The 72,089-nt window shown below is 45.1% G+C and overlaps 8 non-coding genes across 8 annotated transcripts; all 8 read left to right on the forward strand.

The window, feature by feature from the left end:
- Positions 1–24,385: 24,385 nt before the first annotated feature.
- TRNAA-UGC (transfer RNA alanine (anticodon UGC)) lies at positions 24,386–24,458 on the forward strand. Its single transcript has one exon. It is a non-coding gene; the product is annotated as a tRNA-Ala (tRNA).
- Positions 24,459–25,048: 590 nt separating this feature from the next.
- Positions 25,049–25,121, forward strand: TRNAA-UGC (transfer RNA alanine (anticodon UGC)). The gene has a single exon. It is a non-coding gene; the product is annotated as a tRNA-Ala (tRNA).
- A 1,914-nt stretch (positions 25,122–27,035) lies between these two features.
- On the forward strand, positions 27,036–27,108 carry TRNAA-UGC (transfer RNA alanine (anticodon UGC)). Its single transcript has one exon. It is a non-coding gene; the product is annotated as a tRNA-Ala (tRNA).
- Positions 27,109–27,698: 590 nt separating this feature from the next.
- TRNAA-UGC (transfer RNA alanine (anticodon UGC)) lies at positions 27,699–27,771 on the forward strand. The gene has a single exon. It is a non-coding gene; the product is annotated as a tRNA-Ala (tRNA).
- Positions 27,772–29,684: 1,913 nt separating this feature from the next.
- Positions 29,685–29,757, forward strand: TRNAA-UGC (transfer RNA alanine (anticodon UGC)). Its single transcript has one exon. It is a non-coding gene; the product is annotated as a tRNA-Ala (tRNA).
- Positions 29,758–31,009: 1,252 nt separating this feature from the next.
- On the forward strand, positions 31,010–31,082 carry TRNAA-UGC (transfer RNA alanine (anticodon UGC)). The gene has a single exon. It is a non-coding gene; the product is annotated as a tRNA-Ala (tRNA).
- A 2,574-nt stretch (positions 31,083–33,656) lies between these two features.
- Positions 33,657–33,729, forward strand: TRNAA-UGC (transfer RNA alanine (anticodon UGC)). The gene has a single exon. It is a non-coding gene; the product is annotated as a tRNA-Ala (tRNA).
- Positions 33,730–36,967: 3,238 nt separating this feature from the next.
- Positions 36,968–37,040, forward strand: TRNAA-UGC (transfer RNA alanine (anticodon UGC)). Its single transcript has one exon. It is a non-coding gene; the product is annotated as a tRNA-Ala (tRNA).
- The last annotated feature ends 35,049 nt before the right edge of the window (positions 37,041–72,089 follow it).

Consider the following 72,089-nt stretch of genomic DNA (forward strand, 5'->3'; position numbering starts at 1 on the left):
GCGGAAGCGTGCTGGGCCCATAACCCAGAGGTCGATGGATCGAAACCATCCTCTGCTAAGTGCTCTTATCCAGCTTTTTAAATCTCAATTTCTCATACTACCCATTGTCTCTACTTCAACAGAGGGGGGCAGGTGTAGACCTCTGGGCCAACAACCAAAAAAGCCAAAGGATCTGCACCATTTCTTCTACATTGCCACTTTCTTAGCCTGATTTGGGGATTTTTTTTTTCCTCCTCACAATTCTTGACTCCTAGCATGTTAGAAAATGGTAAAACCTATGGGTAACCTATACTTTTACAACACCTGGCACCCCGCAAGCTCCACACTCTTCCTTTCCTTACGGCAGAGAGACATCCATACTTAAAAAAAAAAAAAAAAAAGCTTTAATACAACCGGTTTACCAACATGGGTAAATCACACCTGTAGTGTCTCAAGCACCACAGCCCGGCGGCACAAATGGGGAATTAGCTCAAATGGTAGAGCGCTCGCTTTGCATGCGAGAAGTAGCGGGATCGATGCCCGCATTCTCCAATAGTTTTGATTGCAGATCTTCTCAAAACACGGGACATTTTTCCTCTCGTTGCTTGCTCATGAAACATATTTGCAAGCTTATCAAACAGGCAGTGGCAAGCTTAGAAGGCAAGCAACAGCAGAGTGGCGCAGCGGAAGCGTGCTGGGCCCATAACCCAGAGGTCGATGGATCGAAACCATCCTCTGCTAAGTGCTCTTATCCAGCTTTTTAAATCTCAATTTCTCATACTACCCATTGTCTCTACTTCAACAGAGGGGGGCAGGTGTAGACCTCTGGGCCAACAACCAAAAAAGCCAAAGGATCTGCACCATTTCTTCTACATTGCCACTTTCTTAGCCTGATTTGGGGATTTTTTTTTTCCTCCTCACAATTCTTGACTCCTAGCATGTTAGAAAATGGTAAAACCTATGGGTAACCTATACTTTTACAACACCTGGCACCCCGCAAGCTCCACACTCTTCCTTTCCTTACGGCAGAGTGACATCCATACTTAAAAAAAAAAAAAAAAAAGCTTTAATACAACCGGTTTACCAACATGGGTAAATCACACCTGTAGTGTCTCAAGCACCACAGCCCAGCGGCACAAATGGGGAATTAGCTCAAATGGTAGAGCGCTCGCTTTGCATGCGAGAAGTAGCGGGATCGATGCCCGCATTCTCCAATAGTTTTGATTGCAGATCTTCTCAAAACACGGGACATTTTTCCTCTCGTTGCTTGCTCATGAAACATATTTGCAAGCTTATCAAACAGGCAGTGGCAAGCTTAGAAGGCAAGCAACAGCAGAGTGGCGCAGCGGAAGCGTGCTGGGCCCATAACCCAGAGGTCGATGGATCGAAACCATCCTCTGCTAAGTGCTCTTATCCAGCTTTTTAAATCTCAATTTCTCATACTACCCATTGTCTCTACTTCAACAGAGGGGGGCAGGTGTAGACCTCTGGGCCAACAACCAAAAAAGCCAAAGGATCTGCACCATTTCTTCTACATTGCCACTTTCTTAGCCTGATTTGGGGATTTTTTTTTTCCTCCTCACAATTCTTGACTCCTAGCATGTTAGAAAATGGTAAAACCTATGGGTAACCTATACTTTTACAACACCTGGCACCCCGCAAGCTCCACACTCTTCCTTTCCTTACGGCAGAGTGACATCCATACTTAAAAAAAAAAAAAAAAAAGCTTTAATACAACCGGTTTACCAACATGGGTAAATCACACCTGTAGTGTCTCAAGCACCACAGCCCAGCGGCACAAATGGGGAATTAGCTCAAATGGTAGAGCGCTCGCTTTGCATGCGAGAAGTAGCGGGATCGATGCCCGCATTCTCCAATAGTTTTGATTGCAGATCTTCTCAAAACACGGGACATTTTTCCTCTCGTTGCTTGCTCATGAAACATATTTGCAAGCTTAGGAAACAGGCAGTGGCAAGCTTAGAAGGCAAGCAACAGCAGAGTGGCGCAGCGGAAGCGTGCTGGGCCCATAACCCAGAGGTCGATGGATCGAAACCATCCTCTGCTAAGTGCTCTTATCCAGCTTTTTAAATCTCAATTTCTCATACTACCCATTGTCTCTACTTCAACAGAGGGGGGCAGGTGTAGACTTCTGGGCCAACAACCAAAAAAGCCAAAGGATCTGCACCATTTCTTCTACATTGCCACTTTCTTAGCCTGATTTGGGGATTTTTTTTTTTCCTCCTCACAATTCTTGACTCCTAGCATGTTAGAAAATGGTAAAACCTATGGGTAACCTATACTTTTACAACACCTGGCACCCCGCAAGCTCCACACTCTTCCTTTCCTTACGGCAGAGTGACATCCATACTTAAAAAAAAAAAAAAAAAAAGCTTTAATGCAACCGGTTTACCAACATGGGTAAATCACACCTGTGGTGTCTCAAGCACCACAGCCCAGCGGCACAAATGGGGAATTAGCTCAAATGGTAGAGCGCTCGCTTTGCATGCGAGAAGTAGCGGGATCGATGCCCGCATTCTCCAATAGTTTTGATTGCAGATCTTCTCAAAACACGGGACATTTTTCCTCTCGTTGCTTGCTCATGAAACATATTTGCAAGCTTAGCAAACAGTCAGTGGCAAGCTTAGAAGGCAAGCTTAGAAGGAAAGCAACAGCAGAGTGGCGCAGCGGAAGCGTGCTGGGCCCATAACCCAGAGGTCGATGGATCGAAACCATCCTCTGCTAAGTGCTCTTATCCAGCTTTTTAAATCTCAATTTCTCATACTACCCATTGTCTCTACTTCAACAGAGGGGGGCAGGTGTAGACCTCTGGGCCAACAACCAAAAAAGCCAAAGGATCTGCACCATTTCTTCTACATTGCCACTTTCTTAGCCTGATTTGGGGATTTTTTTTTTCCTCCTCACAATTCTTGACTCCTAGCATGTTAGAAAATGGTAAAACCTATGGGTAACCTATACTTTTACAACACCTGGCACCCCGCAAGCTCCACACTCTTCCTTTCCTTACGGCAGAGAGACATCCATACTTAAAAAAAAAAAAAAAAAAGCTTTAATACAACCGGTTTACCAACATGGGTAAATCACACCTGTAGTGTCTCAAGCACCACAGCCCGGCGGCACAAATGGGGAATTAGCTCAAATGGTAGAGCGCTCGCTTTGCATGCGAGAAGTAGCGGGATCGATGCCCGCATTCTCCAATAGTTTTGATTGCAGATCTTCTCAAAACACGGGACATTTTTCCTCTCGTTGCTTGCTCATGAAACATATTTGCAAGCTTATCAAACAGGCAGTGGCAAGCTTAGAAGGCAAGCAACAGCAGAGTGGCGCAGCGGAAGCGTGCTGGGCCCATAACCCAGAGGTCGATGGATCGAAACCATCCTCTGCTAAGTGCTCTTATCCAGCTTTTTAAATCTCAATTTCTCATACTACCCATTGTCTCTACTTCAACAGAGGGGGGCAGGTGTAGACTTCTGGGCCAACAACCAAAAAAGCCAAAGGATCTGCACCATTTCTTCTACATTGCCACTTTCTTAGCCTGATTTGGGGATTTTTTTTTTCCTCCTCACAATTCTTGACTCCTAGCATGTTAGAAAATGGTAAAACCTATGGGTAACCTATACTTTTACAACACCTGGCACCCCGCAAGCTCCACACTCTTCCTTTCCTTACGGCAGAGTGACATCCATACTTAAAAAAAAAAAAAAAAAAGCTTTAATGCAACCGGTTTACCAACATGGGTAAATCACACCTGTGGTGTCTCAAGCACCACAGCCCAGCGGCACAAATGGGGAATTAGCTCAAATGGTAGAGCGCTCGCTTTGCATGCGAGAAGTAGCGGGATCGATGCCCGCATTCTCCAATAGTTTTGATTGCAGATCTTCTCAAAACACGGGACATTTTTCCTCTCGTTGCTTGCTCATGAAACATATTTGCAAGCTTATCAAACAGGCAGTGGCAAGCTTAGAAGGCAAGCAACAGCAGAGTGGCGCAGCGGAAGCGTGCTGGGCCCATAACCCAGAGGTCGATGGATCGAAACCATCCTCTGCTAAGTGCTCTTATCCAGCTTTTTAAATCTCAATTTCTCATACTACCCATTGTCTCTACTTCAACAGAGGGGGGCAGGTGTAGACCTCTGGGCCAACAACCAAAAAAGCCAAAGGATCTGCACCATTTCTTCTACATTGCCACTTTCTTAGCCTGATTTGGGGATTTTTTTTTTCCTCCTCACAATTCTTGACTCCTAGCATGTTAGAAAATGGTAAAACCTATGGGTAACCTATACTTTTACAACACCTGGCACCCCGCAAGCTCCACACTCTTCCTTTCCTTACGGCAGAGAGACATCCATACTTAAAAAAAAAAAAAAAAAAGCTTTAATACAACCGGTTTACCAACATGGGTAAATCACACCTGTAGTGTCTCAAGCACCACAGCCCGGCGGCACAAATGGGGAATTAGCTCAAATGGTAGAGCGCTCGCTTTGCATGCGAGAAGTAGCGGGATCGATGCCCGCATTCTCCAATAGTTTTGATTGCAGATCTTCTCAAAACACGGGACATTTTTCCTCTCGTTGCTTGCTCATGAAACATATTTGCAAGCTTAGCAAACAGTCAGTGGCAAGCTTAGAAGGCAAGCTTAGAAGGAAAGCAACAGCAGAGTGGCGCAGCGGAAGCGTGCTGGGCCCATAACCCAGAGGTCGATGGATCGAAACCATCCTCTGCTAAGTGCTCTTATCCAGCTTTTTAAATCTCAATTTCTCATACTACCCATTGTCTCTACTTCAACAGAGGGGGGCAGGTGTAGACTTCTGGGCCAACAACCAAAAAAGCCAAAGGATCTGCACCATTTCTTCTACATTGCCACTTTCTTAGCCTGATTTGGGGATTTTTTTTTTCCTCCTCACAATTCTTGACTCCTAGCATGTTAGAAAATGGTAAAACCTATGGGTAACCTATACTTTTACAACACCTGGCACCCCGCAAGCTCCACACTCTTCCTTTCCTTACGGCAGAGTGACATCCATACTTAAAAAAAAAAAAAAAAAAGCTTTAATGCAACCGGTTTACCAACATGGGTAAATCACACCTGTAGTGTCTCAAGCACCACAGCCCAGCGGCACAAATGGGGAATTAGCTCAAATGGTAGAGCGCTCGCTTTGCATGCGAGAAGTAGCGGGATCGATGCCCGCATTCTCCAATAGTTTTGATTGCAGATCTTCTCAAAACACGGGACATTTTTCCTCTCGTTGCTTGCTCATGAAACATATTTGCAAGCTTATCAAACAGGCAGTGGCAAGCTTAGAAGGCAAGCAACAGCAGAGTGGCGCAGCGGAAGCGTGCTGGGCCCATAACCCAGAGGTCGATGGATCGAAACCATCCTCTGCTAAGTGCTCTTATCCAGCTTTTTCAATCTCAATTTCTCATACTACCCATTGTCTCTACTTCAACAGAGGGGGGCAGGTGTAGACCTCTGGGCCAACAACCAAAAAAGCCAAAGGATCTGCACCATTTCTTCTACATTGCCACTTTCTTAGCCTGATTTGGGGATTTTTTTTTCCTCCTCACAATTCTTGACTCCTAGCATGTTAGAAAATGGTAAAACCTATGGGTAACCTATACTTTTACAACACCTGGCACCCCGCAAGCTCCACACTCTTCCTTTCCTTACGGCAGAGTGACATCCATACTTAAAAAAAAAAAAAAAGCTTTAATGCAACCGGTTTACCAACATGGGTAAATCACACCTGTGGTGTCTCAAGCACCACAACCCGGCGGCACAAATGGGGAATTAGCTCAAATGGTAGAGCGCTCGCTTTGCATGCGAGAAGTAGCGGGATCGATGCCCGCATTCTCCAATAGTTTTGATTGCAGATCTTCTCAAAACACGGGACATTTTTCCTCTCGTTGCTTGCTCATGAAACATATTTGCAAGCTTATCAAACAGGCAGTGGCAAGCTTAGAAGGCAAGCAACAGCAGAGTGGCGCAGCGGAAGCGTGCTGGGCCCATAACCCAGAGGTCGATGGATCCAAACCATCCTCTGCTAAGTGCTCTTATCCAGCTTTTTAAATCTCAATTTCTCATACTACCCATTGTCTCTACTTCAACAGAGGGGGGCAGGTGTAGACTTCTGGGCCAACAACCAAAAAAGCCAAAGGATCTGCACCATTTCTTCTACATTGCCACTTTCTTAGCCTGATTTGGGGATTTTTTTTTTCCTCCTCACAATTCTTGACTCCTAGCATGTTAGAAAATGGTAAAACCTATGGGTAACCTATACTTTTACAACACCTGGCACCCCGCAAGCTCCACACTCTTCCTTTCCTTACGGCAGAGTGACATCCATACTTAAAAAAAAAAAAAAAAAAAGCTTTAATGCAACCGGTTTACCAACATGGGTAAATCACACCTGTGGTGTCTCAAGCACCACAACCCGGCGGCACAAATGGGGAATTAGCTCAAATGGTAGAGCGCTCGCTTTGCATGCGAGAAGTAGCGGGATCGATGCCCGCATTCTCCAATAGTTTTGATTGCAGATCTTCTCAAAACACGGGACATTTTTCCTCTCGTTGCTTGCTCATGAAACATATTTGCAAGCTTATCAAACAGGCAGTGGCAAGCTTAGAAGGCAAGCAACAGCAGAGTGGCGCAGCGGAAGCGTGCTGGGCCCATAACCCAGAGGTCGATGGATCGAAACCATCCTCTGCTAAGTGCTCTTATCCAGCTTTTTAAATCTCAATTTCTCATACTACCCATTGTCTCTACTTCAACAGAGGGGGGCAGGTGTAGACCTCTGGGCCAACAACCAAAAAAGCCAAAGGATCTGCACCATTTCTTCTACATTGCCACTTTCTTAGCCTGATTTGGGGATTTTTTTTTTCCTCCTCACAATTCTTGACTCCTAGCATGTTAGAAAATGGTAAAACCTATGGGTAACCTATACTTTTACAACACCTGGCACCCCGCAAGCTCCACACTCTTCCTTTCCTTACGGCAGAGAGACATCCATACTTAAAAAAAAAAAAAAAAAAGCTTTAATACAACCGGTTTACCAACATGGGTAAATCACACCTGTAGTGTCTCAAGCACCACAGCCCGGCGGCACAAATGGGGAATTAGCTCAAATGGTAGAGCGCTCGCTTTGCATGCGAGAAGTAGCGGGATCGATGCCCGCATTCTCCAATAGTTTTGATTGCAGATCTTCTCAAAACACGGGACATTTTTCCTCTCGTTGCTTGCTCATGAAACATATTTGCAAGCTTAGCAAACAGTCAGTGGCAAGCTTAGAAGGCAAGCTTAGAAGGAAAGCAACAGCAGAGTGGCGCAGCGGAAGCGTGCTGGGCCCATAACCCAGAGGTCGATGGATCGAAACCATCCTCTGCTAAGTGCTCTTATCCAGCTTTTTAAATCTCAATTTCTCATACTACCCATTGTCTCTACTTCAACAGAGGGGGGCAGGTGTAGACTTCTGGGCCAACAACCAAAAAAGCCAAAGGATCTGCACCATTTCTTCTACATTGCCACTTTCTTAGCCTGATTTGGGGATTTTTTTTTCCTCCTCACAATTCTTGACTCCTAGCATGTTAGAAAATGGTAAAACCTATGGGTAACCTATACTTTTACAACACCTGGCACCCCGCAAGCTCCACACTCTTCCTTTCCTTACGGCAGAGTGACATCCATACTTAAAAAAAAAAAAAAAAAAGCTTTAATGCAACCGGTTTACCAACATGGGTAAATCACACCTGTAGTGTCTCAAGCACCACAGCCCAGCGGCACAAATGGGGAATTAGCTCAAATGGTAGAGCGCTCGCTTTGCATGCGAGAAGTAGCGGGATCGATGCCCGCATTCTCCAATAGTTTTGATTGCAGATCTTCTCAAAACACGGGACATTTTTCCTCTCGTTGCTTGCTCATGAAACATATTTGCAAGCTTATCAAACAGGCAGTGGCAAGCTTAGAAGGCAAGCAACAGCAGAGTGGCGCAGCGGAAGCGTGCTGGGCCCATAACCCAGAGGTCGATGGATCGAAACCATCCTCTGCTAAGTGCTCTTATCCAGCTTTTTAAATCTCAATTTCTCATACTACCCATTGTCTCTACTTCAACAGAGGGGGGCAGGTGTAGACCTCTGGGCCAACAACCAAAAAAGCCAAAGGATCTGCACCATTTCTTCTACATTGCCACTTTCTTAGCCTGATTTGGGGATTTTTTTTTTCCTCCTCACAATTCTTGACTCCTAGCATGTTAGAAAATGGTAAAACCTATGGGTAACCTATACTTTTACAACACCTGGCACCCCGCAAGCTCCACACTCTTCCTTTCCTTACGGCAGAGTGACATCCATACTTAAAAAAAAAAAAAAAAAAGCTTTAATACAACCGGTTTACCAACATGGGTAAATCACACCTGTAGTGTCTCAAGCACCACAGCCCAGCGGCACAAATGGGGAATTAGCTCAAATGGTAGAGCGCTCGCTTTGCATGCGAGAAGTAGCGGGATCGATGCCCGCATTCTCCAATAGTTTTGATTGCAGATCTTCTCAAAACACGGGACATTTTTCCTCTCGTTGCTTGCTCATGAAACATATTTGCAAGCTTATTAAACAGGCAGTGGCAAGCTTAGAAGGCAAGCAACAGCAGAGTGGCGCAGCGGAAGCGTGCTGGGCCCATAACCCAGAGGTCGATGGATCGAAACCATCCTCTGCTAAGTGCTCTTATCCAGCTTTTTAAATCTCAATTTCTCATACTACCCATTGTCTCTACTTCAACAGAGGGGGGCAGGTGTAGACTTCTGGGCCAACAACCAAAAAAGCCAAAGGATCTGCACCATTTCTTCTACATTGCCACTTTCTTAGCCTGATTTGGGGATTTTTTTTTTCCTCCTCACAATTCTTGACTCCTAGCATGTTAGAAAATGGTAAAACCTATGGGTAACCTATACTTTTACAACACCTGGCACCCCGCAAGCTCCACACTCTTCCTTTCCTTACGGCAGAGTGACATCCATACTTAAAAAAAAAAAAAAAAAAAGCTTTAATGCAACCGGTTTACCAACATGGGTAAATCACACCTGTGGTGTCTCAAGCACCACAACCCGGCGGCACAAATGGGGAATTAGCTCAAATGGTAGAGCGCTCGCTTTGCATGCGAGAAGTAGCGGGATCGATGTCCGCATTCTCCAATAGTTTTGATTGCAGATCTTCTCAAAACACGGGACATTTTTCCTCTCGTTGCTTGCTCATGAAACATATTTGCAAGCTTATCAAACAGGCAGTGGCAAGCTTAGAAGGCAAGCAACAGCAGAGTGGCGCAGCGGAAGCGTGCTGGGCCCATAACCCAGAGGTCGATGGATCGAAACCATCCTCTGCTAAGTGCTCTTATCCAGCTTTTTAAATCTCAATTTCTCATACTACCCATTGTCTCTACTTCAACAGAGGGGGGCAGGTGTAGACCTCTGGGCCAACAACCAAAAAAGCCAAAGGATCTGCACCATTTCTTCTACATTGCCACTTTCTTAGCCTGATTTGGGGATTTTTTTTTTCCTCCTCACAATTCTTGACTCCTAGCAGGTTAGAAAATGGTAAAACCTATGGGTAACCTATACTTTTACAACACCTGGCACCCCGCAAGCTCCACACTCTTCCTTTCCTTACGGCAGAGTGACATCCATACTTAAAAAAAAAAAAAAAAAAGCTTTAATACAACCGGTTTACCAACATGGGTAAATCACACCTGTAGTGTCTCAAGCACCACAGCCCAGCGGCACAAATGGGGAATTAGCTCAAATGGTAGAGCGCTCGCTTTGCATGCGAGAAGTAGCGGGATCGATGCCCGCATTCTCCAATAGTTTTGATTGCAGATCTTCTCAAAACACGGGACATTTTTCCTCTCGTTGCTTGCTCATGAAACATATTTGCAAGCTTAGCAAACAGTCAGTGGCAAGCTTAGAAGGCAAGCTTAGAAGGAAAGCAACAGCAGAGTGGCGCAGCGGAAGCGTGCTGGGCCCATAACCCAGAGGTCGATGGATCGAAACCATCCTCTGCTAAGTGCTCTTATCCAGCTTTTTAAATCTCAATTTCTCATACTACCCATTGTCTCTACTTCAACAGAGGGGGGCAGGTGTAGACTTCTGGGCCAACAACCAAAAAAGCCAAAGGATCTGCACCATTTCTTCTACATTGCCACTTTCTTAGCCTGATTTGGGGATTTTTTTTTCCTCCTCACAATTCTTGACTCCTAGCATGTTAGAAAATGGTAAAACCTATGGGTAACCTATACTTTTACAACACCTGGCACCCCGCAAGCTCCACACTCTTCCTTTCCTTACGGCAGTGTGACATCCATACTTAAAAAAAAAAAAAAAAAAAAGCTTTAATGCAACCGGTTTACCAACATGGGTAAATCACACCTGTGGTGTCTCAAGCACCACAACCCGGCGGCACAAATGGGGAATTAGCTCAAATGGTAGAGCGCTCGCTTTGCATGCGAGAAGTAGCGGGATCGATGTCCGCATTCTCCAATAGTTTTGATTGCAGATCTTCTCAAAACACGGGACATTTTTCCTCTCGTTGCTTGCTCATGAAACATATTTGCAAGCTTATCAAACAGGCAGTGGCAAGCTTAGAAGGCAAGCAACAGCAGAGTGGCGCAGCGGAAGCGTGCTGGGCCCATAACCCAGAGGTCGATGGATCGAAACCATCCTCTGCTAAGTGCTCTTATCCAGCTTTTTAAATCTCAATTTCTCATACTACCCATTGTCTCTACTTCAACAGAGGGGGGCAGGTGTAGACCTCTGGGCCAACAACCAAAAAAGCCAAAGGATCTGCACCATTTCTTCTACATTGCCACTTTCTTAGCCTGATTTGGGGATTTTTTTTTTCCTCCTCACAATTCTTGACTCCTAGCATGTTAGAAAATGGTAAAACCTATGGGTAACCTATACTTTTACAACACCTGGCACCCCGCAAGCTCCACACTCTTCCTTTCCTTACGGCAGAGTGACATCCATACTTAAAAAAAAAAAAAAAAAAGCTTTAATACAACCGGTTTACCAACATGGGTAAATCACACCTGTAGTGTCTCAGGCACCACAGCCCAGCGGCACAAATGGGGAATTAGCTCAAATGGTAGAGCGCTCGCTTTGCATGTGAGAAGTAGCGGGATCGATGCCCGCATTCTCCAATAGTTTTGATTGCAGATCTTCTCAAAACACGGGACATTTTTCCTCTCGTTGCTTGCTCATGAAACATATTTGCAAGCTTATCAAACAGGCAGTGGCAAGCTTAGAAGGCAAGCAACAGCAGAGTGGCGCAGCGGAAGCGTGCTGGGCCCATAACCCAGAGGTCGATGGATCGAAACCATCCTCTGCTAAGTGCTCTTATCCAGCTTTTTAAATCTCAATTTCTCATACTACCCATTGTCTCTACTTCAACAGAGGGGGGCAGGTGTAGACTTCTGGGCCAACAACCAAAAAAGCCAAAGGATCTGCACCATTTCTTCTACATTGCCACTTTCTTAGCCTGATTTGGGGATTTTTTTTTTCCTCCTCACAATTCTTGACTCCTAGCATGTTAGAAAATGGTAAAACCTATGGGTAACCTATACTTTTACAACACCTGGCACCCCGCAAGCTCCACACTCTTCCTTTCCTTACGGCAGTGTGACATCCATACTTAAAAAAAAAAAAAAAAAAAGCTTTAATGCAACCGGTTTACCAACATGGGTAAATCACACCTGTGGTGTCTCAAGCACCACAACCCGGCGGCACAAATGGGGAATTAGCTCAAATGGTAGAGCGCTCGCTTTGCATGCGAGAAGTAGCGGGATCGATGCCCGCATTCTCCAATAGTTTTGATTGCAGATCTTCTCAAAACACGGGACATTTTTCCTCTCGTTGCTTGCTCATGAAACATATTTGCAAGCTTAGCAAACAGTCAGTGGCAAGCTTAGAAGGCAAGCTTAGAAGGAAAGCAACAGCAGAGTGGCGCAGCGGAAGCGTGCTGGGCCCATAACCCAGAGGTCGATGGATCGAAACCATCCTCTGCTAAGTGCTCTTATCCAGCTTTTTAAATCTCAATTTCTCATACTACCCATTGTCTCTACTTCAACAGAGGGGGGCAGGTGTAGACTTCTGGGCCAACAACCAAAAAAGCCAAAGGATCTGCACCATTTCTTCTACATTGCCACTTTCTTTGCCTGATTTGGGGATTTTTTTTTTCCTCCTCACAATTCTTGACTCCTAGCATGTTAGAAAATGGTAAAACCTATGGGTAACCTATACTTTTACAACACCTGGCACCCCGCAAGCTCCACACTCTTCCTTTCCTTACGGCAGTGTGACATCCATACTTAAAAAAAAAAAAAAAGCTTTAATGCAACCGGTTTACCAACATGGGTAAATCACACCTGTGGTGTCTCAAGCACCACAACCCGGCGGCACAAATGGGGAATTAGCTCAAATGGTAGAGCGCTCGCTTTGCATGCGAGAAGTAGCGGGATCGATGCCCGCATTCTCCAATAGTTTTGATTGCAGATCTTCTCAAAACACGGGACATTTTTCCTCTCGTTGCTTGCTCATGAAACATATTTGCAAGCTTAGCAAACAGTCAGTGGCAAGCTTAGAAGGCAAGCTTAGAAGGAAAGCAACAGCAGAGTGGCGCAGCGGAAGCGTGCTGGGCCCATAACCCAGAGGTCGATGGATCGAAACCATCCTCTGCTAAGTGCTCTTATCCAGCTTTTTAAATCTCAATTTCTCATACTACCCATTGTCTCTACTTCAACAGAGGGGGGCAGGTGTAGACTTCTGGGCCAACAACCAAAAAAGCCAAAGGATCTGCACCATTTCTTCTACATTGCCACTTTCTTAGCCTGATTTGGGGATTTTTTTTTTCCTCCTCACAATTCTTGACTCCTAGCATGTTAGAAAATGGTAAAACCTATGGGTAACCTATACTTTTACAACACCTGGCACCCCGCAAGCTCCACACTCTTCCTTTCCTTACGGCAGAGTGACATCCATACTTAAAAAAAAAAAAAAAAAAAAAAAAAGCTTTAATGCAACCGGTTTACCAACATGGGTAAATCACACCTGTAGTGTCTCAAGCACCACAACCCGGCGGCACAAATGGGGAATTAGCTCAAATGGTAGAGCGCTCGCTTTGCATGCGAGAAGTAGAGGGATCGATGCCCGCATTCTCCAATAGTTTTGATTGCAGATCTTCTCAAAACACGGGACATTTTTCCTCTCGTTGCTTGCTCATGAAACATATTTGCAAGCTTAGCAAACAGTCAGTGGCAAGCTTAGAAGGCAAGCTTAGAAGGAAAGCAACAGCAGAGTGGCGCAGCGGAAGCGTGCTGGGCCCATAACCCAGAGGTCGATGGATCGAAACCATCCTCTGCTAAGTGCTCTTATCCAGCTTTTTAAATCTCAATTTCTCATACTACCCATTGTCTCTACTTCAACAGAGGGGGGCAGGTGTAGACTTCTGGGCCAACAACCAAAAAAGCCAAAGGATCTGCACCATTTCTTCTACATTGCCACTTTCTTAGCCTGATTTGGGGATTTTTTTTTTCCTCCTCACAATTCTTGACTCCTAGCATGTTAGAAAATGGTAAAACCTATGGGTAACCTATACTTTTACAACACCTGGCACCCCGCAAGCTCCACACTCTTCCTTTCCTTACGGCAGTGTGACATCCATACTTAAAAAAAAAAAAAAAAAAAGCTTTAATGCAACCGGTTTACCAACATGGGTAAATCACACCTGTGGTGTCTCAAGCACCACAACCCGGCGGCACAAATGGGGAATTAGCTCAAATGGTAGAGCGCTCGCTTTGCATGCGAGAAGTAGCGGGATCGATGTCCGCATTCTCCAATAGTTTTGATTGCAGATCTTCTCAAAACACGGGACATTTTTCCTCTCGTTGCTTGCTCATGAAACATATTTGCAAGCTTATCAAACAGGCAGTGGCAAGCTTAGAAGGCAAGCAACAGCAGAGTGGCGCAGCGGAAGCGTGCTGGGCCCATAACCCAGAGGTCGATGGATCGAAACCATCCTCTGCTAAGTGCTCTTATCCAGCTTTTTAAATCTCAATTTCTCATACTACCCATTGTCTCTACTTCAACAGAGGGGGGCAGGTGTAGACTTCTGGGCCAACAACCAAAAAAGCCAAAGGATCTGCACCATTTCTTCTACATTGCCACTTTCTTAGCCTGATTTGGGGATTTTTTTTTTCCTCCTCACAATTCTTGACTCCTAGCATGTTAGAAAATGGTAAAACCTATGGGTAACCTATACTTTTACAACACCTGGCACCCCGCAAGCTCCACACTCTTCCTTTCCTTACGGCAGAGTGACATCCATACTTAAAAAAAAAAAAAAAAAAGCTTTAATACAACCGGTTTACCAACATGGGTAAATCACACCTGTAGTGTCTCAAGCACCACAGCCCAGCGGCACAAATGGGGAATTAGCTCAAATGGTAGAGCGCTCGCTTTGCATGCGAGAAGTAGCGGGATCGATGCCCGCATTCTCCAATAGTTTTGATTGCAGATCTTCTCAAAACACGGGACATTTTTCCTCTCGTTGCTTGCTCATGAAACATATTTGCAAGCTTATCAAACAGGCAGTGGCAAGCTTAGAAGGCAAGCAACCCAGAGGTCGATGGATCGAAACCATCCTCTGCTAAGTGCTCTTATCCAGCTTTTTAAATCTCAATTTCTCATACTACCCATTGTCTCTACTTCAACAGAGGGGGGCAGGTGTAGACTTCTGGGCCAACAACCAAAAAAGCCAAAGGATCTGCACCATTTCTTCTACATTGCCACTTTCTTAGCCTGATTTGGGGATTTTTTTTTTCCTCCTCACAATTCTTGACTCCTAGCATGTTAGAAAATGGTAAAACCTATGGGTAACCTATACTTTTACAACACCTGGCACACCGCAAGCTCCACACTCTTCCTTTCCTTACGGCAGAGTGACATCCATACTTAAAAAAAAAAAAAAAAAAGCTTTAATACAACCGGTTTACCAACATGGGTAAATCACACCTGTAGTGTCTCAAGCACCACAGCCCAGCGGCACAAATGGGGAATTAGCTCAAATGGTAGAGCGCTCGCTTTGCATGCGAGAAGTAGCGGGATCGATGCCCGCATTCTCCAATAGTTTTGATTGCAGATCTTCTCAAAACACGGGACATTTTTCCTCTCGTTGCTTGCTCATGAAACATATTTGCAAGCTTATCAAACAGGCAGTGGCAAGCTTAGAAGGCAAGCAACAGCAGAGTGGCGCAGCGGAAGCGTGCTGGGCCCATAACCCAGAGGTCGATGGATCGAAACCATCCTCTGCTAAGTGCTCTTATCCAGCTTTTTAAATCTCAATTTCTCATACTACCCATTGTCTCTACTTCAACAGAGGGGGGCAGGTGTAGACTTCTGGGCCAACAACCAAAAAAGCCAAAGGATCTGCACCATTTCTTCTACATTGCCACTTTCTTAGCCTGATTTGGGGATTTTTTTTTTCCTCCTCACAATTCTTGACTCCTAGCATGTTAGAAAATGGTAAAACCTATGGGTAACCTATACTTTTACAACACCTGGCACCCCGCAAGCTCCACACTCTTCCTTTCCTTACGGCAGAGTGACATCCATACTTAAAAAAAAAAAAAAAAAAGCTTTAATGCAACCGGTTTACCAACATGGGTAAATCACACCTGTGGTGTCTCAAGCACCACAGCCCAGCGGCACAAATGGGGAATTAGCTCAAATGGTAGAGCGCTCGCTTTGCATGCGAGAAGTAGCGGGATCGATGCCCGCATTCTCCAATAGTTTTGATTGCAGATCTTCTCAAAACACGGGACATTTTTCCTCTCGTTGCTTGCTCATGAAACATATTTGCAAGCTTATCAAACAGGCAGTGGCAAGCTTAGAAGGCAAGCAACAGCAGAGTGGCGCAGCGGAAGCGTGCTGGGCCCATAACCCAGAGGTCGATGGATCGAAACCATCCTCTGCTAAGTGCTCTTATCCAGCTTTTTAAATCTCAATTTCTCATACTACCCATTGTCTCTACTTCAACAGAGGGGGGCAGGTGTAGACCTCTGGGCCAACAACCAAAAAAGCCAAAGGATCTGCACCATTTCTTCTACATTGCCACTTTCTTAGCCTGATTTGGGGATTTTTTTTTTCCTCCTCACAATTCTTGACTCCTAGCATGTTAGAAAATGGTAAAACCTATGGGTAACCTATACTTTTACAACACCTGGCACCCCGCAAGCTCCACACTCTTCCTTTCCTTACGGCAGAGAGACATCCATACTTAAAAAAAAAAAAAAAAAAGCTTTAATACAACCGGTTTACCAACATGGGTAAATCACACCTGTAGTGTCTCAAGCACCACAGCCCGGCGGCACAAATGGGGAATTAGCTCAAATGGTAGAGCGCTCGCTTTGCATGCGAGAAGTAGCGGGATCGATGCCCGCATTCTCCAATAGTTTTGATTGCAGATCTTCTCAAAACACGGGACATTTTTCCTCTCGTTGCTTGCTCATGAAACATATTTGCAAGCTTAGCAAACAGTCAGTGGCAAGCTTAGAAGGCAAGCTTAGAAGGAAAGCAACAGCAGAGTGGCGCAGCGGAAGCGTGCTGGGCCCATAACCCAGAGGTCGATGGATCGAAACCATCCTCTGCTAAGTGCTCTTATCCAGCTTTTTAAATCTCAATTTCTCATACTACCCATTGTCTCTACTTCAACAGAGGGGGGCAGGTGTAGACTTCTGGGCCAACAACCAAAAAAGCCAAAGGATCTGCACCATTTCTTCTACATTGCCACTTTCTTAGCCTGATTTGGGGATTTTTTTTTTCCTCCTCACAATTCTTGACTCCTAGCATGTTAGAAAATGGTAAAACCTATGGGTAACCTATACTTTTACAACACCTGGCACCCCGCAAGCTCCACACTCTTCCTTTCCTTACGGCAGAGTGACATCCATACTTAAAAAAAAAAAAAAAAATGCTTTAATGCAACCGGTTTACCAACATGGGTAAATCACACCTGTGGTGTCTCAAGCACCACAGCCCAGCGGCACAAATGGGGAATTAGCTCAAATGGTAGAGCGCTCGCTTTGCATGCGAGAAGTAGCGGGATCGATGCCCGCATTCTCCAATAGTTTTGATTGCAGATCTTCTCAAAACACGGGACATTTTTCCTCTCGTTGCTTGCTCATGAAACATATTTGCAAGCTTATCAAACAGGCAGTGGCAAGCTTAGAAGGCAAGCAACAGCAGAGTGGCGCAGCGGAAGCGTGCTGGGCCCATAACCCAGAGGTCGATGGATCGAAACCATCCTCTGCTAAGTGCTCTTATCCAGCTTTTTAAATCTCAATTTCTCATACTACCCATTGTCTCTACTTCAACAGAGGGGGGCAGGTGTAGACCTCTGGGCCAACAACCAAAAAAGCCAAAGGATCTGCACCATTTCTTCTACATTGCCACTTTCTTAGCCTGATTTGGGGATTTTTTTTTTCCTCCTCACAATTCTTGACTCCTAGCATGTTAGAAAATGGTAAAACCTATGGGTAACCTATACTTTTACAACACCTGGCACCCCGCAAGCTCCACACTCTTCCTTTCCTTACGGCAGAGAGACATCCATACTTAAAAAAAAAAAAAAAAAAGCTTTAATACAACCGGTTTACCAACATGGGTAAATCACACCTGTAGTGTCTCAAGCACCACAGCCCGGCGGCACAAATGGGGAATTAGCTCAAATGGTAGAGCGCTCGCTTTGCATGCGAGAAGTAGCGGGATCGATGCCCGCATTCTCCAATAGTTTTGATTGCAGATCTTCTCAAAACACGGGACATTTTTCCTCTCGTTGCTTGCTCATGAAACATATTTGCAAGCTTAGCAAACAGTCAGTGGCAAGCTTAGAAGGCAAGCTTAGAAGGAAAGCAACAGCAGAGTGGCGCAGCGGAAGCGTGCTGGGCCCATAACCCAGAGGTCGATGGATCGAAACCATCCTCTGCTAAGTGCTCTTATCCAGCTTTTTAAATCTCAATTTCTCATACTACCCATTGTCTCTACTTCAACAGAGGGGGGCAGGTGTAGACTTCTGGGCCAACAACCAAAAAAGCCAAAGGATCTGCACCATTTCTTCTACATTGCCACTTTCTTAGCCTGATTTGGGGATTTTTTTTTTCCTCCTCACAATTCTTGACTCCTAGCATGTTAGAAAATGGTAAAACCTATGGGTAACCTATACTTTTACAACACCTGGCACCCCGCAAGCTCCACACTCTTCCTTTCCTTACGGCAGAGTGACATCCATACTTAAAAAAAAAAAAAAAAAAGCTTTAATGCAACCGGTTTACCAACATGGGTAAATCACACCTGTGGTGTCTCAAGCACCACAGCCCAGCGGCACAAATGGGGAATTAGCTCAAATGGTAGAGCGCTCGCTTTGCATGCGAGAAGTAGCGGGATCGATGCCCGCATTCTCCAATAGTTTTGATTGCAGATCTTCTCAAAACACGGGACATTTTTCCTCTCGTTGCTTGCTCATGAAACATATTTGCAAGCTTAGGAAACAGGCAGTGGCAAGCTTAGAAGGCAAGCAATAGCAGAGTGGCGCAGCGGAAGCGTGCTGGGCCCATAACCCAGAGGTCGATGGATCGAAACCATCCTCTGCTAAGTGCTCTTATCCAGCTTTTTAAATCTCAATTTCTCATACTACCCATTGTCTCTACTTCAACAGAGGGGGGCAGGTGTAGACCTCTGGGCCAACAACCAAAAAAGCCAAAGGATCTGCACCATTTCTTCTACATTGCCACTTTCTTAGCCTGATTTGGGGATTTTTTTTTTCCTCCTCACAATTATTGACTCCTAGCATGTTAGAAAATGGTAAAACCTATGGGTAACCTATACTTTTACAACACCTGGCACCCCGCAAGCTCCACACTCTTCCTTTCCTTACGGCAGAGTGACATCCATACTTAAAAAAAAAAAAAAAAAAAAGCTTTAATACAACCGGTTTACCAACATGGGTAAATCACACCTGTAGTGTCTCAAGCACCACAGCCCAGCGGCACAAATGGGGAATTAGCTCAAATGGTAGAGCGCTCGCTTTGCATGCGAGAAGTAGCGGGATCGATGCCCGCATTCTCCAATAGTTTTGATTGCAGATCTTCTCAAAACACGGGACATTTTTCCTCTCGTTGCTTGCTCATGAAACATATTTGCAAGCTTAGGAAACAGGCAGTGGCAAGCTTAGAAGGCAAGCAACAGCAGAGTGGCGCAGCGGAAGCGTGCTGGGCCCATAACCCAGAGGTCGATGGATCGAAACCATCCTCTGCTAAGTGCTCTTATCCAGCTTTTTAAATCTCAATTTCTCATACTACCCATTGTCTCTACTTCAACCTAGGGGGGGCAGGTGTAGACCTCTGGGCCAACAACCAAAAAAGCCAAAGGATCTGCACCATTTCTTCTACATTGCCACTTTCTTAGCCTGATTTGGGGATTTTTTTTTTCCTCCTCACAATTATTGACTCCTAGCATGTTAGAAAATGGTAAAACCTATGGGTAACCTATACTTTTACAACACCTGGCACCCCGCAAGCTCCACACTCTTCCTTTCCTTACGGCAGAGTGACATCCATACTTAAAAAAAAAAAAAAAAAGCTTTAATACAACCGGTTTACCAACATGGGTAAATCACACCTGTAGTGTCTCAAGCACCACAGCCCAGCGGCACAAATGGGGAATTAGCTCAAATGGTAGAGCGCTCGCTTTGCATGCGAGAAGTAGCGGGATCGATGCCCGCATTCTCCAATAGTTTTGATTGCAGATCTTCTCAAAACACGGGACATTTTTCCTCTCGTTGCTTGCTCATGAAACATATTTGCAAGCTTAGGAAACAGGCAGTGGCAAGCTTAGAAGGCAAGCAACAGCAGAGTGGCGCAGCGGAAGCGTGCTGGGCCCATAACCCAGAGGTCGATGGATCGAAACCATCCTCTGCTAAGTGCTCTTATCCAGCTTTTTAAATCTCAATTTCTCATACTACCCATTGTCTCTACTTCAACAGAGGGGGGCAGGTGTAGACTTCTGGGCCAACAACCAAAAAAGCCAAAGGATCTGCACCATTTCTTCTACATTGCCACTTTCTTAGCCTGATTTGGGGATTTTTTTTTCCTCCTCACAATTCTTGACTCCTAGCATGTTAGAAAATGGTAAAACCTATGGGTAACCTATACTTTTACAACACCTGGCACCCCGCAAGCTCCACACTCTTCCTTTCCTTACGGCAGAGTGACATCCATACTTAAAAAAAAAAAAAAAAAAAAAAAAAAAGCTTTAATGCAACCGGTTTACCAACATGTGTAAATCACACCTGTGGTGTCTCAAGCACCACAGCCCAGCGGCACAAATGGGGAATTAGCTCAAATGGTAGAGCGCTCGCTTTGCATGCGAGAAGTAGCGGGATCGATGCCCGCATTCTCCAATAGTTTTGATTGCAGATCTTCTCAAAACACGGGACATTTTTCCTCTCGTTGCTTGCTCATGAAACATATTTGCAAGCTTAGGAAACAGGCAGTGGCAAGCTTAGAAGGCAAGCAACAGCAGAGTGGCGCAGCGGAAGCGTGCTGGGCCCATAACCCAGAGGTCGATGGATCGAAACCATCCTCTGCTAAGTGCTCTTATCCAGCTTTTTAAATCTCAATTTCTCATACTACCCATTGTCTCTACTTCAACCTAGGGGGGCAGGTGTAGACCTCTGGGCCAACAACCAAAAAAGCCAAAGGATCTGCACCATTTCTTCTACATTGCCACTTTCTTAGCCTGATTTGGGGATTTTTTTTTTCCTCCTCACAATTCTTGACTCCTAGCATGTTAGAAAATGGTAAAACCTATGGGTAACCTATACTTTTACAACACCTGGCACCCCGCAAGCTCCACACTCTTCCTTTCCTTACGGCAGAGTGACATCCATACTTAAAAAAAAAAAAAAAAAAGCTTTAATACAACCGGTTTACCAACATGGGTAAATCACACCTGTAGTGTCTCAAGCACCACAGCCCAGCGGCACAAATTGGGAATTAGCTCAAATGGTAGAGCGCTCGCTTTGCATGCGAGAAGTAGCGGGATCGATGCCCGCATTCTCCAATAGTTTTGATTGCAGATCTTCTCAAAACACGGGACATTTTTCCTCTCGTTGCTTGCTCATGAAACATATTTGCAAGCTTAGGAAACAGGCAGTGGCAAGCTTAGAAGGCAAGCAATAGCAGAGTGGCGCAGCGGAAGCGTGCTGGGCCCATAACCCAGAGGTCGATGGATCGAAACCATCCTCTGCTAAGTGCTCTTATCCAGCTTTTTAAATCTCAATTTCTCATACTACCCATTGTCTCTACTTCAACAGAGGGGGGCAGGTGTAGACCTCTGGGCCAACAACCAAAAAAGCCAAAGGATCTGCACCATTTCTTCTACATTGCCACTTTCTTAGCCTGATTTGGGGATTTTTTTTTTCCTCCTCACAATTATTGACTCCTAGCATGTTAGAAAATGGTAAAACCTATGGGTAACCTATACTTTTACAACACCTGGCACCCCGCAAGCTCCACACTCTTCCTTTCCTTACGGCAGAGTGACATCCATACTTAAAAAAAAAAAAAAAAAGCTTTAATACAACCGGTTTACCAACATGGGTAAATCACACCTGTAGTGTCTCAAGCACCACAGCCCAGCGGCACAAATGGGGAATTAGCTCAAATGGTAGAGCGCTCGCTTTGCATGCGAGAAGTAGCGGGATCGATGCCCGCATTCTCCAATAGTTTTGATTGCAGATCTTCTCAAAACACGGGACATTTTTCCTCTCGTTGCTTGCTCATGAAACATATTTGCAAGCTTAGGAAACAGGCAGTGGCAAGCTTAGAAGGCAAGCAACAGCAGAGTGGCGCAGCGGAAGCGTGCTGGGCCCATAACCCAGAGGTCGATGGATCGAAACCATCCTCTGCTAAGTGCTCTTATCCAGCTTTTTAAATCTCAATTTCTCATACTACCCATTGTCTCTACTTCAACCTAGGGGGGCAGGTGTAGACCTCTGGGCCAACAACCAAAAAAGCCAAAGGATCTGCACCATTTCTTCTACATTGCCACTTTCTTAGCCTGATTTGGGGATTTTTTTTTTCCTCCTCACAATTCTTGACTCCTAGCATGTTAGAAAATGGTAAAACCTATGGGTAACCTATACTTTTACAACACCTGGCACCCCGCAAGCTCCACACTCTTCCTTTCCTTACGGCAGAGTGACATCCATACTTAAAAAAAAAAAAAAAAAAGCTTTAATACAACCGGTTTACCAACATGGGTAAATCACACCTGTAGTGTCTCAAGCACCACAGCCCAGCGGCACAAATTGGGAATTAGCTCAAATGGTAGAGCGCTCGCTTTGCATGCGAGAAGTAGCGGGATCGATGCCCGCATACTCCAATAGTTTTGATTGCAGATCTTCTCAAAACACGGGACATTTTTCCTCTCGTTGCTTGCTCATGAAACATATTTGCAAGCTTAGGAAACAGGCAGTGGCAAGCTTAGAAGGCAAGCAATAGCAGAGTGGCGCAGCGGAAGCGTGCTGGGCCCATAACCCAGAGGTCGATGGATCGAAACCATCCTCTGCTAAGTGCTCTTATCCAGCTTTTTAAATCTCAATTTCTCATACTACCCATTGTCTCTACTTCAACAGAGGGGGGCAGGTGTAGACCTCTGGGCCAACAACCAAAAAAGCCAAGGGATCTGCACCATTTCTTCTACATTGCCACTTTCTTAGCCTGATTTGGGGATTTTTTTTTTCCTCCTCACAATTCTTGACTCCTAGCATGTTAGAAAATGGTAAAACCTATGGGTAACCTATACTTTTACAACACCTGGCACCCCGCAAGCTCCACACTCTTCCTTTCCTTACGGCAGAGTGACATCCATACTTAAAAAAAAAAAAAAAAAAGCTTTAATACAACCGGTTTACCAACATGGGTAAATCACACCTGTAGTGTCTCAAGCACCACAGCCCAGCGGCACAAATGGGGAATTAGCTCAAATGGTAGAGCGCTCGCTTTGCATGCGAGAAGTAGCGGGATCGATGCCCGCATTCTCCAATAGTTTTGATTGCAGATCTTCTCAAAACACGGGACATTTTTCCTCTCGTTGCTTGCTCATGAAACATATTTGCAAGCTTAGGAAACAGGCAGTGGCAAGCTTAGAAGGCAAGCAACAGCAGAGTGGCGCAGCGGAAGCGTGCTGGGCCCATAACCCAGAGGTCAATGGATCGAAACCATCCTCTGCTAAGTGCTCTTATCCAGCTTTTTAAATCTCAATTTCTCATACTACCCATTGTCTCTACTTCAACAGAGGGGGGCAGGTGTAGACTTCTGGGCCAACAACCAAAAAAGCCAAAGGATCTGCACCATTTCTTCTACATTGCCACTTTCTTAGCCTGATTTGGGGATTTTTTTTTTCCTCCTCACAATTCTTGACTCCTAGCATGTTAGAAAATGGTAAAACCTATGGGTAACCTATACTTTTACAACACCTGGCACCCCGCAAGCTCCACACTCTTCCTTTCCTTACGGCAGAGTGACATCCATACTTAAAAAAAATAAAAAAAAAGCTTTAATGCAACCGGTTTACCAACATGTGTAAATCACACCTGTGGTGTCTCAAGCACCACAGCCCAGCGGCACAAATGGGGAATTAGCTCAAATGGTAGAGCGCTCGCTTTGCATGCGAGAAGTAGCGGGATCGATGCCCGCATTCTCCAATAGTTTTGATTGCAGATCTTCTCAAAACACGGGACATTTTTCCTCTCGTTGCTTGCTCATGAAACATATTTGCAAGCTTAGGAAACAGGCAGTGGCAAGCTTAGAAGGCAAGCAACAGCAGAGTGGCGCAGCGGAAGCGTGCTGGGCCCATAACCCAGAGGTCGATGGATCGAAACCATCCTCTGCTAAGTGCTCTTATCCAGCTTTTTAAATCTCAATTTCTCATACTACCCATTGTCTCTACTTCAACAGAGGGGGGCAGGTGTAGACCTCTGGGCCAACAACCAAAAAAGCCAAAGGATCTGCACCATTTCTTCTACATTGCCACTTTCTTAGCCTGATTTGGGGATTTTTTTTTTCCTCCTCACAATTCTTGACTCCTAGCATGTTAGAAAATGGTAAAACCTATGGGTAACCTATACTTTTACAACACCTGGCACCCCGCAAGCTCCACACTCTTCCTTTCCTTACGGCAGAGTGACATCCATACTTAAAAAAAAAAAAAAAAAAAGCTTTAATACAACCGGTTTACCAACATGGGTAAATCACACCTGTAGTGTCTCAAGCACCACAGCCCAGCGGCACAAATGGGGAATTAGCTCAAATGGTAGAGCGCTCGCTTTGCATGCGAGAAGTTGCGGGATCGATGCCCGCATTCTCCAATAGTTTTGATCGCAGATCTTCTCAAAACACGGGACATTTTTCCTCTCGTTGCTTGCTCATGAAACATATTTGCAAGCTTAGGAAACAGGCAGTGGCAAGCTTAGAAGGCAAGCAACAGCAGAGTGGCGCAGCGGAAGCGTGCTGGGCCCATAACCCAGAGGTCGATGGATCGAAACCATCCTCTGCTAAGTGCTCTTATCCAGCTTTTTAAATCTCAATTTCTCATACTACCCATTGTCTCTACTTCAACAGAGGGGGGCAGGTGTAGACCTCTGGGCCAACAACCAAAAAAGCCAAAGGATCTGCACCATTTCTTCTACATTGCCACTTTCTTAGCCTGATTTGGGGATTTTTTTTTTCCTCCTCACAATTCTTGACTCCTAGCATGTTAGAAAATGGTAAAACCTATGGGTAACCTATACTTTTACAACACCTGGCACCCCGCAAGCTCCACACTCTTCCTTTCCTTACGGCAGAGTGACATCCATACTTAAAAAAAAAAAAAAAAAAAGCTTTAATACAACCGGTTTACCAACATGGGTAAATCACACCTGTAGTGTCTCAAGCACCACAGCCCAGCGGCACAAATGGGGAATTAGCTCAAATGGTAGAGCGCTCGCTTTGCATGCGAGAAGTTGCGGGATCGATGCCCGCATTCTCCAATAGTTTTGATCGCAGATCTTCTCAAAACACGGGACATTTTTCCTCTCGTTGCTTGCTCATGAAACATATTTGCAAGCTTAGGAAACAGGCAGTGGCAAGCTTAGAAGGCAAGCAACAGCAGAGTGGCGCAGCGGAAGCGTGCTGGGCCCATAACCCAGAGGTCGATGGATCGAAACCATCCTCTGCTAAGTGCTCTTATCCAGCTTTTTAAATCTCAATTTCTCATACTACCCATTGTCTCTACTTCAACAGAGGGGGGCAGGTGTAGACCTCTGGGCCAACAACCAAAAAAGCCAAAGGATCTGCACCATTTCTTCTACATTGCCACTTTCTTAGCCTGATTTGGGGATTTTTTTTTTCCTCCTCACAATTCTTGACTCCTAGCATGTTAGAAAATGGTAAAACCTATGGGTAACCTATACTTTTACAACACCTGGCACCCCGCAAGCTCCACACTCTTCCTTTCCTTACGGCAGAGTGACATCCATACTTAAAAAAAAAAAAAAAAAAGCTTTAATACAACCGGTTTACCAACATGGGTAAATCACACCTGTAGTGTCTCAAGCACCACAGCCCAGCGGCACAAATGGGGAATTAGCTCAAATGGTAGAGCGCTCGCTTTGCATGCGAGAAGTAGCGGGATCGATGCCCGCATTCTCCAATAGTTTTGATTGCAGATCTTCTCAAAACACGGGACATTTTTCCTCTCGTTGCTTGCTCATGAAACATATTTGCAAGCTTAGGAAACAGGCAGTGGCAAGCTTAGAAGGCAAGCAACAGCAGAGTGGCGCAGCGGAAGCGTGCTGGGCCCATAACCCAGAGGTCGATGGATCGAAACCATCCTCTGCTAAGTGCTCTTATCCAGCTTTTTAAATCTCAATTTCTCATACTACCCATTGTCTCTACTTCAACAGAGGGGGGCAGGTGTAGACCTCTGGGCCAACAACCAAAAAAGCCAAAGGATCTGCACCATTTCTTCTACATTGCCACTTTCTTAGCCTGATTTGGGGATTTTTTTTTTCCTCCTCACAATTCTTGACTCCTAGCATGTTAGAAAATGGTAAAACCTATGGGTAACCTATACTTTTACAACACCTGGCACCCCGCAAGCTCCACACTCTTCCTTTCCTTACGGCAGAGTGACATCCATACTTAAAAAAAAAAAAAAAAAAGCTTTAATACAACCGGTTTACCAACATGGGTAAATCACACCTGTAGTGTCTCAAGCACCACAGCCCAGCGGCACAAATGGGGAATTAGCTCAAATGGTAGAGCGCTCGCTTTGCATGCGAGAAGTAGCGGGATCGATGCCCGCATTCTCCAATAGTTTTGATTGCAGATCTTCTCAAAACACGGGACATTTTTCCTCTCGTTGCTTGCTCATGAAACATATTTGCAAGCTTAGGAAACAGGCAGTGGCAAGCTTAGAAGGCAAGCAACAGCAGAGTGGCGCAGCGGAAGCGTGCTGGGCCCATAACCCAGAGGTCGATGGATCGAAACCATCCTCTGCTAAGTGCTCTTATCCAGCTTTTTAAATCTCAATTTCTCATACTACCCATTGTCTCTACTTCAACAGAGGGGGGCAGGTGTAGACCTCTGGGCCAACAACCAAAAAAGCCAAAGGATCTGCACCATTTCTTCTACATTGCCACTTTCTTAGCCTGATTTGGGGATTTTTTTTTTCCTCCTCACAATTCTTGACTCCTAGCATGTTAGAAAATGGTAAAACCTATGGGTAACCTATACTTTTACAACACCTGGCACCCCGCAAGCTCCACACTCTTCCTTTCCTTACGGCAGAGTGACATCCATACTTAAAAAAAAAAAAAAAAAAAGCTTTAATACAACCGGTTTACCAACATGGGTAAATCACACCTGTAGTGTCTCAAGCACCACAGCCCAGCGGCACAAATGGGGAATTAGCTCAAATGGTAGAGCGCTCGCTTTGCATGCGAGAAGTTGCGGGATCGATGCCCGCATTCTCCAATAGTTTTGATCGCAGATCTTCTCAAAACACGGGACATTTTTCCTCTCGTTGCTTGCTCATGAAACATATTTGCAAGCTTAGGAAACAGGCAGTGGCAAGCTTAGAAGGCAAGCAACAGCAGAGTGGCGCAGCGGAAGCGTGCTGGGCCCATAACCCAGAGGTCGATGGATCGAAACCATCCTCTGCTAAGTGCTCTTATCCAGCTTTTTAAATCTCAATTTCTCATACTACCCATTGTCTCTACTTCAACAGAGGGGGGCAGGTGTAGACCTCTGGGCCAACAACCAAAAAAGCCAAAGGATCTGCACCATTTCTTCTACATTGCCACTTTCTTAGCCTGATTTGGGGATTTTTTTTTTCCTCCTCACAATTCTTGACTCCTAGCATGTTAGAAAATGGTAAAACCTATGGGTAACCTATACTTTTACAACACCTGGCACCCCGCAAGCTCCACACTCTTCCTTTCCTTACGGCAGAGTGACATCCATACTTAAAAAAAAAAAAAAAAAAAGCTTTAATACAACCGGTTTACCAACATGGGTAAATCACACCTGTAGTGTCTCAAGCACCACAGCCCAGCGGCACAAATGGGGAATTAGCTCAAATGGTAGAGCGCTCGCTTTGCATGCGAGAAGTTGCGGGATCGATGCCCGCATTCTCCAATAGTTTTGATCGCAGATCTTCTCAAAACACGGGACATTTTTCCTCTCGTTGCTTGCTCATGAAACATATTTGCAAGCTTAGGAAACAGGCAGTGGCAAGCTTAGAAGGCAAGCAACAGCAGAGTGGCGCAGCGGAAGCGTGCTGGGCCCATAACCCAGAGGTCGATGGATCGAAACCATCCTCTGCTAAGTGCTCTTATCCAGCTTTTTAAATCTCAATTTCTCATACTACCCATTGTCTCTACTTCAACAGAGGGGGGCAGGTGTAGACCTCTGGGCCAACAACCAAAAAAGCCAAAGGATCTGCACCATTTCTTCTACATTGCCACTTTCTTAGCCTGATTTGGGGATTTTTTTTTTCCTCCTCACAATTCTTGACTCCTAGCATGTTAGAAAATGGTAAAACCTATGGGTAACCTATACTTTTACAACACCTGGCACCCCGCAAGCTCCACACTCTTCCTTTCCTTACGGCAGAGTGACATCCATACTTAAAAAAAAAAAAAAAAAAGCTTTAATACAACCGGTTTACCAACATGGGTAAATCACACCTGTAGTGTCTCAAGCACCACAGCCCAGCGGCACAAATGGGGAATTAGCTCAAATGGTAGAGCGCTCGCTTTGCATGCGAGAAGTAGCGGGATCGATGCCCGCATTCTCCAATAGTTTTGATTGCAGATCTTCTCAAAACACGGGACATTTTTCCTCTCGTTGCTTGCTCATGAAACATATTTGCAAGCTTAGGAAACAGGCAGTGGCAAGCTTAGAAGGCAAGCAACAGCAGAGTGGCGCAGCGGAAGCGTGCTGGGCCCATAACCCAGAGGTCGATGGATCGAAACCATCCTCTGCTAAGTGCTCTTATCCAGCTTTTTAAATCTCAATTTCTCATACTACCCATTGTCTCTACTTCAACAGAGGGGGGCAGGTGTAGACCTCTGGGCCAACAACCAAAAAAGCCAAAGGATCTGCACCATTTCTTCTACATTGCCACTTTCTTAGCCTGATTTGGGGATTTTTTTTTTCCTCCTCACAATTCTTGACTCCTAGCATGTTAGAAAATGGTAAAACCTATGGGTAACCTATACTTTTACAACACCTGGCACCCCGCAAGCTCCACACTCTTCCTTTCCTTACGGCAGAGTGACATCCATACTTAAAAAAAAAAAAAAAAAGCTTTAATACAACCGGTTTACCAACATGGGTAAATCACACCTGTAGTGTCTCAAGCACCACAGCCCAGCGGCACAAATGGGGAATTAGCTCAAATGGTAGAGCGCTCGCTTTGCATGCGAGAAGTAGCGGGATCGATGCCCGCATTCTCCAATAGTTTTGATTGCAGATCTTCTCAAAACACGGGACATTTTTCCTCTCGTTGCTTGCTCATGAAACATATTTGCAAGCTTAGGAAACAGGCAGTGGCAAGCTTAGAAGGCAAGCAACAGCAGAGTGGCGCAGCGGAAGCGTGCTGGGCCCATAACCCAGAGGTCGATGGATCGAAACCATCCTCTGCTAAGTGCTCTTATCCAGCTTTTTAAATCTCAATTTCTCATACTACCCATTGTCTCTACTTCAACAGAGGGGGGCAGGTGTAGACCTCTGGGCCAACAACCAAAAAAGCCAAAGGATCTGCACCATTTCTTCTACATTGCCACTTTCTTAGCCTGATTTGGGGATTTTTTTTTTCCTCCTCACAATTCTTGACTCCTAGCATGTTAGAAAATGGTAAAACCTATGGGTAACCTATACTTTTACAACACCTGGCACCCCGCAAGCTCCACACTCTTCCTTTCCTTACGGCAGAGTGACATCCATACTTAAAAAAAAAAAAAAAAAAAGCTTTAATACAACCGGTTTACCAACATGGGTAAATCACACCTGTAGTGTCTCAAGCACCACAGCCCAGCGGCACAAATGGGGAATTAGCTCAAATGGTAGAGCGCTCGCTTTGCATGCGAGAAGTTGCGGGATCGATGCCCGCATTCTCCAATAGTTTTGATCGCAGATCTTCTCAAAACACGGGACATTTTTCCTCTCGTTGCTTGCTCATGAAACATATTTGCAAGCTTAGGAAACAGGCAGTGGCAAGCTTAGAAGGCAAGCAACAGCAGAGTGGCGCAGCGGAAGCGTGCTGGGCCCATAACCCAGAGGTCGATGGATCGAAACCATCCTCTGCTAAGTGCTCTTATCCAGCTTTTTAAATCTCAATTTCTCATACTACCCATTGTCTCTACTTCAACAGAGGGGGGCAGGTGTAGACCTCTGGGCCAACAACCAAAAAAGCCAAAGGATCTGCACCATTTCTTCTACATTGCCACTTTCTTAGCCTGATTTGGGGATTTTTTTTTTCCTCCTCACAATTCTTGACTCCTAGCATGTTAGAAAATGGTAAAACCTATGGGTAACCTATACTTTTACAACACCTGGCACCCCGCAAGCTCCACACTCTTCCTTTCCTTACGGCAGAGTGACATCCATACTTAAAAAAAAAAAAAAAAAAGCTTTAATACAACCGGTTTACCAACATGGGTAAATCACACCTGTAGTGTCTCAAGCACCACAGCCCAGCGGCACAAATGGGGAATTAGCTCAAATGGTAGAGCGCTCGCTTTGCATGCGAGAAGTAGCGGGATCGATGCCCGCATTCTCCAATAGTTTTGATTGCAGATCTTCTCAAAACACGGGACATTTTTCCTCTCGTTGCTTGCTCATGAAACATATTTGCAAGCTTAGGAAACAGGCAGTGGCAAGCTTAGAAGGCAAGCAACAGCAGAGTGGCGCAGCGGAAGCGTGCTGGGCCCATAACCCAGAGGTCGATGGATCGAAACCATCCTCTGCTAAGTGCTCTTATCCAGCTTTTTAAATCTCAATTTCTCATACTACCCATTGTCTCTACTTCAACAGAGGGGGGCAGGTGTAGACCTCTGGGCCAACAACCAAAAAAGCCAAAGGATCTGCACCATTTCTTCTACATTGCCACTTTCTTAGCCTGATTTGGGGATTTTTTTTTTCCTCCTCACAATTCTTGACTCCTAGCATGTTAGAAAATGGTAAAACCTATGGGTAACCTATACTTTTACAACACCTGGCACCCCGCAAGCTCCACACTCTTCCTTTCCTTACGGCAGAGTGACATCCATACTTAAAAAAAAAAAAAAAAAAAGCTTTAATACAACCGGTTTACCAACATGGGTAAATCACACCTGTAGTGTCTCAAGCACCACAGCCCAGCGGCACAAATGGGGAATTAGCTCAAATGGTAGAGCGCTCGCTTTGCATGCGAGAAGTTGCGGGATCGATGCCCGCATTCTCCAATAGTTTTGATCGCAGATCTTCTCAAAACACGGGACATTTTTCCTCTCGTTGCTTGCTCATGAAACATATTTGCAAGCTTAGGAAACAGGCAGTGGCAAGCTTAGAAGGCAAGCAACAGCAGAGTGGCACAGCGGAAGCGTGCTGGGCCCATAACCCAGAGGTCGATGGATCGAAACCATCCTCTGCTAAGTGCTCTTATCCAGCTTTTTAAATCTCAATTTCTCATACTACCCATTGTCTCTACTTCAACAGAGGGGGGCAGGTGTAGACCTCTGGGCCAACAACCAAAAAAGCCAAAGGATCTGCACCATTTCTTCTACATTGCCACTTTCTTAGCCTGATTTGGGGATTTTTTTTTTCCTCCTCACAATTCTTGACTCCTAGCATGTTAGAAAATGGTAAAACCTATGGGTAACCTATACTTTTACAACACCTGGCACCCCGCAAGCTCCACACTCTTCCTTTCCTTACGGCAGAGTGACATCCATACTTAAAAAAAAAAAAAAAAAAAGCTTTAATACAACCGGTTTACCAACATGGGTAAATCACACCTGTAGTGTCTCAAGCACCACAGCCCAGCGGCACAAATGGGGAATTAGCTCAAATGGTAGAGCGCTCGCTTTGCATGCGAGAAGTAGCGGGATCGATGCCCGCATTCTCCAATAGTTTTGATTGCAGATCTTCTCAAAACACGGGACATTTTTCCTCTCGTTGCTTGCTCATGAAACATATTTGCAAGCTTAGGAAACAGGCAGTGGCAAGCTTAGAAGGCAAGCAACAGCAGAGTGGCGCAGCGGAAGCGTGCTGGGCCCATAACCCAGAGGTCGATGGATCGAAACCATCCTCTGCTAAGTGCTCTTATCCAGCTTTTTAAATCTCAATTTCTCATACTACCCATTGTCTCTACTTCAACAGAGGGGGGCAGGTGTAGACCTCTGGGCCAACAACCAAAAAAGCCAAAGGATCTGCACCATTTCTTCTACATTGCCACTTTCTTAGCCTGATTTGGGGATTTTTTTTTTCCTCCTCACAATTCTTGACTCCTAGCATGTTAGAAAATGGTAAAACCTATGGGTAACCTATACTTTTACAACACCTGGCACCCCGCAAGCTCCACACTCTTCCTTTCCTTACGGCAGAGTGACATCCATACTTAAAAAAAAAAAAAAAAAGCTTTAATACAACCGGTTTACCAACATGGGTAAATCACACCTGTAGTGTCTCAAGCACCACAGCCCAGCGGCACAAATGGGGAATTAGCTCAAATGGTAGAGCGCTCGCTTTGCATGCGAGAAGTAGCGGGATCGATGCCCGCATTCTCCAATAGTTTTGATTGCAGATCTTCTCAAAACACGGGACATTTTTCCTCTCGTTGCTTGCTCATGAAACATATTTGCAAGCTTAGGAAACAGGCAGTGGCAAGCTTAGAAGGCAAGCAACAGCAGAGTGGCGCAGCGGAAGCGTGCTGGGCCCATAACCCAGAGGTCGATGGATCGAAACCATCCTCTGCTAAGTGCTCTTATCCAGCTTTTTAAATCTCAATTTCTCATACTACCCATTGTCTCTACTTCAACAGAGGGGGGCAGGTGTAGACCTCTGGGCCAACAACCAAAAAAGCCAAAGGATCTGCACCATTTCTTCTACATTGCCACTTTCTTAGCCTGATTTGGGGATTTTTTTTTTCCTCCTCACAATTCTTGACTCCTAGCATGTTAGAAAATGGTAAAACCTATGGGTAACCTATACTTTTACAACACCTGGCACCCCGCAAGCTCCACACTCTTCCTTTCCTTACAGCAGAGTGACATCCATACTTAAAAAAAAAAAAAAAAAGCTTTAATACAACCGGTTTACCAACATGGGTAAATCACACCTGTAGTGTCTCAAGCACCACAGCCCAGCGGCACAAATGGGGAATTAGCTCAAATGGTAGAGCGCTCGCTTTGCATGCGAGAAGTAGCGGGATCGATGCCCGCATTCTCCAATAGTTTTGATTGCAGATCTTCTCAAAACACGGGACATTTTTCCTCTCGTTGCTTGCTCATGAAACATATTTGCAAGCTTAGGAAACAGGCAGTGGCAAGCTTAGAAGGCAAGCAACAGCAGAGTGGCGCAGCGGAAGCGTGCTGGGCCCATAACCCAGAGGTCGATGGATCGAAACCATCCTCTGCTAAGTGCTCTTATCCAGCTTTTTAAATCTCAATTTCTCATACTACCCATTGTCTCTACTTCAACAGAGGGGGGCAGGTGTAGACCTCTGGGCCAACAACCAAAAAAGCCAAAGGATCTGCACCATTTCTTCTACATTGCCACTTTCTTAGCCTGATTTGGGGATTTTTTTTTTCCTCCTCACAATTCTTGACTCCTAGCATGTTAGAAAATGGTAAAACCTATGGGTAACCTATACTTTTACAACACCTGGCACCCCGCAAGCTCCACACTCTTCCTTTCCTTACGGCAGAGTGACATCCATACTTAAAAAAAAAAAAAAAAAAGCTTTAATACAACCGGTTTACCAACATGGGTAAATCACACCTGTAGTGTCTCAAGCACCACAGCCCAGCGGCATAAATGGGGAATTAGCTCAAATGGTAGAGCGCTCGCTTTGCATGCGAGAAGTTGCGGGATCGATGCCCGCATTCTCCAATAGTTTTGATCGCAGATCTTCTCAAAACACGGGACATTTTTCCTCTCGTTGCTTGCTCATGAAACATATTTGCAAGCTTAGGAAACAGGCAGTGGCAAGCTTAGAAGGCAAGCAACAGCAGAGTGGCGCAGCGGAAGCGTGCTGGGCCCATAACCCAGAGGTCGATGGATCGAAACCATCCTCTGCTAAGTGCTCTTATCCAGCTTTTTAAATCTCAATTTCTCATACTACCCATTGTCTCTACTTCAACAGAGGGGGGCAGGTGTAGACCTCTGGGCCAACAACCAAAAAAGCCAAAGGATCTGCACCATTTCTTCTACATTGCCACTTTCTTAGCCTGATTTGGGGATTTTTTTTTTCCTCCTCACAATTCTTGACTCCTAGCATGTTAGAAAATGGTAAAACCTATGGGTAACCTATACTTTTACAACACCTGGCACCCCGCAAGCTCCACACTCTTCCTTTCCTTACGGCAGAGTGACATCCATACTTAAAAAAAAAAAAAAAAAAGCTTTAATACAACCGGTTTACCAACATGGGTAAATCACACCTGTAGTGTCTCAAGCACCACAGCCCAGCGGCACAAATGGGGAATTAGCTCAAATGGTAGAGCGCTCGCTTTGCATGCGAGAAGTAGCGGGATCGATGCCCGCATTCTCCAATAGTTTTGATTGCAGATCTTCTCAAAACACGGGACATTTTTCCTCTCGTTGCTTGCTCATGAAACATATTTGCAAGCTTAGGAAACAGGCAGTGGCAAGCTTAGAAGGCAAGCAACAGCAGAGTGGCGCAGCGGAAGCGTGCTGGGCCCATAACCCAGAGGTCGATGGATCGAAACCATCCTCTGCTAAGTGCTCTTATCCAGCTTTTTAAATCTCAATTTCTCATACTACCCATTGTCTCTACTTCAACAGAGGGGGGCAGGTGTAGACCTCTGGGCCAACAACCAAAAAAGCCAAAGGATCTGCACCATTTCTTCTACATTGCCACTTTCTTAGCCTGATTTGGGGATTTTTTTTTTCCTCCTCACAATTCTTGACTCCTAGCATGTTAGAAAATGGTAAAACCTATGGGTAACCTATACTTTTACAACACCTGGCACCCCGCAAGCTCCACACTCTTCCTTTCCTTACGGCAGAGTGACATCCATACTTAAAAAAAAAAAAAAAAAGCTTTAATACAACCGGTTTACCAACATGGGTAAATCACACCTGTAGTGTCTCAAGCACCACAGCCCAGCGGCACAAATGGGGAATTAGCTCAAATGGTAGAGCGCTCGCTTTGCATGCGAGAAGTAGCGGGATCGATGCCCGCATTCTCCAATAGTTTTGATTGCAGATCTTCTCAAAACACGGGACATTTTTCCTCTCGTTGCTTGCTCATGAAACATATTTGCAAGCTTAGGAAACAGGCAGTGGCAAGCTTAGAAGGCAAGCAACAGCAGAGTGGCGCAGCGGAAGCGTGCTGGGCCCATAACCCAGAGGTCGATGGATCGAAACCATCCTCTGCTAAGTGCTCTTATCCAGCTTTTTAAATCTCAATTTCTCATACTACCCATTGTCTCTACTTCAACAGAGGGGGGCAGGTGTAGACCTCTGGGCCAACAACCAAAAAAGCCAAAGGATCTGCACCATTTCTTCTACATTGCCACTTTCTTAGCCTGATTTGGGGATTTTTTTTTTCCTCCTCACAATTCTTGACTCCTAGCATGTTAGAAAATGGTAAAACCTATGGGTAACCTATACTTTTACAACACCTGGCACCCCGCAAGCTCCACACTCTTCCTTTCCTTACGGCAGAGTGACATCCATACTTAAAAAAAAAAAAAAAAAAAGCTTTAATACAACCGGTTTACCAACATGGGTAAATCACACCTGTAGTGTCTCAAGCACCACAGCCCAGCGGCACAAATGGGGAATTAGCTCAAATGGTAGAGCGCTCGCTTTGCATGCGAGAAGTAGCGGGATCGATGCCCGCATTCTCCAATAGTTTTGATTGCAGATCTTCTCAAAACACGGGACATTTTTCCTCTCGTTGCTTGCTCATGAAACATATTTGCAAGCTTAGGAAACAGGCAGTGGCAAGCTTAGAAGGCAAGCAACAGCAGAGTGGCGCAGCGGAAGCGTGCTGGGCCCATAACCCAGAGGTCGATGGATCGAAACCATCCTCTGCTAAGTGCTCTTATCCAGCTTTTTAAATCTCAATTTCTCATACTACCCATTGTCTCTACTTCAACAGAGGGGGGCAGGTGTAGACCTCTGGGCCAACAACCAAAAAAGCCAAAGGATCTGCACCATTTCTTCTACATTGCCACTTTCTTAGCCTGATTTGGGGATTTTTTTTTTCCTCCTCACAATTCTTGACTCCTAGCATGTTAGAAAATGGTAAAACCTATGGGTAACCTATACTTTTACAACACCTGGCACCCCGCAAGCTCCACACTCTTCCTTTCCTTACGGCAGAGTGACATCCATACTTAAAAAAAAAAAAAAAAAAGCTTTAATACAACCGGTTTACCAACATGGGTAAATCACACCTGTAGTGTCTCAAGCACCACAGCCCAGCGGCACAAATGGGGAATTAGCTCAAATGGTAGAGCGCTCGCTTTGCATGCGAGAAGTAGCGGGATCGATGCCCGCATTCTCCAATAGTTTTGATTGCAGATCTTCTCAAAACACGGGACATTTTTCCTCTCGTTGCTTGCTCATGAAACATATTTGCAAGCTTAGGAAACAGGCAGTGGCAAGCTTAGAAGGCAAGCAACAGCAGAGTGGCGCAGCGGAAGCGTGCTGGGCCCATAACCCAGAGGTCGATGGATCGAAACCATCCTCTGCTAAGTGCTCTTATCCAGCTTTTTAAATCTCAATTTCTCATACTACCCATTGTCTCTACTTCAACAGAGGGGGGCAGGTGTAGACCTCTGGGCCAACAACCAAAAAAGCCAAAGGATCTGCACCATTTCTTCTACATTGCCACTTTCTTAGCCTGATTTGGGGATTTTTTTTTTCCTCCTCACAATTCTTGACTCCTAGCATGTTAGAAAATGGTAAAACCTATGGGTAACCTATACTTTTACAACACCTGGCACCCCGCAAGCTCCACACTCTTCCTTTCCTTACGGCAGAGTGACATCCATACTTAAAAAAAAAAAAAAAAAAAGCTTTAATACAACCGGTTTACCAACATGGGTAAATCACACCTGTAGTGTCTCAAGCACCACAGCCCAGCGGCACAAATGGGGAATTAGCTCAAATGGTAGAGCGCTCGCTTTGCATGCGAGAAGTTGCGGGATCGATGCCCGCATTCTCCAATAGTTTTGATCGCAGATCTTCTCAAAACACGGGACATTTTTCCTCTCGTTGCTTGCTCATGAAACATATTTGCAAGCTTAGGAAACAGGCAGTGGCAAGCTTAGAAGGCAAGCAACAGCAGAGTGGCGCAGCGGAAGCGTGCTGGGCCCATAACCCAGAGGTCGATGGATCGAAACCATCCTCTGCTAAGTGCTCTTATCCAGCTTTTTAAATCTCAATTTCTCATACTACCCATTGTCTCTACTTCAACAGAGGGGGGCAGGTGTAGACCTCTGGGCCAACAACCAAAAAAGCCAAAGGATCTGCACCATTTCTTCTACATTGCCACTTTCTTAGCCTGATTTGGGGATTTTTTTTTTCCTCCTCACAATTCTTGACTCCTAGCATGTTAGAAAATGGTAAAACCTATGGGTAACCTATACTTTTACAACACCTGGCACCCCGCAAGCTCCACACTCTTCCTTTCCTTACGGCAGAGTGACATCCATACTTAAAAAAAAAAAAAAAAAAGCTTTAATACAACCGGTTTACCAACATGGGTAAATCACACCTGTAGTGTCTCAAGCACCACAGCCCAGCGGCACAAATGGGGAATTAGCTCAAATGGTAGAGCGCTCGCTTTGCATGCGAGAAGTAGCGGGATCGATGCCCGCATTCTCCAATAGTTTTGATTGCAGATCTTCTCAAAACACGGGACATTTTTCCTCTCGTTGCTTGCTCATGAAACATATTTGCAAGCTTAGGAAACAGGCAGTGGCAAGCTTAGAAGGCAAGCAACAGCAGAGTGGCGCAGCGGAAGCGTGCTGGGCCCATAACCCAGAGGTCGATGGATCGAAACCATCCTCTGCTAAGTGCTCTTATCCAGCTTTTTAAATCTCAATTTCTCATACTACCCATTGTCTCTACTTCAACAGAGGGGGGCAGGTGTAGACCTCTGGGCCAACAACCAAAAAAGCCAAAGGATCTGCACCATTTCTTCTACATTGCCACTTTCTTAGCCTGATTTGGGGATTTTTTTTTTCCTCCTCACAATTCTTGACTCCTAGCATGTTAGAAAATGGTAAAACCTATGGGTAACCTATACTTTTACAACACCTGGCACCCCGCAAGCTCCACACTCTTCCTTTCCTTACGGCAGAGTGACATCCATACTTAAAAAAAAAAAAAAAAAAGCTTTAATACAACCGGTTTACCAACATGGGTAAATCACACCTGTAGTGTCTCAAGCACCACAGCCCAGCGGCACAAATGGGGAATTAGCTCAAATGGTAGAGCGCTCGCTTTGCATGCGAGAAGTAGCGGGATCGATGCCCGCATTCTCCAATAGTTTTGATTGCAGATCTTCTCAAAACACGGGACATTTTTCCTCTCGTTGCTTGCTCATGAAACATATTTGCAAGCTTAGGAAACAGGCAGTGGCAAGCTTAGAAGGCAAGCAACAGCAGAGTGGCGCAGCGGAAGCGTGCTGGGCCCATAACCCAGAGGTCGATGGATCGAAACCATCCTCTGCTAAGTGCTCTTATCCAGCTTTTTAAATCTCAATTTCTCATACTACCCATTGTCTCTACTTCAACAGAGGGGGGCAGGTGTAGACTTCTGGGCCAACAACCAAAAAAGCCAAAGGATCTGCACCATTTCTTCTACATTGCCACTTTCTTAGCCTGATTTGGGGATTTTTTTTTTCCTCCTCACAATTCTTGACTCCTAGCATGTTAGAAAATGGTAAAACCTATGGGTAACCTATACTTTTACAACACCTGGCACCCCGCAAGCTCCACACTCTTCCTTTCCTTACGGCAGAGTGACATCCATACTTAAAAAAAAAAAAAAAAAGCTTTAATACAACCGGTTTACCAACATGGGTAAATCACACCTGTAGTGTCTCAAGCACCACAGCCCAGCGGCACAAATGGGGAATTAGCTCAAATGGTAGAGCGCTCGCTTTGCATGCGAGAAGTAGCGGGATCGATGCCCGCATTCTCCAATAGTTTTGATTGCAGATCTTCTCAAAACACGGGACATTTTTCCTCTCGTTGCTTGCTCATGAAACATATTTGCAAGCTTAGGAAACAGGCAGTGGCAAGCTTAGAAGGCAAGCAACAGCAGAGTGGCGCAGCGGAAGCGTGCTGGGCCCATAACCCAGAGGTCGATGGATCGAAACCATCCTCTGCTAAGTGCTCTTATCCAGCTTTTTAAATCTCAATTTCTCATACTACCCATTGTCTCTACTTCAACAGAGGGGGGCAGGTGTAGACTTCTGGGCCAACAACCAAAAAAGCCAAAGGATCTGCACCATTTCTTCTACATTGCCACTTTCTTAGCCTGATTTGGGGATTTTTTTTTTCCTCCTCACAATTCTTGACTCCTAGCATGTTAGAAAATGGTAAAACCTATGGGTAACCTATACTTTTACAACACCTGGCACCCCGCAAGCTCCACACTCTTCCTTTCCTTACGGCAGAGTGACATCCATACTTAAAAAAAATAAAAAAAAAGCTTTAATACAACCGGTTTACCAACATGGGTAAATCACACCTGTAGTGTCTCAAGCACCACAGCCCAGCGGCACAAATGGGGAATTAGCTCAAATGGTAGAGCGCTCGCTTTGCATGCGAGAAGTAGCGGGATCGATGCCCGCATTCTCCAATAGTTTTGATTGCAGATCTTCTCAAAACACGGGACATTTTTCCTCTCGTTGCTTGCTCATGAAACATATTTGCAAGCTTAGCAAACAGTCAGTGGCAAGCTTAGAAGGCAAGCTTAGAAGGAAAGCAACAGCAGAGTGGCGCAGCGGAAGCGTGCTGGGCCCATAACCCAGAGGTCGATGGATCGAAACCATCCTCTGCTAAGTGCTCTTATCCAGCTTTTTAAATCTCAATTTCTCATACTACCCATTGTCTCTACTTCAACAGAGGGGGGCAGGTGTAGACTTCTGGGCCAACAACCAAAAAAGCCAAAGGATCTGCACCATTTCTTCTACATTGCCACTTTCTTAGCCTGATTTGGGGATTTTTTTTTTCCTCCTCACAATTCTTGACTCCTAGCATGTTAGAAAATGGTAAAACCTATGGGTAACCTATACTTTTACAACACCTGGCACCCCGCAAGCTCCACACTCTTCCTTTTCTTACGGCAGTGTGACATCCATACTTAAAAAAAAAAAAAAAAAAAAGCTTTAATGCAACCGGTTTACCAACATGGGTAAATCACACCTGTGGTGTCTCAAGCACCACAACCCGGCGGCACAAATGGGGAATTAGCTCAAATGGTAGAGCGCTCGCTTTGCATGCGAGAAGTAGCGGGATCGATGTCCGCATTCTCCAATAGTTTTGATTGCAGATCTTCTCAAAACACGGGACATTTTTCCTCTCGTTGCTTGCTCATGAAACATATTTGCAAGCTTATCAAACAGGCAGTGGCAAGCTTAGAAGGCAAGCAACAGCAGAGTGGCGCAGCGGAAGCGTGCTGGGCCCATAACCCAGAGGTCGATGGATCGAAACCATCCTCTGCTAAGTGCTCTTATCCAGCTTTTTAAATCTCAATTTCTCATACTACCCATTGTCTCTACTTCAACAGAGGGGGGCAGGTGTAGACCTCTGGGCCAACAACCAAAAAAGCCAAAGGATCTGCACCATTTCTTCTACATTGCCACTTTCTTAGCCTGATTTGGGGATTTTTTTTTTCCTCCTCACAATTCTTGACTCCTAGCATGTTAGAAAATGGTAAAACCTATGGGTAACCTATACTTTTACAACACCTGGCACCCCGCAAGCTCCACACTCTTCCTTTCCTTACGGCAGAGTGACATCCATACTTAAAAAAAAAAAAAAAAAGCTTTAATACAACCGGTTTACCAACATGGGTAAATCACACCTGTAGTGTCTCAAGCACCACAGCCCAGCGGCACAAATGGGGAATTAGCTCAAATGGTAGAGCGCTCGCTTTGCATGCGAGAAGTAGCGGGATCGATGCCCGCATTCTCCAATAGTTTTGATTGCAGATCTTCTCAAAACACGGGACATTTTTCCTCTCGTTGCTTGCTCATGAAACATATTTGCAAGCTTATCAAACAGGCAGTGGCAAGCTTAGAAGGCAAGCAACAGCAGAGTGGCGCAGCGGAAGCGTGCTGGGCCCATAACCCAGAGGTCGATGGATCGAAACCATCCTCTGCTAAGTGCTCTTATCCAGCTTTTTAAATCTCAATTTCTCATACTACCCATTGTCTCTACTTCAACAGAGGGGTGCAGGTGTAGACTTCTGGGCCAACAACCAAAAAAGCCAAAGGATCTGCACCATTTCTTCTACATTGCCACTTTCTTAGCCTGATTTGGGGATTTTTTTTTTCCTCCTCACAATTCTTGACTCCTAGCATGTTAGAAAATGGTAAAACCTATGGGTAACCTATACTTTTACAACACCTGGCACCCCGCAAGCTCCACACTCTTCCTTTCCTTACGGCAGAGTGACATCCATACTTAAAAAAAATAAAAAAAAAGCTTTAATGCAACCGGTTTACCAACATGTGTAAATCACACCTGTGGTGTCTCAAGCACCACAGCCCAGCGGCACAAATGGGGAATTAGCTCAAATGGTAGAGCGCTCGCTTTGCATGCGAGAAGTAGCGGGATCGATGCCCGCATTCTCCAATAGTTTTGATTGCAGATCTTCTCAAAACACGGGACATTTTTCCTCTCGTTGCTTGCTCATGAAACATATTTGCAAGCTTAGGAAACAGGCAGTGGCAAGCTTAGAAGGCAAGCAACAGCAGAGTGGCGCAGCGGAAGCGTGCTGGGCCCATAACCCAGAGGTCGATGGATCGAAACCATCCTCTGCTAAGTGCTCTTATCCAGCTTTTTAAATCTCAATTTCTCATACTACCCATTGTCTCTACTTCAACAGAGGGGGGCAGGTGTAGACCTCTGGGCCAACAACCAAAAAAGCCAAAGGATCTGCACCATTTCTTCTACATTGCCACTTTCTTAGCCTGATTTGGGGATTTTTTTTTTCCTCCTCACAATTCTTGACTCCTAGCATGTTAGAAAATGGTAAAACCTATGGGTAACCTATACTTTTACAACACCTGGCACCCCGCAAGCTCCACACTCTTCCTTTCCTTACGGCAGAGTGACATCCATACTTAAAAAAAAAAAAAAAAAAGCTTTAATACAACCGGTTTACCAACATGGGTAAATCACACCTGTAGTGTCTCAAGCACCACAGCCCAGCGGCACAAATGGGGAATTAGCTCAAATGGTAGAGCGCTCGCTTTGCATGCGAGAAGTAGCGGGATCGATGCCCGCATTCTCCAATAGTTTTGATTGCAGATCTTCTCAAAACACGGGACATTTTTCCTCTCGTTGCTTGCTCATGAAACATATTTGCAAGCTTAGGAAACAGGCAGTGGCAAGCTTAGAAGGCAAGCAACAGCAGAGTGGCACAGCGGAAGCGTGCTGGGCCCATAACCCAGAGGTCGATGGATCGAAACCATCCTCTGCTAAGTGCTCTTATCCAGCTTTTTAAATCTCAATTTCTCATACTACCCATTGTCTCTACTTCAACAGAGGGGGGCAGGTGTAGACCTCTGGGCCAACAACCAAAAAAGCCAAAGGATCTGCACCATTTCTTCTACATTGCCACTTTCTTAGCCTGATTTGGGGATTTTTTTTTTCCTCCTCACAATTCTTGACTCCTAGCATGTTAGAAAATGGTAAAACCTATGGGTAACCTATACTTTTACAACACCTGGCACCCCGCAAGCTCCACACTCTTCCTTTCCTTACGGCAGAGTGACATCCATACTTAAAAAAAAAAAAAAAAAAGCTTTAATACAACCGGTTTACCAACATGGGTAAATCACACCTGTAGTGTCTCAAGCACCACAGCCCAGCGGCACAAATGGGGAATTAGCTCAAATGGTAGAGCGCTCGCTTTGCATGCGAGAAGTAGCGGGATCGATGCCCGCATTCTCCAATAGTTTTGATTGCAGATCTTCTCAAAACACGGGACATTTTTCCTCTCGTTGCTTGCTCATGAAACATATTTGCAAGCTTAGGAAACAGGCAGTGGCAAGCTTAGAAGGCAAGCAACAGCAGAGTGGCGCAGCGGAAGCGTGCTGGGCCCATAACCCAGAGGTCGATGGATCGAAACCATCCTCTGCTAAGTGCTCTTATCCAGCTTTTTAAATCTCAATTTCTCATACTACCCATTGTCTCTACTTCAACAGAGGGGGGCAGGTGTAGACTTCTGGGCCAACAACCAAAAAAGCCAAAGGATCTGCACCATTTCTTCTACATTGCCACTTTCTTAGCCTGATTTGGGGATTTTTTTTTTCCTCCTCACAATTCTTGACTCCTAGCATGTTAGAAAATGGTAAAACCTATGGGTAACCTATACTTTTACAACACCTGGCACCCCGCAAGCTCCACACTCTTCCTTTCCTTACGGCAGAGTGACATCCATACTTAAAAAAAATAAAAAAAAAGCTTTAATACAACCGGTTTACCAACATGGGTAAATCACACCTGTAGTGTCTCAAGCACCACAGCCCAGCGGCACAAATGGGGAATTAGCTCAAATGGTAGAGCGCTCGCTTTGCATGCGAGAAGTAGCGGGATCGATGCCCGCATTCTCCAATAGTTTTGATTGCAGATCTTCTCAAAACACGGGACATTTTTCCTCTCGTTGCTTGCTCATGAAACATATTTGCAAGCTTAGCAAACAGTCGAAGGCAAGCTTAGAAGGCAAGCTTAGAAGGAAAGCAACAGCAGAGTGGCGCAGCGGAAGCGTGCTGGGCCCATAACCCAGAGGTCGATGGATCGAAACCATCATCTGCTAAGTGCTCTTATCCAGCTTTTTAAATCTCAATTTCTCATACTACCCATTGTCTCTACTTCAACAGAGGGGGGCAGGTGTAGACTTCTGGGCCAACAACCAAAAAAGCCAAAGGATCTGCACCATTTCTTCTACATTGCCACTTTCTTAGCCTGATTTGGGGATTTTTTTTTTCCTCCTCACAATTCTTGACTCCTAGCATGTTAGAAAATGGTAAAACCTATGGGTAACCTATACTTTTACAACACCTGGCACCCCGCAAGCTCCACACTCTTCCTTTTCTTACGGCAGTGTGACATCCATACTTAAAAAAAAAAAAAAAAAAAAGCTTTAATGCAACCGGTTTACCAACATGGGTAAATCACACCTGTGGTGTCTCAAGCACCACAACCCGGCGGCACAAATGGGGAATTAGCTCAAATGGTAGAGCGCTCGCTTTGCATGCGAGAAGTAGCGGGATCGATGTCCGCATTCTCCAATAGTTTTGATTGCAGATCTTCTCAAAACACGGGACATTTTTCCTCTCGTTGCTTGCTCATGAAACATATTTGCAAGCTTATCAAACAGGCAGTGGCAAGCTTAGAAGGCAAGCAACAGCAGAGTGGCGCAGCGGAAGCGTGCTGGGCCCATAACCCAGAGGTCGATGGATCGAAACCATCCTCTGCTAAGTGCTCTTATCCAGCTTTTTAAATCTCAATTTCTCATACTACCCATTGTCTCTACTTCAACAGAGGGGGGCAGGTGTAGACCTCTGGGCCAACAACCAAAAAAGCCAAAGGATCTGCACCATTTCTTCTACATTGCCACTTTCTTAGCCTGATTTGGGGATTTTTTTTTTCCTCCTCACAATTCTTGACTCCTAGCATGTTAGAAAATGGTAAAACCTATGGGTAACCTATACTTTTACAACACCTGGCACCCCGCAAGCTCCACACTCTTCCTTTCCTTACGGCAGAGTGACATCCATACTTAAAAAAAAAAAAAAAAAAGCTTTAATACAACCGGTTTACCAACATGGGTAAATCACACCTGTAGTGTCTCAAGCACCACAGCCCAGCGGCACAAATGGGGAATTAGCTCAAATGGTAGAGCGCTCGCTTTGCATGCGAGAAGTAGCGGGATCGATGCCCGCATTCTCCAATAGTTTTGATTGCAGATCTTCTCAAAACACGGGACATTTTTCCTCTCGTTGCTTGCTCATGAAACATATTTGCAAGCTTATCAAACAGGCAGTGGCAAGCTTAGAAGGCAAGCAACAGCAGAGTGGCGCAGCGGAAGCGTGCTGGGCCCATAACCCAGAGGTCGATGGATCGAAACCATCCTCTGCTAAGTGCTCTTATCCAGCTTTTTAAATCTCAATTTCTCATACTACCCATTGTCTCTACTTCAACAGAGGGGGGCAGGTGTAGACTTCTGGGCCAACAACCAAAAAAGCCAAAGGATCTGCACCATTTCTTCTACATTGCCACTTTCTTAGCCTGATTTGGGGATTTTTTTTTCCTCCTCACAATTCTTGACTCCTAGCATGTTAGAAAATGGTAAAACCTATGGGTAACCTATACTTTTACAACACCTGGCACCCCGCAAGCTCCACACTCTTCCTTTCCTTACGGCAGAGTGACATCCATACTTAAAAAAAAAAAAAAAAAAGCTTTAATACAACCGGTTTACCAACATGGGTAAATCACACCTGTAGTGTCTCAAGCACCACAGCCCAGCGGCACAAATGGGGAATTAGCTCAAATGGTAGAGCGCTCGCTTTGCATGCGAGAAGTAGCGGGATCGATGCCCGCATTCTCCAATAGTTTTGATTGCAGATCTTCTCAAAACACGGGACATTTTTCCTCTCGTTGCTTGCTCATGAAACATATTTGCAAGCTTAGGAAACAGGCAGTGGCAAGCTTAGAAGGCAAGCAACAGCAGAGTGGCGCAGCGGAAGCGTGCTGGGCCCATAACCCAGAGGTCGATGGATCGAAACCATCCTCTGCTAAGTGCTCTTATCCAGCTTTTTAAATCTCAATTTCTCATACTACCCATTGTCTCTACTTCAACAGAGGGGTGCAGGTGTAGACTTCTGGGCCAACAACCAAAAAAGCCAAAGGATCTGCACCATTTCTTCTACATTGCCACTTTCTTAGCCTGATTTGGGGATTTTTTTTTTCCTCCTCACAATTCTTGACTCCTAGCATGTTAGAAAATGGTAAAACCTATGGGTAACCTATACTTTTACAACACCTGGCACCCCGCAAGCTCCACACTCTTCCTTTCCTTACGGCAGAGTGACATCCATACTTAAAAAAAATAAAAAAAAAGCTTTAATGCAACCGGTTTACCAACATGGGTAAATCACACCTGTGGTGTCTCAAGCACCACAGCCCAGCGGCACAAATGGGGAATTAGCTCAAATGGTAGAGCGCTCGCTTTGCATGCGAGAAGTAGCGGGATCGATGCCCGCATTCTCCAATAGTTTTGATTGCAGATCTTCTCAAAACACGGGACATTTTTCCTCTCGTTGCTTGCTCATGAAACATATTTGCAAGCTTAGGAAACAGGCAGTGGCAAGCTTAGAAGGCAAGCAACAGCAGAGTGGCGCAGCGGAAGCGTGCTGGGCCCATAACCCAGAGGTCGATGGATCGAAACCATCCTCTGCTAAGTGCTCTTATCCAGCTTTTTAAATCTCAATTTCTCATACTACCCATTGTCTCTACTTCAACAGAGGGGGGCAGGTGTAGACCTCTGGGCCAACAACCAAAAAAGCCAAAGGATCTGCACCATTTCTTCTACATTGCCACTTTCTTAGCCTGATTTGGGGATTTTTTTTTTCCTCCTCACAATTCTTGACTCCTAGCATGTTAGAAAATGGTAAAACCTATGGGTAACCTATACTTTTACAACACCTGGCACCCCGCAAGCTCCACACTCTTCCTTTCCTTACGGCAGAGTGACATCCATACTTAAAAAAAAAAAAAAAAAAGCTTTAATACAACCGGTTTACCAACATGGGTAAATCACACCTGTAGTGTCTCAAGCACCACAGCCCAGCGGCACAAATGGGGAATTAGCTCAAATGGTAGAGCGCTCGCTTTGCATGCGAGAAGTAGCGGGATCGATGCCCGCATTCTCCAATAGTTTTGATTGCAGATCTTCTCAAAACACGGGACATTTTTCCTCTCGTTGCTTGCTCATGAAACATATTTGCAAGCTTAGGAAACAGGCAGTGGCAAGCTTAGAAGGCAAGCAACAGCAGAGTGGCGCAGCGGAAGCGTGCTGGGCCCATAACCCAGAGGTCGATGGATCGAAACCATCCTCTGCTAAGTGCTCTTATCCAGCTTTTTAAATCTCAATTTCTCATACTACCCATTGTCTCTACTTCAACAGAGGGGGGCAGGTGTAGACTTCTGGGCCAACAACCAAAAAAGCCAAAGGATCTGCACCATTTCTTCTACATTGCCACTTTCTTAGCCTGATTTGGGGATTTTTTTTTTCCTCCTCACAATTCTTGACTCCTAGCATGTTAGAAAATGGTAAAACCTATGGGTAACCTATACTTTTACAACACCTGGCACCCCGCAAGCTCCACACTCTTCCTTTCCTTACGGCAGAGTGACATCCATACTTAAAAAAAATAAAAAAAAAGCTTTAATGCAACCGGTTTACCAACATGTGTAAATCACACCTGTGGTGTCTCAAGCACCACAGCCCAGCGGCACAAATGGGGAATTAGCTCAAATGGTAGAGCGCTCGCTTTGCATGCGAGAAGTAGCGGGATCGATGCCCGCATTCTCCAATAGTTTTGATTGCAGATCTTCTCAAAACACGGGACATTTTTCCTCTCGTTGCTTGCTCATGAAACATATTTGCAAGCTTAGGAAACAGGCAGTGGCAAGCTTAGAAGGCAAGCAACAGCAGAGTGGCGCAGCGGAAGCGTGCTGGGCCCATAACCCAGAGGTCGATGGATCGAAACCATCCTCTGCTAAGTGCTCTTATCCAGCTTTTTAAATCTCAATTTCTCATACTACCCATTGTCTCTACTTCAACAGAGGGGGGCAGGTGTAGACCTCTGGGCCAACAACCAAAAAAGCCAAAGGATCTGCACCATTTCTTCTACATTGCCACTTTCTTAGCCTGATTTGGGGATTTTTTTTTTCCTCCTCACAATTCTTGACTCCTAGCATGTTAGAAAATGGTAAAACCTATGGGTAACCTATACTTTTACAACCGCTGGCACCCCGCAAGCTCCACACTCTTCCTTTCCTTACGGCAGAGTGACATCCATACTTAAAAAAAAAAAAAAAAAAGCTTTAATACAACCGGTTTACCAACATGGGTAAATCACACCTGTAGTGTCTCAAGCACCACAGCCCAGCGGCACAAATGGGGAATTAGCTCAAATGGTAGAGCGCTCGCTTTGCATGCGAGAAGTAGCGGGATCGATGCCCGCATTCTCCAATAGTTTTGATTGCAGATCTTCTCAAAACACGGGACATTTTTCCTCTCGTTGCTTGCTCATGAAACATATTTGCAAGCTTAGGAAACAGGCAGTGGCAAGCTTAGAAGGCAAGCAACAGCAGAGTGGCGCAGCGGAAGCGTGCTGGGCCCATAACCCAGAGGTCGATGGATCGAAACCATCCTCTGCTAAGTGCTCTTATCCAGCTTTTTAAATCTCAATTTCTCATACTACCCATTGTCTCTACTTCAACAGAGGGGGGCAGGTGTAGACTTCTGGGCCAACAACCAAAAAAGCCAAAGGATCTGCACCATTTCTTCTACATTGCCACTTTCTTAGCCTGATTTGGGGATTTTTTTTTTCCTCCTCACAATTCTTGACTCCTAGCATGTTAGAAAATGGTAAAACCTATGGGTAACCTATACTTTTACAACACCTGGCACCCCGCAAGCTCCACACTCTTCCTTTCCTTACGGCAGAGTGACATCCATACTTAAAAAAAAAAAAAAAAAAAGCTTTAATGCAACCGGTTTACCAACATGGGTAAATCACACCTGTGGTGTCTCAAGCACCACAGCCCAGCGGCACAAATGGGGAATTAGCTCAAATGGTAGAGCGCTCGCTTTGCATGCGAGAAGTAGCGGGATCGATGCCCGCATTCTCCAATAGTTTTGATTGCAGATCTTCTCAAAACACGGGACATTTTTCCTCTCGTTGCTTGCTCATGAAACATATTTGCAAGCTTATCAAACAGGCAGTGGCAAGCTTAGAAGGCAAGCAACAGCAGAGTGGCGCAGCGGAAGCGTGCTGGGCCCATAACCCAGAGGTCGATGGATCGAAACCATCCTCTGCTAAGTGCTCTTATCCAGCTTTTTAAATCTCAATTTCTCATACTACCCATTGTCTCTACTTCAACAGAGGGGGGCAGGTGTAGACCTCTGGGCCAACAACCAAAAAAGCCAAAGGATCTGCACCATTTCTTCTACATTGCCACTTTCTTAGCCTGATTTGGGGATTTTTTTTTTCCTCCTCACAATTCTTGACTCCTAGCATGTTAGAAAATGGTAAAACCTATGGGTAACCTATACTTTTACAACACCTGGCACCCCGCAAGCTCCACACTCTTCCTTTCCTTACGGCAGAGTGACATCCATACTTAAAAAAAAAAAAAAAAAAAGCTTTAATACAACCGGTTTACCAACATGGGTAAATCACACCTGTAGTGTCTCAAGCACCACAGCCCAGCGGCACAAATGGGGAATTAGCTCAAATGGTAGAGCGCTCGCTTTGCATGCGAGAAGTAGCGGGATCGATGCCCGCATTCTCCAATAGTTTTGATTGCAGATCTTCTCAAAACACGGGACATTTTTCCTCTCGTTGCTTGCTCATGAAACATATTTGCAAGCTTATCAAACAGGCAGTGGCAAGCTTAGAAGGCAAGCAACAGCAGAGTGGCGCAGCGGAAGCGTGCTGGGCCCATAACCCAGAGGTCGATGGATCGAAACCATCCTCTGCTAAGTGCTCTTATCCAGCTTTTTAAATCTCAATTTCTCATACTACCCATTGTCTCTACTTCAACAGAGGGGGGCAGGTGTAGACCTCTGGGCCAACAACCAAAAAAGCCAAAGGATCTGCACCATTTCTTCTACATTGCCACTTTCTTAGCCTGATTTGGGGATTTTTTTTTTCCTCCTCACAATTCTTGACTCCTAGCATGTTAGAAAATGGTAAAACCTATGGGTAACCTATACTTTTACAACACCTGGCACCCCGCAAGCTCCACACTCTTCCTTTCCTTACGGCAGAGTGACATCCATACTTAAAAAAAAAAAAAAAAAAAGCTTTAATACAACCGGTTTACCAACATGGGTAAATCACACCTGTAGTGTCTCAAGCACCACAGCCCAGCGGCACAAATGGGGAATTAGCTCAAATGGTAGAGCGCTCGCTTTGCATGCGAGAAGTAGCGGGATCGATGCCCGCATTCTCCAATAGTTTTGATTGCAGATCTTCTCAAAACACGGGACATTTTTCCTCTCGTTGCTTGCTCATGAAACATATTTGCAAGCTTATCAAACAGGCAGTGGCAAGCTTAGAAGGCAAGCAACAGCAGAGTGGCGCAGCGGAAGCGTGCTGGGCCCATAACCCAGAGGTCGATGGATCGAAACCATCCTCTGCTAAGTGCTCTTATCCAGCTTTTTAAATCTCAATTTCTCATACTACCCATTGTCTCTACTTCAACAGAGGGGGGCAGGTGTAGACCTCTGGGCCAACAACCAAAAAAGCCAAAGGATCTGCACCATTTCTTCTACATTGCCACTTTCTTAGCCTGATTTGGGGATTTTTTTTTTCCTCCTCACAATTCTTGACTCCTAGCATGTTAGAAAATGGTAAAACCTATGGGTAACCTATACTTTTACAACACCTGGCACCCCGCAAGCTCCACACTCTTCCTTTCCTTACGGCAGTGTGACATCCATACTTAAAAAAAAAAAAAAAAAAAAGCTTTAATGCAACCGGTTTACCAACATGTGTAAATCACACCTGTGGTGTCTCAAGCACCACAACCCGGCGGCACAAATGGGGAATTAGCTCAAATGGTAGAGCGCTCGCTTTGCATGCGAGAAGTAGCGGGATCGATGCCCGCATTCTCCAATAGTTTTGATTGCAGATCTTCTCAAAACACGGGACATTTTTCCTCTCGTTGCTTGCTCATGAAACATATTTGCAAGCTTAGCAAACAGTCAGTGGCAAGCTTAGAAGGCAAGCTTAGAAGGAAAGCAACAGCAGAGTGGCGCAGCGGAAGCGTGCTGGGCCCATAACCCAGAGGTCGATGGATCGAAACCATCCTCTGCTAAGTGCTCTTATCCAGCTTTTTAAATCTCAATTTCTCATACTACCCATTGTCTCTACTTCAACAGAGGGGGGCAGGTGTAGACTTCTGGGCCAACAACCAAAAAAGCCAAAGGATCTGCACCATTTCTTCTACATTGCCACTTTCTTAGCCTGATTTGGGGATTTTTTTTTTCCTCCTCACAATTCTTGACTCCTAGCATGTTAGAAAATGGTAAAACCTATGGGTAACCTATACTTTTACAACACCTGGCACCCCGCAAGCTCCACACTCTTCCTTTCCTTACGGCAGTGTGACATCCATACTTAAAAAAAAAAAAAAAAAAAGCTTTAATGCAACCGGTTTACCAACATGGGTAAATCACACCTGTAGTGTCTCAAGCACCACAGCCCAGCGGCACAAATGGGGAATTAGCTCAAATGGTAGAGCGCTCGCTTTGCATGCGAGAAGTAGCGGGATCGATGCCCGCATTCTCCAATAGTTTTGATTGCAGATCTTCTCAAAACACGGGACATTTTTCCTCTCGTTGCTTGCTCATGAAACATATTTGCAAGCTTATCAAACAGGCAGTGGCAAGCTTAGAAGGCAAGCAACAGCAGAGTGGCGCAGCGGAAGCGTGCTGGGCCCATAACCCAGAGGTCGATGGATCGAAACCATCCTCTGCTAAGTGCTCTTATCCAGCTTTTTAAATCTCAATTTCTCATACTACCCATTGTCTCTACTTCAACAGAGGGGGGCAGGTGTAGACTTCTGGGCCAACAACCAAAAAAGCCAAAGGATCTGCACCATTTCTTCTACATTGCCACTTTCTTAGCCTGATTTGGGGATTTTTTTTTCCTCCTCACAATTCTTGACTCCTAGCATGTTAGAAAATGGTAAAACCTATGGGTAACCTATACTTTTACAACACCTGGCACCCCGCAAGCTCCACACTCTTCCTTTCCTTACGGCAGTGTGACATCCATACTTAAAAAAAAAAAAAAAAAAAAGCTTTAATGCAACCGGTTTACCAACATGGGTAAATCACACCTGTGGTGTCTCAAGCACCACAACCCGGCGGCACAAATGGGGAATTAGCTCAAATGGTAGAGCGCTCGCTTTGCATGCGAGAAGTAGCGGGATCGATTTCCGCATTCTCCAATAGTTTTGATTGCAGATCTTCTCAAAACACGGGACATTTTTCCTCTCGTTGCTTGCTCATGAAACATATTTGCAAGCTTATCAAACAGGCAGTGGCAAGCTTAGAAGGCAAGCTTAGAAGGCAAGCAACAGCAGAGTGGCGCAGCGGAAGCGTGCTGGGCCCATAACCCAGAGGTCGATGGATCGAAACCATCCTCTGCTAAGTGCTCTTATCCAGCTTTTTAAATCTCAATTTCTCATACTACCCATTGTCTCTACTTCAACAGAGGGGGGCAGGTGTAGACCTCTGGGCCAACAACCAAAAAAGCCAAAGGATCTGCACCATTTCTTCTACATTGCCACTTTCTTAGCCTGATTTGGGGATTTTTTTTTTCCTCCTCACAATTCTTGACTCCTAGCATGTTAGAAAATGGTAAAACCTATGGGTAACCTATACTTTTACAACACCTGGCACCCCGCAAGCTCCACACTCTTCCTTTCCTTACGGCAGAGTGACATCCATACTTAAAAAAAAAAAAAAAAAAGCTTTAATACAACCGGTTTACCAACATGGGTAAATCACACCTGTAGTGTCTCAAGCACCACAGCCCAGCGGCACAAATGGGGAATTAGCTCAAATGGTAGAGCGCTCGCTTTGCATGCGAGAAGTAGCGGGATCGATGCCCGCATTCTCCAATAGTTTTGATTGCAGATCTTCTCAAAACACGGGACATTTTTCCTCTCGTTTCTTGCTCATGAAACATATTTGCAAGCTTATCAAACAGGCAGTGGCAAGCTTAGAAGGCAAGCAACAGCAGAGTGGCGCAGCGGAAGCGTGCTGGGCCCATAACCCAGAGGTCGATGGATCGAAACCATCCTCTGCTAAGTGCTCTTATCCAGCTTTTTAAATCTCAATTTCTCATACTACCCATTGTCTCTACTTCAACAGAGGGGGGCAGGTGTAGACCTCTGGGCCAACAACCAAAAAAGCCAAAGGATCTGCACCATTTCTTCTACATTGCCACTTTCTTAGCCTGATTTGGGGATTTTTTTTTCCTCCTCACAATTCTTGACTCCTAGCATGTTAGAAAATGGTAAAACCTATGGGTAACCTATACTTTTACAACACCTGGCACCCTGCAAGCTCCACACTCTTCCTTTCCTTACGGCAGAGTGACATCCATACTTTAAAAAAAAAAAAAAAAAAGCTTTAATGCAACCGGTTTACCAACATGTGTAAATCACACCTGTGGTGTCTCAAGCACCACAACCCGGCGGCACAAATGGGGAATTAGCTCAAATGGTAGAGCGCTCGCTTTGCATGCCAGAAGTAGCGGGATCGATGCCCGCATTCTCCAATAGTTTTGATTGCAGATCTTCTCAAAACACGGGACATTTTTCCTCTCGTTGCTTGCTCATGAAACATATTTGCAAGCTTAGCAAACAGTCAGTGGCAAGCTTTGAAGGCAAGCTTAGAAGGAAAGCAACAGCAGAGTGGCGCAGCGGAAGCGTGCTGGGCCCATAACCCAGAGGTCGATGGATCGAAACCATCCTCTGCTAAGTGCTCTTATCCAGCTTTTTAAATCTCAATTTCTCATACTACCCATTGTCTCTACTTCAACAGAGGGGGGCAGGTGTAGACCTCTGGGCCAACAACCAAAAAAGCCAAAGGATCTGCACCATTTCTTCTACATTGCCACTTTCTTAGCCTGATTTGGGGATTTTTTTTTTCCTCCTCACAATTCTTGACTCCTAGCATGTTAGAAAATGGTAAAACCTATGGGTAACCTATACTTTTACAACACCTGGCACCCCGCAAGCTCCACACTCTTCCTTTCCTTACGGCAGTGTGACATCCATACTTAAAAAAAAAAAAAAAAAAAAGCTTTAATGCAACCGGTTTACCAACATGGGTAAATCACACCTGTGGTGTCTCAAGCACCACAACCCGGCGGCACAAATGGGGAATTAGCTCAAATGGTAGAGCGCTCGCTTTGCATGCGAGAAGTAGCGGGATCGATGTCCGCATTCTCCAATAGTTTTGATTGCAGATCTTCTCAAAACACGGGACATTTTTCCTCTCGTTGCTTGCTCATGAAACATATTTGCAAGCTTATCAAACAGGCAGTGGCAAGCTTAGAAGGCAAGCTTAGAAGGCAAGCAACAGCAGAGTGGCGCAGCGGAAGCGTGCTGGGCCCATAACCCAGAGGTCGATGGATCGAAACCATCCTCTGCTAAGTGCTCTTATCCAGCTTTTTAAATCTCAATTTCTCATACTACCCATTGTCTCTACTTCAACAGAGGGGGGCAGGTGTAGACCTCTGGGCCAACAACCAAAAAAGCCAAAGGATCTGCACCATTTCTTCTACATTGCCACTTTCTTAGCCTGATTTGGGGATTTTTTTTTTCCTCCTCACAATTCTTGACTCCTAGCATGTTAGAAAATGGTAAAACCTATGGGTAACCTATACTTTTACAACACCTGGCACCACGCAAGCTCCACACTCTTCCTTTCCTTACGGCAGAGTGACATCCATACTTAAAAAAAAAAAAAAAAAAGCTTTAATACAACCGGTTTACCAACATGGGTAAATCACACCTGTAGTGTCTCAAGCACCACAGCCCAGCGGCACAAATGGGGAATTAGCTCAAATGGTAGAGCGCTCGCTTTGCATGCGAGAAGTAGCGGGATCGATGCCCGCATTCTCCAATAGTTTTGATTGCAGATCTTCTCAAAACACGGGACATTTTTCCTCTCGTTGCTTGCTCATGAAACATATTTGCAAGCTTATCAAACAGGCAGTGGCAAGCTTAGAAGGCAAGCAACAGCAGAGTGGCGCAGCGGAAGCGTGCTGGGCCCATAACCCAGAGGTCGATGGATCGAAACCATCCTCTGCTAAGTGCTCTTATCCAGCTTTTTAAATCTCAATTTCTCATACTACCCATTGTCTCTACTTCAACAGAGGGGGGCAGGTGTAGACCTCTGGGCCAACAACCAAAAAAGCCAAAGGATCTGCACCATTTCTTCTACATTGCCACTTTCTTAGCCTGATTTGGGGATTTTTTTTTTCTCCTCACAATTCTTGACTCCTAGCATGTTAGAAAATGGTAAAACCTATGGGTAACCTATACTTTTACAACACCTGGCACCCCGCAAGCTCCACACTCTTCCTTTCCTTACGGCAGAGTGACATCCATACTTAAAAAAAAAAAAAAAAAAGCTTTAATACAACCGGTTTACCAACATGGGTAAATCACACCTGTAGTGTCTCAAGCACCACAGCCCAGCGGCACAAATGGGGAATTAGCTCAAATGGTAGAGCGCTCGCTTTGCATGCGAGAAGTAGCGGGATCGATGCCCGCATTCTCCAATAGTTTTGATTGCAGATCTTCTCAAAACACGGGACATTTTTCCTCTCGTTGCTTGCTCTTGAAACATATTTGCAAGCTTAGCAAACAGTCAGTGGCAAACTTAGAAGGCAAGCTTAGAAGGAAAGCAACAGCAGAGTGGCGCAGCGGAAGCGTGCTGGGCCCATAACCCAGAGGTCGATGGATCGAAACCATCCTCTGCTAAGTGCTCTTATCCAGCTTTTTAAATCTCAATTTCTCATACTACCCATTGTCTCTACTTCAACAGAGGGGGGCAGGTGTAGACTTCTGGGCCAACAACCAAAAAAGCCAAAGGATCTGCACCATTTCTTCTACATTGCCACTTTCTTAGCCTGATTTGGGGATTTTTTTTTTCCTCCTCACAATTCTTGACTCCTAGCATGTTAGAAAATGGTAAAACCTATGGGTAACCTATACTTTTACAACACCTGGCACCCCGCAAACTCCACACTCTTCCTTTCCTTACGGCAGAGTGACATCCATACTTAAAAAAAAAAAAAAAAAAAAGCTTTAATGCAACCGGTTTACCAACATGGGTAAATCACACCTGTGGTGTCTCAAGCACCACAGCCCAGCGGCACAAATGGGGAATTAGCTCAAATGGTAGAGCGCTCGCTTTGCATGCGAGAAGTAGCGGGATCGATGCCCGCATTCTCCAATAGTTTTGATTGCAGATCTTCTCAAAACACGGGACATTTTTCCTCTCGTTGCTTGCTCATGAAACATATTTGCAAGCTTAGGAAACAGGCAGTGGCAAGCTTAGAAGGCAAGCAACAGCAGAGTGGCGCAGCGGAAGCGTGCTGGGCCCATAACCCAGAGGTCGATGGATCGAAACCATCCTCTGCTAAGTGCTCTTATCCAGCTTTTTAAATCTCAATTTCTCATACTACCCATTGTCTCTACTTCAACAGAGGGGGGCAGGTGTAGACCTCTGGGCCAACAACCAAAAAAGCCAAAGGATCTGCACCATTTCTTCTACATTGCCACTTTCTTAGCCTGATTTGGGGATTTTTTTTTTCCTCCTCACAATTCTTGACTCCTAGCATGTTAGAAAATGGTAAAACCTATGGGTAACCTATACTTTTACAACACCTGGCACCCCGCAAGCTCCACACTCTTCCTTTCCTTACGGCAGAGTGACATCCATACTTAAAAAAAAAAAAAAAAAAGCTTTAATACAACCGGTTTACCAACATGGGTAAATCACACCTGTAGTGTCTCAAGCACCACAGCCCAGCGGCACAAATTGGGAATTAGCTCAAATGGTAGAGCGCTCGCTTTGCATGCGAGAAGTAGCGGGATCGATGCCCGCATTCTCCAATAGTTTTGATTGCAGATCTTCTCAAAACACGGGACATTTTTCCTCTCGTTGCTTGCTCATGAAACATATTTGCAAGCTTAGGAAACAGGCAGTGGCAAGCTTAGAAGGCAAGCTTAGAAGGCAAGCAACAGCAGAGTGGCGCAGCGGAAGCGTGCTGGGCCCATAACCCAGAGGTCGATGGATCGAAACCATCCTCTGCTAAGTGCTCTTATCCAGCTTTTTAAATCTCAATTTCTCATACTACCCATTGTCTCTACTTCAACAGAGGGGGGCAGGTGTAGACTTCTGGGCCAACAACCAAAAAAGCCAAAGGATCTGCACCATTTCTTCTACATTGCCACTTTCTTAGCCTGATTTGGGGATTTTTTTTTCCTCCTCACAATTCTTGACTCCTAGCATGTTAGAAAATGGTAAAACCTATGGGTAACCTATACTTTTACAACACCTGGCACCCCGCAAGCTCCACACTCTTCCTTTCCTTACGGCAGAGTGACATCCATACTTAAAAAAAAAAAAAAAAAAAAAAAAAAGCTTTAATGCAACCGGTTTACCAACATGTGTAAATCACACCTGTGGTGTCTCAAGCACCACAGCCCAGCGGCACAAATGGGGAATTAGCTCAAATGGTAGAGCGCTCGCTTTGCATGCGAGAAGTAGCGGGATCGATGCTCGCATTCTCCAATAGTTTTGATTGCAGATCTTCTCAAAACACGGGACATTTTTCCTCTCGTTGCTTGCTCATGAAACATATTTGCAAGCTTAGGAAACAGGCAGTGGCAAGCTTAGAAGGCAAGCAACAGCAGAGTGGCGCAGCGGAAGCGTGCTGGGCCCATAACCCAGAGGTCGATGGATCGAAACCATCCTCTGCTAAGTGCTCTTATCCAGCTTTTTAAATCTCAATTTCTCATACTACCCATTGTCTCTACTTCAACAGAGGGGGGCAGGTGTAGACCTCTGGGCCAACAACCAAAAAAGCCAAAGGATCTGCACCATTTCTTCTACATTGCCACTTTCTTAGCCTGATTTGGGGATTTTTTTTTTCCTCCTCACAATTCTTGACTCCTAGCATGTTAGAAAATGGTAAAACCTATGGGTAACCTATACTTTTACAACACCTGGCACCCCGCAAGCTCCACACTCTTCCTTTCCTTACGGCAGAGAGACATCCATACTTAAAAAAAAAAAAAAAAAAAAAGCTTTAATGCAACCGGTTTACCAACATGTGTAAATCACACCTGTGGTGTCTCAAGCACCACAGCCCAGCGGCACAAATGGGGAATTAGCTCAAATGGTAGAGCGCTCGCTTTGCATGCGAGAAGTAGCGGGATCGATGCCCGCATTCTCCAATAGTTTTGATTGCAGATCTTCTCAAAACACGGGACATTTTTCCTCTCGTTGCTTGCTCATGAAACATATTTGCAAGCTTAGGAAACAGGCAGTGGCAAGCTTAGAAGGCAAGCAACAGCAGAGTGGCGCAGCAGAAGCGTGCTGGGCCCATAACCCAGAGGTCGATGGATCGAAACCATCCTCTGCTAAGTGCTCTTATCCAGCTTTTTAAATCTCAATTTCTCATACTACCCATTGTCTCTACTTCAACAGAGGGGGGCAGGTGTAGACTTCTGGGCCAACAACCAAAAAAGCCAAAGGATCTGCACCATTTCTTCTACATTGCCACTTTCTTAGCCTGATTTGGGGATTTTTTTTTCCTCCTCACAATTCTTGACTCCTAGCATGTTAGAAAATGGTAAAACCTATGGGTAACCTATACTTTTACAACACCTGGCACCCCGCAAGCTCCACACTCTTCCTTTCCTTACGGCAGAGTGACATCCATACTTAAAAAAAAAAAAAAAAAAAAAAAAAAAGCTTTAATGCAACCGGTTTACCAACATGTGTAAATCACACCTGTGGTGTCTCAAGCACCACAGCCCAGCGGCACAAATGGGGAATTAGCTCAAATGGTAGAGCGCTCGCTTTGCATGCGAGAAGTAGCGGGATCGATGCCCGCATTCTCCAATAGTTTTGATTGCAGATCTTCTCAAAACACGGGACATTTTTCCTCTCGTTGCTTGCTCATGAAACATATTTGCAAGCTTAGGAAACAGGCAGTGGCAAGCTTAGAAGGCAAGCAACAGCAGAGTGGCGCAGCGGAAGCGTGCTGGGCCCATAACCCAGAGGTCGATGGATCGAAACCATCCTCTGCTAAGTGCTCTTATCCAGCTTTTTAAATCTCAATTTCTCATACTACCCATTGTCTCTACTTCAACAGAGGGGGGCAGGTGTAGACCTCTGGGCCAACAACCAAAAAAGCCAAAGGATCTGCACCATTTCTTCTACATTGCCACTTTCTTAGCCTGATTTGGGGATTTTTTTTTTCCTCCTCACAATTCTTGACTCCTAGCATGTTAGAAAATGGTAAAACCTATGGGTAACCTATACTTTTACAACACCTGGCACCCCGCAAGCTCCACACTCTTCCTTTCCTTACGGCAGAGTGACATCCATACTTAAAAAAAAAAAAAAAAAAAAAAAAAAGCTTTAATGCAACCGGTTTACCAACATGTGTAAATCACACCTGTAGTGTCTCAAGCACCACAGCCCAGCGGCACAAATGGGGAATTAGCTCAAATGGTAGAGCGCTCGCTTTGCATGCGAGAAGTAGCGGGATCGATGCCCGCATTCTCCAATAGTTTTGTTTGCAGATCTTCTCAAAACACGGGACATTTTTCCTCTCGTTGCTTGCTCATGAAACATATTTGCAAGCTTAGGAAACAGGCAGTGGCAAGCTTAGAAGGCAAGCAACAGCAGAGTGGCGCAGCGGAAGCGTGCTGGGCCCATAACCCAGAGGTCGATGGATCGAAACCATCCTCTGCTAAGTGCTCTTATCCAGCTTTTTAAATCTCAATTTCTCATACTACCCATTGTCTCTACTTCAACAGAGGGGGGCAGGTGTAGACCTCTGGGCCAACAACCAAAAAAGCCAAAGGATCTGCACCATTTCTTCTACATTGCCACTTTCTTAGCCTGATTTGGGGATTTTTTTTTTCCTCCTCACAATTCTTGACTCCTAGCATGTTAGAAAATGGTAAAACCTATGGGTAACCTATACTTTTACAACACCTGGCACCCCGCAAGCTCCACACTCTTCCTTTCCTTACGGCAGAGTGACATCCATACTTAAAAAAAAAAAAAAAAAAGCTTTAATACAACCGGTTTACCAACATGGGTAAATCACACCTGTAGTGTCTCAAGCACCACAGCCCAGCGGCACAAATGGGGAATTAGCTCAAATGGTAGAGCGCTCGCTTTGCATGCGAGAAGTAGCGGGATCGATGCCCGCATTCTCCAATAGTTTTGATTGCAGATCTTCTCAAAACACGGGACATTTTTCCTCTCGTTGCTTGCTCATGAAACATATTTGCAAGCTTAGGAAACAGGCAGTGGCAAGCTTAGAAGGCAAGCAACAGCAGAGTGGCGCAGCGGAAGCGTGCTGGGCCCATAACCCAGAGGTCGATGGATCGAAACCATCCTCTGCTAAGTGCTCTTATCCAGCTTTTTAAATCTCAATTTCTCATACTACCCATTGTCTCTACTTCAACAGAGGGGGGCAGGTGTAGACCTCTGGGCCAACAACCAAAAAAGCCAAAGGATCTGCACCATTTCTTCTACATTGCCACTTTCTTAGCCTGATTTGGGGATTTTTTTTTTCCTCCTCACAATTCTTGACTCCTAGCATGTTAGAAAATGGTAAAACCTATGGGTAACCTATACTTTTACAACACCTGGCACCCCGCAAGCTCCACACTCTTCCTTTCCTTACGGCAGAGTGACATCCATACTTAAAAAAAAAAAAAAAAAAAAAAAAAAGCTTTAATGCAACCGGTTTACCAACATGTGTAAATCACACCTGTAGTGTCTCAAGCACCACAGCCCAGCGGCACAAATGGGGAATTAGCTCAAATGGTAGAGCGCTCGCTTTGCATGCGAGAAGTAGCGGGATCGATGCCCGCATTCTCCAATAGTTTTGTTTGCAGATCTTCTCAAAACACGGGACATTTTTCCTCTCGTTGCTTGCTCATGAAACATATTTGCAAGCTTAGGAAACAGGCAGTGGCAAGCTTAGAAGGCAAGCAACAGCAGAGTGGCGCAGCGGAAGCGTGCTGGGCCCATAACCCAGAGGTCGATGGATCGAAACCATCCTCTGCTAAGTGCTCTTATCCAGCTTTTTAAATCTCAATTTCTCATACTACCCATTGTCTCTACTTCAACAGAGGGGGGCAGGTGTAGACCTCTGGGCCAACAACCAAAAAAGCCAAAGGATCTGCACCATTTCTTCTACATTGCCACTTTCTTAGCCTGATTTGGGGATTTTTTTTTTCCTCCTCACAATTCTTGACTCCTAGCATGTTAGAAAATGGTAAAACCTATGGGTAACCTATACTTTTACAACACCTGGCACCCCGCAAGCTCCACACTCTTCCTTTCCTTACGGCAGAGTGACATCCATACTTAAAAAAAAAAAAAAAAAAGCTTTAATACAACCGGTTTACCAACATGGGTAAATCACACCTGTAGTGTCTCAAGCACCACAGCCCAGCGGCACAAATGGGGAATTAGCTCAAATGGTAGAGCGCTCGCTTTGCATGCGAGAAGTAGCGGGATCGATGCCCGCATTCTCCAATAGTTTTGATTGCAGATCTTCTCAAAACACGGGACATTTTTCCTCTCGTTGCTTGCTCATGAAACATATTTGCAAGCTTAGGAAACAGGCAGTGGCAAGCTTAGAAGGCAAGCAACAGCAGAGTGGCGCAGCGGAAGCGTGCTGGGCCCATAACCCAGAGGTCGATGGATCGAAACCATCCTCTGCTAAGTGCTCTTATCCAGCTTTTTAAATCTCAATTTCTCATACTACCCATTGTCTCTACTTCAACAGAGGGGGGCAGGTGTAGACCTCTGGGCCAACAACCAAAAAAGCCAAAGGATCTGCACCATTTCTTCTACATTGCCACTTTCTTAGCCTGATTTGGGGATTTTTTTTTTCCTCCTCACAATTCTTGACTCCTAGCATGTTAGAAAATGGTAAAACCTATGGGTAACCTATACTTTTACAACACCTGGCACCCCGCAAGCTCCACACTCTTCCTTTCCTTACGGCAGAGTGACATCCATACTTAAAAAAAAAAAAAAAAAAAAAAAAAAGCTTTAATGCAACCGGTTTACCAACATGTGTAAATCACACCTGTAGTGTCTCAAGCACCACAGCCCAGCGGCACAAATGGGGAATTAGCTCAAATGGTAGAGCGCTCGCTTTGCATGCGAGAAGTAGCGGGATCGATGCCCGCATTCTCCAATAGTTTTGATTGCAGATCTTCTCAAAACACGGGACATTTTTCCTCTCGTTGCTTGCTCATGAAACATATTTGCAAGCTTAGGAAACAGGCAGTGGCAAGCTTAGAAGGCAAGCAACAGCAGAGTGGCGCAGCGGAAGCGTGCTGGGCCCATAACCCAGAGGTCGATGGATCGAAACCATCCTCTGCTAAGTGCTCTTATCCAGCTTTTTAAATCTCAATTTCTCATACTACCCATTGTCTCTACTTCAACAGAGGGGGGCAGGTGTAGACCTCTGGGCCAACAACCAAAAAAGCCAAAGGATCTGCACCATTTCTTCTACATTGCCACTTTCTTAGCCTGATTTGGGGATTTTTTTTTTCCTCCTCACAATTCTTGACTCCTAGCATGTTAGAAAATGGTAAAACCTATGGGTAACCTATACTTTTACAACACCTGGCACCCCGCAAGCTCCACACTCTTCCTTTCCTTACGGCAGAGAGACATCCATACTTAAAAAAAAAAAAAAAAAAAAAGCTTTAATGCAACCGGTTTACCAACATGTGTAAATCACACCTGTGGTGTCTCAAGCACCACAGCCCAGCGGCACAAATGGGGAATTAGCTCAAATGGTAGAGCGCTCGCTTTGCATGCGAGAAGTAGCGGGATCGATGCCCGCATTCTCCAATAGTTTTGATTGCAGATCTTCTCAAAACACGGGACATTTTTCCTCTCGTTGCTTGCTCATGAAACATATTTGCAAGCTTAGGAAACAGGCAGTGGCAAGCTTAGAAGGCAAGCAACAGCAGAGTGGCGCAGCGGAAGCGTGCTGGGCCCATAACCCAGAGGTCGATGGATCGAAACCATCCTCTGCTAAGTGCTCTTATCCAGCTTTTTAAATCTCAATTTCTCATACTACCCATTGTCTCTACTTCAACAGAGGGGGGCAGGTGTAGACTTCTGGGCCAACAACCAAAAAAGCCAAAGGATCTGCACCATTTCTTCTACATTGCCACTTTCTTAGCCTGATTTGGGGATTTTTTTTTTCCTCCTCACAATTCTTGACTCCTAGCATGTTAGAAAATGGTAAAACCTATGGGTAACCTATACTTTTACAACACCTGGCACCCCGCAAGCTCCACACTCTTCCTTTCCTTACGGCAGAGTGACATCCATACTTAAAAAAAAAAAAAAAAAAGCTTTAATACAACCGGTTTACCAACATGGGTAAATCACACCTGTAGTGTCTCAAGCACCACAGCCCAGCGGCACAAATGGGGAATTAGCTCAAATGGTAGAGCGCTCGCTTTGCATGCGAGAAGTAGCGGGATCGATGCCCGCATTCTCCAATAGTTTTGATTGCAGATCTTCTCAAAACACGGGACATTTTTCCTCTCGTTGCTTGCTCATGAAACATATTTGCAAGCTTAGGAAACAGGCAGTGGCAAGCTTAGAAGGCAAGCAACAGCAGAGTGGCGCAGCGGAAGCGTGCTGGGCCCATAACCCAGAGGTCGATGGATCGAAACCATCCTCTGCTAAGTGCTCTTATCCAGCTTTTTAAATCTCAATTTCTCATACTACCCATTGTCTCTACTTCAACAGAGGGGGGCAGGTGTAGACCTCTGGGCCAACAACCAAAAAAGCCAAAGGATCTGCACCATTTCTTCTACATTGCCACTTTCTTAGCCTGATTTGGGGATTTTTTTTTTCCTCCTCACAATTCTTGACTCCTAGCATGTTAGAAAATGGTAAAACCTATGGGTAACCTATACTTTTACAACACCTGGCACCCCGCAAGCTCCACACTCTTCCTTTCCTTACGGCAGAGTGACATCCATACTTAAAAAAAAAAAAAAAAAAAAAGCTTTAATGCAACCGGTTTACCAACATGTGTAAATCACACCTGTGGTGTCTCAAGCACCACAGCCCAGCGGCACAAATGGGGAATTAGCTCAAATGGTAGAGCGCTCGCTTTGCATGCGAGAAGTAGCGGGATCGATGCCCGCATTCTCCAATAGTTTTGATTGCAGATCTTCTCAAAACACGGGACATTTTTCCTCTCGTTGCTTGCTCATGAAACATATTTGCAAGCTTAGGAAACAGGCAGTGGCAAGCTTAGAAGGCAAGCAACAGCAGAGTGGCGCAGCGGAAGCGTGCTGGGCCCATAACCCAGAGGTCGATGGATCGAAACCATCCTCTGCTAAGTGCTCTTATCCAGCTTTTTAAATCTCAATTTCTCATACTACCCATTGTCTCTACTTCAACAGAGGGGGGCAGGTGTAGACCTCTGGGCCAACAACCAAAAAAGCCAAAGGATCTGCACCATTTCTTCTACATTGCCACTTTCTTAGCCTGATTTGGGGATTTTTTTTTTCCTCCTCACAATTCTTGACTCCTAGCATGTTAGAAAATGGTAAAACCTATGGGTAACCTATACTTTTACAACACCTGGCACCCCGCAAGCTCCACACTCTTCCTTTCCTTACGGCAGAGTGACATCCATACTTAAAAAAAAAAAAAAAAAAAAAAAAAGCTTTAATACAACCGGTTTACCAACATGGGTAAATCACACCTGTAGTGTCTCAAGCACCACAGCCCAGCGGCACAAATGGGGAATTAGCTCAAATGGTAGAGCGCTCGCTTTGCATGCGAGAAGTAGCGGGATCGATGCCCGCATTCTCCAATAGTTTTGTTTGCAGATCTTCTCAAAACACGGGACATTTTTCCTCTCGTTGCTTGCTCATGAAACATATTTGCAAGCTTAGGAAACAGGCAGTGGCAAGCTTAGAAGGCAAGCAACAGCAGAGTGGCGCAGCGGAAGCGTGCTGGGCCCATAACCCAGAGGTCGATGGATCGAAACCATCCTCTGCTAAGTGCTCTTATCCAGCTTTTTAAATCTCAATTTCTCATACTACCCATTGTCTCTACTTCAACAGAGGGGGGCAGGTGTAGACCTCTGGGCCAACAACCAAAAAAGCCAAAGGATCTGCACCATTTCTTCTACATTGCCACTTTCTTAGCCTGATTTGGGGATTTTTTTTTTCCTCCTCACAATTCTTGACTCCTAGCATGTTAGAAAATGGTAAAACCTATGGGTAACCTATACTTTTACAACACCTGGCACCCCGCAAGCTCCACACTCTTCCTTTCCTTACGGCAGAGTGACATCCATACTTAAAAAAAAAAAAAAAAAAAAAAAAAAGCTTTAATGCAACCGGTTTACCAACATGTGTAAATCACACCTGTAGTGTCTCAAGCACCACAGCCCAGCGGCACAAATGGGGAATTAGCTCAAATGGTAGAGCGCTCGCTTTGCATGCGAGAAGTAGCGGGATCGATGCCCGCATTCTCCAATAGTTTTGATTGCAGATCTTCTCAAAACACGGGACATTTTTCCTCTCGTTGCTTGCTCATGAAACATATTTGCAAGCTTAGGAAACAGGCAGTGGCAAGCTTAGAAGGCAAGCAACAGCAGAGTGGCGCAGCGGAAGCGTGCTGGGCCCATAACCCAGAGGTCGATGGATCGAAACCATCCTCTGCTAAGTGCTCTTATCCAGCTTTTTAAATCTCAATTTCTCATACTACCCATTGTCTCTACTTCAACAGAGGGGGGCAGGTGTAGACCTCTGGGCCAACAACCAAAAAAGCCAAAGGATCTGCACCATTTCTTCTACATTGCCACTTTCTTAGCCTGATTTGGGGATTTTTTTTTTCCTCCTCACAATTCTTGACTCCTAGCATGTTAGAAAATGGTAAAACCTATGGGTAACCTATACTTTTACAACACCTGGCACCCCGCAAGCTCCACACTCTTCCTTTCCTTACGGCAGAGTGACATCCATACTTAAAAAAAAAAAAAAAAAAAAAAAAAAGCTTTAATGCAACCGGTTTACCAACATGTGTAAATCACACCTGTAGTGTCTCAAGCACCACAGCCCAGCGGCACAAATGGGGAATTAGCTCAAATGGTAGAGCGCTCGCTTTGCATGCGAGAAGTAGCGGGATCGATGCCCGCATTCTCCAATAGTTTTGTTTGCAGATCTTCTCAAAACACGGGACATTTTTCCTCTCGTTGCTTGCTCATGAAACATATTTGCAAGCTTAGGAAACAGGCAGTGGCAAGCTTAGAAGGCAAGCAACAGCAGAGTGGCGCAGCGGAAGCGTGCTGGGCCCATAACCCAGAGGTCGATGGATCGAAACCATCCTCTGCTAAGTGCTCTTATCCAGCTTTTTAAATCTCAATTTCTCATACTACCCATTGTCTCTACTTCAACAGAGGGGGGCAGGTGTAGACCTCTGGGCCAACAACCAAAAAAGCCAAAGGATCTGCACCATTTCTTCTACATTGCCACTTTCTTAGCCTGATTTGGGGATTTTTTTTTCCTCCTCACAATTCTTGACTCCTAGCATGTTAGAAAATGGTAAAACCTATGGGTAACCTATACTTTTACAACACCTGGCACCCCGCAAGCTCCACACTCTTCCTTTCCTTACGGCAGAGTGACATCCATACTTAAAAAAAAAAAAAAAAAAGCTTTAATACAACCGGTTTACCAACATGGGTAAATCACACCTGTAGTGTCTCAAGCACCACAGCCCAGCGGCACAAATGGGGAATTAGCTCAAATGGTAGAGCGCTCGCTTTGCATGCGAGAAGTAGCGGGATCGATGCCCGCATTCTCCAATAGTTTTGTTTGCAGATCTTCTCAAAACACGGGACATTTTTCCTCTCGTTGCTTGCTCATGAAACATATTTGCAAGCTTAGGAAACAGGCAGTGGCAAGCTTAGAAGGCAAGCAACAGCAGAGTGGCGCAGCGGAAGCGTGCTGGGCCCATAACCCAGAGGTCGATGGATCGAAACCATCCTCTGCTAAGTGCTCTTATCCAGCTTTTTAAATCTCAATTTCTCATACTACCCATTGTCTCTACTTCAACAGAGGGGGGCAGGTGTAGACCTCTGGGCCAACAACCAAAAAAGCCAAAGGATCTGCACCATTTCTTCTACATTGCCACTTTCTTAGCCTGATTTGGGGATTTTTTTTTTCCTCCTCACAATTCTTGACTCCTAGCATGTTAGAAAATGGTAAAACCTATGGGTAACCTATACTTTTACAACACCTGGCACCCCGCAAGCTCCACACTCTTCCTTTCCTTACGGCAGAGTGACATCCATACTTAAAAAAAAAAAAAAAAAAAAAAAAAAAGCTTTAATGCAACCGGTTTACCAACATGTGTAAATCACACCTGTAGTGTCTCAAGCACCACAGCCCAGCGGCACAAATGGGGAATTAGCTCAAATGGTAGAGCGCTCGCTTTGCATGCGAGAAGTAGCGGGATCGATGCCCGCATTCTCCAATAGTTTTGATTGCAGATCTTCTCAAAACACGGGACATTTTTCCTCTCGTTGCTTGCTCATGAAACATATTTGCAAGCTTAGGAAACAGGCAGTGGCAAGCTTAGAAGGCAAGCAACAGCAGAGTGGCGCAGCGGAAGCGTGCTGGGCCCATAACCCAGAGGTCGATGGATCGAAACCATCCTCTGCTAAGTGCTCTTATCCAGCTTTTTAAATCTCAATTTCTCATACTACCCATTGTCTCTACTTCAACAGAGGGGGGCAGGTGTAGACCTCTGGGCCAACAACCAAAAAAGCCAAAGGATCTGCACCATTTCTTCTACATTGCCACTTTCTTAGCCTGATTTGGGGATTTTTTTTTTCCTCCTCACAATTCTTGACTCCTAGCATGTTAGAAAATGGTAAAACCTATGGGTAACCTATACTTTTACAACACCTGGCACCCCGCAAGCTCCACACTCTTCCTTTCCTTACGGCAGAGTGACATCCATACTTAAAAAAAAAAAAAAAAAAAAAAAAAAGCTTTAATGCAACCGGTTTACCAACATGTGTAAATCACACCTGTAGTGTCTCAAGCACCACAGCCCAGCGGCACAAATGGGGAATTAGCTCAAATGGTAGAGCGCTCGCTTTGCATGCGAGAAGTAGCGGGATCGATGCCCGCATTCTCCAATAGTTTTGTTTGCAGATCTTCTCAAAACACGGGACATTTTTCCTCTCGTTGCTTGCTCATGAAACATATTTGCAAGCTTAGGAAACAGGCAGTGGCAAGCTTAGAAGGCAAGCAACAGCAGAGTGGCGCAGCGGAAGCGTGCTGGGCCCATAACCCAGAGGTCGATGGATCGAAACCATCCTCTGCTAAGTGCTCTTATCCAGCTTTTTAAATCTCAATTTCTCATACTACCCATTGTCTCTACTTCAACAGAGGGGGGCAGGTGTAGACCTCTGGGCCAACAACCAAAAAAGCCAAAGGATCTGCACCATTTCTTCTACATTGCCACTTTCTTAGCCTGATTTGGGGATTTTTTTTTCCTCCTCACAATTCTTGACTCCTAGCATGTTAGAAAATGGTAAAACCTATGGGTAACCTATACTTTTACAACACCTGGCACCCCGCAAGCTCCACACTCTTCCTTTCCTTACGGCAGAGTGACATCCATACTTAAAAAAAAAAAAAAAAAAGCTTTAATACAACCGGTTTACCAACATGGGTAAATCACACCTGTAGTGTCTCAAGCACCACAGCCCAGCGGCACAAATGGGGAATTAGCTCAAATGGTAGAGCGCTCGCTTTGCATGCGAGAAGTAGCGGGATCGATGCCCGCATTCTCCAATAGTTTTGATTGCAGATCTTCTCAAAACACGGGACATTTTTCCTCTCGTTGCTTGCTCATGAAACATATTTGCAAGCTTAGGAAACAGGCAGTGGCAAGCTTAGAAGGCAAGCAACAGCAGAGTGGCGCAGCGGAAGCGTGCTGGGCCCATAACCCAGAGGTCGATGGATCGAAACCATCCTCTGCTAAGTGCTCTTATCCAGCTTTTTAAATCTCAATTTCTCATACTACCCATTGTCTCTACTTCAACAGAGGGGGGCAGGTGTAGACCTCTGGGCCAACAACCAAAAAAGCCAAAGGATCTGCACCATTTCTTCTACATTGCCACTTTCTTAGCCTGATTTGGGGATTTTTTTTTTCCTCCTCACAATTCTTGACTCCTAGCATGTTAGAAAATGGTAAAACCTATGGGTAACCTATACTTTTACAACACCTGGCACCCCGCAAGCTCCACACTCTTCCTTTCCTTACGGCAGAGTGACATCCATACTTAAAAAAAAAAAAAAAAAAGCTTTAATACAACCGGTTTACCAACATGGGTAAATCACACCTGTAGTGTCTCAAGCACCACAGCCCAGCGGCACAAATGGGGAATTAGCTCAAATGGTAGAGCGCTCGCTTTGCATGCGAGAAGTAGCGGGATCGATGCCCGCATTCTCCAATAGTTTTGATTGCAGATCTTCTCAAAACACGGGACATTTTTCCTCTCGTTGCTTGCTCATGAAACATATTTGCAAGCTTAGGAAACAGGCAGTGGCAAGCTTAGAAGGCAAGCAACAGCAGAGTGGCGCAGCGGAAGCGTGCTGGGCCCATAACCCAGAGGTCGATGGATCGAAACCATCCTCTGCTAAGTGCTCTTATCCAGCTTTTTAAATCTCAATTTCTCATACTACCCATTGTCTCTACTTCAACAGAGGGGGGCAGGTGTAGACCTCTGGGCCAACAACCAAAAAAGCCAAAGGATCTGCACCATTTCTTCTACATTGCCACTTTCTTAGCCTGATTTGGGGATTTTTTTTTTCCTCCTCACAATTCTTGACTCCTAGCATGTTAGAAAATGGTAAAACCTATGGGTAACCTATACTTTTACAACACCTGGCACCCCGCAAGCTCCACACTCTTCCTTTCCTTACGGCAGAGTGACATCCATACTTAAAAAAAAAAAAAAAAAAAAAAAAAGCTTTAATGCAACCGGTTTACCAACATGTGTAAATCACACCTGTAGTGTCTCAAGCACCACAGCCCAGCGGCACAAATGGGGAATTAGCTCAAATGGTAGAGCGCTCGCTTTGCATGCGAGAAGTAGCGGGATCGATGCCCGCATTCTCCAATAGTTTTGATTGCAGATCTTCTCAAAACACGGGACATTTTTCCTCTCGTTGCTTGCTCATGAAACATATTTGCAAGCTTAGGAAACAGGCAGTGGCAAGCTTAGAAGGCAAGCAACAGCAGAGTGGCGCAGCGGAAGCGTGCTGGGCCCATAACCCAGAGGTCGATGGATCGAAACCATCCTCTGCTAAGTGCTCTTATCCAGCTTTTTAAATCTCAATTTCTCATACTACCCATTGTCTCTACTTCAACAGAGGGGGGCAGGTGTAGACCTCTGGGCCAACAACCAAAAAAGCCAAAGGATCTGCACCATTTCTTCTACATTGCCACTTTCTTAGCCTGATTTGGGGATTTTTTTTTCCTCCTCACAATTCTTGACTCCTAGCATGTTAGAAAATGGTAAAACCTATGGGTAACCTATACTTTTACAACACCTGGCACCCCGCAAGCTCCACACTCTTCCTTTCCTTACGGCAGAGTGACATCCATACTTAAAAAAAAAAAAAAAAAAAAAGCTTTAATGCAACCGGTTTACCAACATGTGTAAATCACACCTGTGGTGTCTCAAGCACCACAGCCCAGCGGCACAAATGGGGAATTAGCTCAAATGGTAGAGCGCTCGCTTTGCATGCGAGAAGTAGCGGGATCGATGCCCGCATTCTCCAATAGTTTTGATTGCAGATCTTCTCAAAACACGGGACATTTTTCCTCTCGTTGCTTGCTCATGAAACATATTTGCAAGCTTAGGAAACAGGCAGTGGCAAGCTTAGAAGGCAAGCAACAGCAGAGTGGCGCAGCGGAAGCGTGCTGGGCCCATAACCCAGAGGTCGATGGATCGAAACCATCCTCTGCTAAGTGCTCTTATCCAGCTTTTTAAATCTCAATTTCTCATACTACCCATTGTCTCTACTTCAACAGAGGGGGGCAGGTGTAGACTTCTGGGCCAACAACCAAAAAAGCCAAAGGATCTGCACCATTTCTTCTACATTGCCACTTTCTTAGCCTGATTTGGGGATTTTTTTTTCCTCCTCACAATTCTTGACTCCTAGCATGTTAGAAAATGGTAAAACCTATGGGTAACCTATACTTTTACAACACCTGGCACCCCGCAAGCTCCACACTCTTCCTTTCCTTACGGCAGAGTGACATCCATACTTAAAAAAAAAAAAAAAAAAAAAAAGCTTTAATGCAACCGGTTTACCAACATGTGTAAATCACACCTGTGGTGTCTCAAGCACCACAGCCCAGCGGCACAAATGGGGAATTAGCTCAAATGGTAGAGCGCTCGCTTTGCATGCGAGAAGTAGCGGGATCGATGCCCGCATTCTCCAATAGTTTTGATTGCAGATCTTCTCAAAACACGGGACATTTTTCCTCTCGTTGCTTGCTCATGAAACATATTTGCAAGCTTAGGAAACAGGCAGTGGCAAGCTTAGAAGGCAAGCAACAGCAGAGTGGCGCAGCGGAAGCGTGCTGGGCCCATAACCCAGAGGTCGATGGATCGAAACCATCCTCTGCTAAGTGCTCTTATCCAGCTTTTTAAATCTCAATTTCTCATACTACCCATTGTCTCTACTTCAACAGAGGGGGGCAGGTGTAGACCTCTGGGCCAACAACCAAAAAAGCCAAAGGATCTGCACCATTTCTTCTACATTGCCACTTTCTTAGCCTGATTTGGGGATTTTTTTTTTCCTCCTCACAATTCTTGACTCCTAGCATGTTAGAAAATGGTAAAACCTATG

Source organism: Rhinoderma darwinii, chromosome 4 (assembly GCF_050947455.1).
Source record: "Rhinoderma darwinii isolate aRhiDar2 chromosome 4, aRhiDar2.hap1, whole genome shotgun sequence".
NCBI lineage: Eukaryota > Metazoa > Chordata > Amphibia > Anura > Rhinodermatidae > Rhinoderma > Rhinoderma darwinii.